This window comes from Amblyomma americanum, chromosome 6 (assembly GCF_052857255.1).
Source record: "Amblyomma americanum isolate KBUSLIRL-KWMA chromosome 6, ASM5285725v1, whole genome shotgun sequence".
NCBI classification, from domain to species: domain Eukaryota; kingdom Metazoa; phylum Arthropoda; class Arachnida; order Ixodida; family Ixodidae; genus Amblyomma; species Amblyomma americanum.
Window position 1 is genome coordinate 109852359 of NC_135502.1, and position 72089 is coordinate 109924447.

General features: G+C 44.8%; 1 long non-coding RNA gene across 1 annotated transcript; it reads right to left on the reverse strand.

Annotated features, from left to right (window-relative positions):
- Nucleotides 1-17418: 17418 nt before the first annotated feature.
- LOC144094904 (uncharacterized) lies at nucleotides 17419-24603 on the reverse strand. Its single transcript, XR_013306616.1, has 3 exons — nucleotides 24529-24603; nucleotides 20573-20659; nucleotides 17419-17781 (listed from the first exon to the last, which is right to left on the reverse strand). It is a non-coding gene; the product is annotated as an uncharacterized LOC144094904 (long non-coding RNA).
- Between the last annotated feature and the right edge of the window lie 47486 nt (nucleotides 24604-72089).

A 72089-nucleotide genomic window follows, 5' to 3' on the forward strand; every position in this document is an offset into this window, starting at 1 on the left:
CGCCCAGATCCAGTCAAAATTCAAGCCGTGAAGGAGTTTCCTCTTCCTAGGTCGTCGAAAGATGTGCGCAGCTTTGTCGGCTTGTGCTCGTATTTTCGACGTTTTATCAAAGATTTCGCCGGCATCGCTCGCCCCCTCACCGACCTTCTTAAGAACGACACCCCCTTTATCTGGGGCCCTGCTCAAGAAAACTCATTTTCCTCCCTCGTTCATTTGCTAACCTCTCCGCCCATCTTAGCCCATTTTGACCCGTCGTCTCCCACAGAGATTCGCACCGACGCCTCCGGATATGGGATCGGTGCCGTGCTAGCCCAACGTCAACAGGGCCAAGATAGCGTCATCGCTTATGACAGCCGCCTACTTTCTGCCGCAGAGCAAAATTACTCCATTACTGAGCGCGAGTGTCTCGCCCTTGTCTGGGCTGTCGCTAAATTCCGCCCGTACCTGTTCGGCCACTCATTCACTGTCGTCACTGATCACCACGCTCTCAGTTGGCTGTCTTCACTAAATGATTCCACCGGTCGCCTTGGTCGCTGGGCTTTGCGCCTTCAAGAGTATTCATACTCTGTCGTGTACAAGTCCGGTCGTCACCACCAGGATGCTGACTGTTTATCCCGATACCCTGTGGAGCCACCTGACCTCGAAGACGCTGAGACCCTACCCTGCCTCTTAGCTATCACTGCTCTCACCGATATCGCCAACGAACAGCGCAACGACTCATCTTTACAACCTATCTTTGATGGCCTCCGCTCTGCAAACCGATCTCCGTCTCTGCAACTTTATGTGCTCCAGAATGGCATTTTGTATCGCCGCAACCTACGCTCCGACGGTCCTCCGCTGCTCCTCGTCATACCCCAACATCTACGTTCTTCTGTCCTTGAGGAATTGCACGATCTGCCGACAGACGGCCACCTTGGCATGTCCCGCACGTACGCTCGAGTGCGGCACCGCTTCTTTTGGCCTGGTCTGTATCGTTCCGCCAAGCGTTACGTTGCCGCTTGCGACCTGTGTCAACGCCGGAAAAGGCCCTCCACTTTGCCTGCCGGTCTTCTACAACCCATCGACGTACCTCCGGAACCTTTTCACCGTGTTGGCCTCGACCTTCTTGGCCCTTTTCCCACGTCCCTCTCCGGTAACAAGTGGATCGCTGTCGCAACTGATTATACGACTCGGTACGCCATCACGCGTGCTTTGCCCACCAGCTGCGCTGCCGATGTTCTTCTCCAAGACGTAATTCTTCACCAAGCGCCCCTCGTCAACTGCTCACCGACCGCGGTCGTTATTTTCTGTCCAGAGTGATTGATGACATTCTTCGTTCATGTGCCACGCAGCACCAGCTCGCGACAGCTTACCATCCACAAACCAACGGGCTTACGGAACGGTTCAACCGCACGCTCACCGATATGTTAGCAATGTACGTCTCACCGGACCACCGCGATTGGGACGCAGCCTTGCCTTATGTGACATTTGCGTACAACTCTTCACGGCATGACACAACAGGCTATTCCCCTTTCTACCTTTTGTTTGGTAGGCACCCCCTATTGCCTTTGGACACACTCATGCCGCCTTCTTCAGTCCCCACCACTGCTTACGCTCAGGACGCCATCGCCCAGGCCGCGCTGGCTCGCCAAATAGCCCGTAGTCGGCTCCGTGCCTCTCAAGCTTCCCAGAAGTCCGCCTACGACCGCCGGCACCGGGCCGTCGAATATCACCCCAGATCACTCGTCCTTCTCTGGACGCCGTCGTGCAGCGTCGGTCTCTCGGAGAAGCTCCTTTCTCACTACCGTGGCCCTTACCGTGTGGTGCGCCGAGTCACCGACGTGAACTATGAAATTGCTCCCCTTGCGTCCTCTCCATCGTCCTCTGGCCCCTCTACAGACGTCGTCCATGTATGCCGCCTCAAACCTTATCACGACGCTCCTACGCCACCACTCTAACGCCGAGACGGCGTTTCATCAGCCGGGGGTCCTGCAGCGGGTAGACGACGACGACATTGAGTGAGTGAACGAGGAAGAAGACGAGAACTCATCTCTGGCTGTGTTCTGAGTGCCGCCCGTAGCTGTTCATTCGTTTTTGTAAATAACTGTAAATATATTCTTTCCCGCAACAATATTTATTTAGCAGGTGCTACCATTGACTATCAAAAATGCGCACTCAGGCTCTCTGAAATGAGCTTTGCAGACCTCGCCAATATGAATGCCAATGAACACTGCTGCAGCCTTGTCGATAGAATCAAAGCTGTGATAAATGATTGTAGTTTTACGCAGAAAAAAACGTACTATACACATCCAGTGTGCCCTTGGATGACAGCAGCTGTGCTAATTATGATAAAAACGCGCGACCACTGGCACACCAAAATGAAACAAAACAGAGGGAACGCATATTATAGTGCTCAGTATAAGATTCATAGAAATAAAGCTGTTGCTACCATGCGTGTACAGAAGAAGCTATATTTTAGTAACCAAATAAACGCATGCGCTGGCAATTAAGAAACTCCGGGCTACAGTGAACTCGATAATTCAGCCTACTCCATCAAACCGAATACTTCCTGACCTGGCCCTTTCCCCAGATAAACACCTGCTATCAGATCAGTTTAACGATCATTTCTGCTCAGTGGGTGCTGATCTATGTTTAAGTATGGGTCTCACAGACGAACCTTCACTGCCTGAGTATCTTGAAAAGACCTTCGGTTTTATAGAAATAAGCAGTGACGAAGTAATGAGTGCACTTAATTCAATGGATGCTACTAAGGCCACGGGTCTCGATGGTATTCCGGTTTCCATAATTAAAAACAACAGTGGCGTCCTAGCTGCCACCTTAGCATCTTTATTTAATAAAGCGTTTCTGTCCGGCATCTATCCTGATATTTTGAAGCTCGCCAAGGTAGTCCCTATCTACAAAAGTGGGAATCCTAATGAACTCGGAAACTATAGGCCGATCTCAATCCTTACCTGTATCAACACTCTGTTTGAAAAACTATTGGCTAAAAGAATTACGCAATTCCTGACTAAAAATGCAATTCTCTCAACGTCCCAACATGGTTTTCAGAAATTTAGATCGACCACCACGGCTGTGCTTTCTATAACTGACTCAATCAATGAAGCACTCAATAATAACAATATTTCTGTTGGTGTATTCCTGGATATTAAGAAGGCATTCGACACTGTGGATCTCGATATTTTATGCAAGAAACTAGAACGATATGGGTTCAGAGGTGTATCACTCGATTTCTTTAGAAGCTATTTAACTGGGCGACGGCAGTGTGGTATTATTGACGAACACGCGTCAAGTTCGCGTTCTATTTCCGTAGGTGTTCCGCAGGGCTCAGTACTGGGGCCTATACTTTTTACAGTTTACATAAACAACTTACCCGATTGCCTAATAAACACCCGTGCCATTATGTACGCCGACGACACCTCATTGTTGGTGACCGCTAATTCCGTTGAAACAGCCAAGCATACTTTAAACTCAGAACTTCGGAGAGTCAATAAATGGTTTTTAACAAATAGACTCACTTTGAACATAGGCAAGACTAAATATATTATATTTGCATCCCCTTATAAAAAATACCAGAATACCTGCTCCGCAATAACGATAGGAGATAAAGAAATTGATGAAGTTAAGACTATTCAGTACTTGGGTGTAACCTTAGACGCTGCATTAAACTGGAAACCGCATATCGAAAAATTGCGTAGCAAACTATCTTATGCATGTTTCGTTCTGGCCAAAGCTCGGCGACATTTCGAAATACACACACTAAAAACAATATACTTTAGCTTCTTTCAGTCCCAATTAACTTACTGTATAGAATCATGGGGGTTCACTTACATCACTTACATTGAACCTGTTCTACGCCTGCAGAAGCGGGCACTGAGAATAATGACTTGCACAACACCATATACGCCTTCTCGCCCTTTGTTTTTTAGACTCCAAATAATGCCGGCATTGCAGCTTCGAGATTTTCGCGTTGCACTACTCGTACTAAGAGTCCTCTCCGGCACCTCTCCCTTTCCTTTGAACACATTCCATAGAGCCCCAACTAACAGCCGTTCAGCAGCACAGGGAAGATTTCTGGTTCCTACATCTCGCAATGACTATGGCCAGCCCTTGATACTCGAAGTATCAAGGGGTAAAAACTTGGAATAAAATCCCCTGTGCAGTCTTTGCAACGTCCAATCCTTATATTTCACTAAAGACCTTTTTTCTGTCACAAATAATTACCTGATTTACAATGCAAATCGCTTAGTGATTGTCTCTTATTATTCTCTGTAGTGTCTATGTTGGGTTTGCCATTCATATGTCATTGAATAATCACTTCTAAGGCAACTGCGTTTATTTTGTATAAAAAATGCTGTTCCTGTCTTCATATGTTTTTTTGTCATGAGCCCTCTTGTATTTCTGTAATTTGAACCATCTTGCTTGTACGCTTTGCATTTTTCCACCATTCTTATGTGTATTATTTTGGCATGCAGTAGAAATCATTTGTCCTCACTAATTCTCTTTGCTTTTATTGCATGGATCCATAACTAGCTTTTGGCTAAGGATCCAGACAGTGATGTTATGTACTGTACTGAAGAAATGATGATAAAAATAATTGAATTGAATCAATTTACTTATAACTTGCTTGGGAGCCTTTGTACTCTATAATACTATTTGTTACTGTTTTCTTGAATTTTGTATGCTTCAAATACATTTCACTCTGGTTGCCACTCTATTTTATGCACTTTACTGTGTGCCCTTTGATTACCTGTGTTGTTGTTTGTATAAAATTTGTTTTGTATAGTAATATCCCTTAGAATTAAGTGTTCACTGTGCCAGGAGGCGAGGCCTTGTCAGGTGTGTCTGAAGTGCCTTTTGCCTCATCTACCTTGGTAGAATATTCTTTTAATCTTTCTTGTTCAGGATATGTACCCACTTTCTACTAAATACAAATACAGAATGCACCTACTGCTACACTGTCAGGCTTCGAAAGGGTTAGGTGATGTACCATATCAAACTGAAACGCGAGACAATGAACCACAGTCGCTCTTTGCTGCCTGCTATTCTGTCCGCTCTGACACAATGTACTCGGTTTGACGAAATATTCATTTATTGAATGGCCGCCGTGGTGGCTGAGTGGTTATGGCGCTCAGCTGCTGGCCCGAAAGACGCGGGTTTGTTCCCGGCCGCGGCGGACGAATTTCGATGAAGGAGAAATTCTAGAGGCCCGTGTACTGTGCGATGTCAGTGCACGTTAAAGAACCCCACGTGGTCGAAATTTCCGGAGCCCTTCACTACGGCGTCTCCCATAGCCTTAGTCGCTTTGGGACGTTAAACCCCCATAAACCATAAACCATCATTTATTGAATGAAACAAGCTATCTAAGTAGGTGTTGCATCATTTTCAGCAGCATGTAGTAGCACGAGGACAGAACCTGAAGACATGAAGACAAAACCAGCGCTGAACTTCAACTTTAATTCAGAGTACTGCCAAAACAATGCATATATACTCCCAGAAAAAACAAAATGCCTTCCAGGGTTACAAAATTTTTCTTGAAACCCTGGTGGGTGTTTTGTATGTTTCAGCGGGTGTATGTGCAGTGGCTTGGCAATTCTCCGAATTAAGTTGAAGTTCAATGCCTGTTTTGTCTTCACGTCTTAGTGCTCTGTGCTCGTGCTACTGTGTGCTACTGAAAATGTGTTTATTCAACTTCACTCCGTTTCATTGAACGTGTATTTGGCGATTAATTGCAGGAGCTCCAGTTCAATTTCTTGTTTGTGTTGTGTCGGGCAATTGCGCAGCTTGTGTGCCACAATTTGGCCATACAAAGAGGCCTGGTCTCTGTCATCCTTGATTAGTTGGTCCACTTTTTCCATGTCGTCTTCTAGTCGTGCCCTCTCATCGTTCCGGCGCTTCCTTTTTGCAGCGCGTTGCACTCGCAGAGGAGTTGCTGGGGCGGTCTGTGGGCAGCCGTAAGATATGCCTGGTTCTGGGCTTTCGACTCTGCCAAGGACGCAGCTCTCTTGTGTCGGTTCTACCAATGCGTATAGAAAAAAAAATAGAAATGTAGAACTGAATCATTGCAAAGCATTTTATATTATGCGACATAGTTAAGGAGAGCAGTAAGGAACTTGAATGCACGTTCTTACCGTCACAGTCGGTGAACATTGCATTTAGCACTGTCTCAGCTGTTGCTCCACACGCTGCTTCATTTGACTGGTGGCTGTTGGAGAAGGTGCTGAAAAAAGAAATGTATGTTACGTAAGGCTAATCAGTGCTTGCTGCTTTTTAACACCTTAGCTTTGCAAACATTCCTTCATGAATGTTTGGAAACAGCAGCTCCAGTACTGTGCGGTGTTTTGTTATTGTTTAGCTTAGTCATCATCCTCACAGTTTCACACAAGCACAAGTTCAATAACACGTTTCGCACCATTTTTCAATGCCATTCAAGCCTAAAAGGAGGGATTGCACTCACTACAGTGTAAAACCTCAAACTGGTGAATATATTTTTGCCTTATTACTGCAACTACTGTAACTTTGTATTTTTGAAACTCCTTTTACATCATCTGGTTGTTGCCATGTGAATCCCCCCCTATGTAACACTCTCCTATGGGCCCCGATGAGAGAATAAATGGTTTTGAAAAGTGAGCTGTAAGCATGAAGCAATGGAGACATACCTGCCGATATCCACCTGATCTTTCAAAAACATGAGCAGGTGGAAATACGGCCATCGCACCTGCTTCGCCGCGTCAGCTCCCGAGCCGCTCGGAGCGCCATCCTTCCACGCGCGGTGTTTTTTTATGAATGTGTCTCTCAGACTCTTCCACCGCGCCTGGACATTGGAGCCTGCAAGTAGGGTATAAGAATACCACACTTATTCACCTGAGAGGGTGAAGAGGGCTGAGGAAAAAAGCCTCAAGGGCTTGACCAGCCGTTGACACAAGTACACATACAACAGGCGAGAATTAGTTACAGATACAATAAGGCGACATCACATTGATAGAAAACAAGTACAGAGTGAGTGATACATTTCAAGAAAATGAAATGCAGCCAAGCTCCTCGTGTAAATGCAGAAAATGATCGAAAAGCTAGTGGGTCGACACAGTCACTACATCAACATTATTTTCATGTAACATGTTTGTGTGGGTAGCCGATAAGCAACCATTTGGTGGCAATAATTGGTCCTAGCAGTTTTCATATGCCATGGTGGATTATGTCTAATATCAGTGTTCCATTCGGTGTTCTATAGGCTAATGTTTCAAAATGTATGCGCTGAAAGAGCTGTTTATGGAAATGGGTCGAAAACTGTGACAAAAGAAATAGTGATTATGCGTGCATTATTAGAATGCTTCTTTTTGTACTTTGGTTGCAGAAAAACAAAACAATACTCAGTATAGCTCTCTTTCAAGCATATCAATTCTTTTTAGGTTGCTTGCAGTCGTGGAGTCCCATACAAGGTGACAATACGTTACATGTGAGAAGAGCAATTTGTATGCAAGTTTCACAGATTAAACCCAGCTGGTCACCACAATGCCATCAAAAGTGCAAATGCTATAGTGAATATTTCTCGCACCACTTTCAACAATAGCTGTCTCACTAACATGCGGCTAGCTGACCTTTGCCTCATCATGTGACAGTCTGAAATATAATGCATTTAGTGCAAAGCTGGTGTACCAAATCGAATGCCTAGACGTTTGCGCGTAAACAACTACGTGCGGCCGACTAGTGCACCTATGAGCTGGTCTGTTCAGACAGCGAGTGATGCGCCATGGAAGAAAAACCTTTTTGTAGCTGCTTTCCTTGCTGCACGATTCTCGGGCTTCATCTCTCGCATGTATTTGCGGCTTCGATCGAGTGCCAGCATTGTGTCTGAGAAGCACGGTACCTCAGATTCCATTCGCTAGCTTAAAGGACCCCCGCTTCAGCATTCTAAACAAACGTGCTCACCAGCGTATGTAAAAAAATGTCATGAAAATAAGCGCCGTAGCGCGCAAGCATGTCGCTGTTGATTCATTGAACCGTCGAAGCGTTCCCTCTACAACGTGCTACTCACGTGCTCGCTCTGCGCTCGGCGGCGAGCTAGGTTTCCGACCACTGCCGGCACGTAATTTGTTTCTAGCGAGCATAACGAGCATTGAAATATGAACATTCATAGCAATGTAAACATACCGTCTGAGTCGCATCCTAGTTCGGTGACGACTTCGGCCCACGCCACGGCCTTTTTTCTGTGATCCTTGTAATCCATCCTCGATGAGTCCCACAATATGGGATGCTTTTGGACGGCGGTGATCAATCTGTCGTTATATTCGAGACGAGCTGCCTTTGAGAACGTGGCCATTTTGATGCAGGATGGTTATGTGTAGAACTCGCGCGCGCGAAGCACAACACAAGCACACCGTGGAACACAAAACAGACCAAGCGGGCGGGAAGACGGAAGTGGCGGAGGCAGTCTGAGCGCCGATTGGCTGCTCCTGCTGGCCGCTTCCGGCGGCCGTCGGACGCCGCGCGTCAAAAATCTGGCTTGTACGGATCGACGGCGGCGGGCGCATTTTTTGACGCCGGGCGTCGAGTGCGCGCCGTCGAGCGAAAATCGCCGACTTGCCGCCGTAAAAACGCTCCATGTATCCCGGCCTTTAGAAACGGCAAAAACTTATAAAATCAGAGTCAGAATTAAGAGCAATGTTACCGTCCTTGATTTGTAAAAAGAGCAGACAATCTACAACGAATCTTAAAATAGCAAGCGCACATTCATTATTGATTATGTGTGTTTGCTCCGGGTAAAATATCGTCAAAGGTTTCAAAAAAAAAACAGGCACTTGACAGGAGCCAATACAAATTCCTCGTTGCTGGACATCGCATTCTTCTGGGTGCTAGAAACAATAGAGTTCAGGGAAAAGGTAAGTAATTCTAAGAAAGTGTTTGGTGTATGACTGCAACCGTTCTTAAAGGCCACACTGCTGACAGGTCAATGCTCTCACGAACTGCAATAAACGTTCACCGTACGGCAGTGAGTAGAACATTTCTTCAATATTTATCGAGACGCCACTATTCTCAACGCGGAAATTTTGAACACACATCAGCCAATTCTTCCCCACTGCTCATTTTAAAGTGATCTTCAGATTTTAGCTTGCTAGTATGGACTTCTAAGAACTTACTAGACTCTACTTGTCACAACTCCTGCTCTTTAACACTCACTATTAAAGGGTCCATCGACTTATGTGTCCTCAAGTTGAACTAAGTGATCAAGTGAGGGTAAGGCTCAAGCACTTGCCAGTGTGTCGACAAGACGACGAAGGCAGGCCCTCTTGTCAAGCGTTAGTAGGCAGCCTCATACCTTCCCGTCTCTCGTTCAGTTTGTGAATGCCAAAAAATTGTCAGCCTACCCTCTGTCTACCATTCACCCTGAAGAATTCCTTAAAAAGGTTTGCTTCGCTCTTTTGGACACGGTTACACAGCCTTTCTAAATTTAGTTCTAACATGAGTGCAACGAAGGAAGAAGTTCTGCCCGCCTCTGATATTTACCTTCAGCGGCTGCATTGACCCTTCATATGGAAATTAGAAAAGGGTTTCAATGATATTCAACGCGGAATGTTTGAGACAGGTGCGAGATTTCAGAAATTGACTGAGAGTACTTTCCTTGTAATAGGGCTGCTCGGGAGCACCTGGTTGGAAGGGACTGGTTAGCTAAGAGAAGAAAGTGAGGACTGGGATGGAATTCCTCTCAGAGAGGGTCACTGCAGTACTACCGAAGAAGGCGGCAATAAAGGCATCTCCTGTTTCTGTAACTTTCATTGTAAAACACTATCACGCGATTAAGCTTGCTCACCAGTTCGCGTGAATCTTGAAATTGAGGTTCACCTTGGCCAAAGCATAAATCAATTAATAAATGAAATAATGACTGCTGCGACTAGGATTCAAGCCCACGGCGGCGCAACCAGATCAGTTTCGCTGGCCACTGCACAAGAGCACTATACACTCTTACTCTCGCTCTCGCACTGAGCATTGCACTCTCGCGCTGTGCACTCTCGTCAGTGCTCAAAATTACTCTGAGCCGGTTATCATTTGCATGGCTCGTGCCTATTTGAGTCCCTGTGTGCCAGGTGTGAAGCATCATTTTTTATGGCCATTATTTTATAGTGCATAAAAAAACAAATCCTGTAATTGTCTCCTGCTCTTGCTCTTGTGTAGGAACTTTGTGTGGGAATTTTATAGAAGTGCCGTTCCAAACAGCCCGTAGTGAACCAATGGTGACAAGTAGCGCGATTTTTCAGTGATCTCTCTTAGTTTAAAATGATTTCCATCGAGAGATCGGTCTTGACAGTTTGTACTGAATGGGGAACAATAGTGCTCTAGAAATAATGATTCGTTATTGCAATGCTTCTTGAACCTCAATAATGAAAAAGGGGGCTAGCAGGTTTTCGTTAATTTCGCACTGCTTGCTATGCACTTCCCAGTAAAAAAAAATAAATATTAGAAAGAATTCAGAATGGTTTAAGTTCGTTTCAATGGGTTCTAAATTGACTCGATTATACATATCAATCCGATTAGTTGATCATTTAGATTATGCAATCGGTTTCAAAGAATCGACTGGAAGAACTTATGCCAAATGAAATCTTGGAGCCAATTAATATTTCCAAAACCAGTTCGATCAATTCAAATGGTTCATAATATTCTATTTCGACATTCCAATGCGTTACTGAGGTTTCGAGCGGCCGGTGTCCCAGTAAAAAAAATTGGGCGCCAATTATGCTTGCCAATTATAAAATTTACCATTGCACACTTTCAAGCAATTGGAAGCTCCAACTGGTGTTTCCACATGAAATCGTCTGAGCATTGCAAACATAATAAATGAACCGTATGGAAGAAAGATTCAATGGGATGTTCGAATTCAGTCGGAATTCACAGCTGCCTATTGCTCATAACTGACATACAACAATGAAATAATTAGGTTTTTGTTAAAAAGCGTTTTTACCAGATTTAACTGCTCAGTTGTTTTCATTTACACCAGCACGGCGTACGTGAGTAACTGAAATAATTTCTCTCAACGAATAAGAGTCACTGGCTCCAACAGGAGCGTCTCATTAATGGAGTATAAAAGTGGAAGCAAAATTGCGTTTTGTGGATATGTATCGAGCCTATGCTACTTCCGTGTGATGATTTTTTGAGTGTTTTTTCAGCTTCACTTCTATAACACTTTGCTATTTTCACTATTTTAATTTCCTTTTAAATTTTGGCACAAGGCATAATGTCTCCCAGTGATGATGGGAAAAACTGCAGCTGCTTCTGGTTGGAACCAATTAATTTTGGCACAATTGAAATGAATTGTAACCAATTGGAAGCATCCAAATCGTGTCTGAATAACTAACTGGTCCCAAGTGGAAACATTCCAATCAGAACCAATGGTCTTTTTCAGCTGCGTCTTTTTAGAAACGAAGACACGGAAACAAAAAAATATATTTAGAATTTTTCATTGGCATATAACGAAACAATTGAGATTACTGTTTCAGAAGCTGCGAAGATATGCCTTGCGTTAAATCACACGCGTACATAACATGAGTAGAATTGTTTTGCAGCGATAGCTACATTACGGTAGCATTTCGTGCCTTCAGCGTGGCTGCGTTGCCACCCTTTGGCTGCGCAGCTCAGCTGTCATGTAGTGCGGAGCAGCTGCCGGCGGCGCGGCGCTTTGGCTGATCACGTGCCTCGTTGTGTTACCAACCACGTGATCAGCCGCCGCGCCGCCGGCAGCTGCTCCGCACCACGTGACAGCATGTGACCAGACACGCGGTGCGCAGCCGCTCCTGCTGCCGGCGGCGCTGCCCACCGGGGAAACCGAGCTGCCACAGCCATGCGTATGCTCAGTGTCAAGTGGGACGAAGATGAAGAAGGAAGGCCCAGCGAACAAGAGCGGCGAAAGACTGACAGAAATTCAACTGAGCAAGCTCCATTCGGCCAGCTGTAGCTATCGCATCACTCCAAGTTTATCCGGAGCTACACCACCGTCAATATTAGACAGTTTTAGCTGGGCGTTTTTAAGGCCAGCGGAGAGGAGCGGACGAGCGTAGACGCCACTGCGTATGCGCACGTCGCTGGGCCGGCCACCGTTTTAACGGAGCGAAGCTTACGCCCGCTGGGAAGCTCTCTCCAGCGGAGCGATAGGCAGCGCGCGAGCGTGCGTAAGAGCGCGCGGGCGTGTATGGGTATTCAAGATGGCAATAATAATAAATAATAATTGGTTTTTGAGGAAAGGAAATGGCGCAGTATCTGTCTCATATATCGTTGGACACCTGAACCGCGCCGTAAGGGAAGGGATAAAGGAGGGAGTGACAGAAGAAAGGAAGAATGAGGTGCCGTAGTGGAGGGCTCCGGAATAATTTCGACCACCTGGGGATCTTTAACGTGCACTGACATCGCACAGCACACGGGCGCCTTACCGTTTTTCCTCCATAAAACGCAGCCGCCGCGGTCGGGTTCGAACCCGGGAACTCCGGATTAGTAGTCGAGCACCCTAACCTCTGAGCCACCACGGCGGGTAAGATGGCAACCGCCAATTCGCGAATGCGCGCGGAAACAGCTGACTTGTTTTGTTTCGGCTTGACTTGGCTAGCACAGACGCACCTATGTTCTGTTTATAGCCTGCTCTTTTGTACATTTAAAACGCAACGCTTACTAAATAATTAACTAAAAACACGGAATCTACCTTTAATAAACAGTTTCAGCCCATTATTAGCAGGCTTAATTGATATCCTTTTCACTCCAATTCGAATGGTTACCGATAGGTGGAGCAGCAGAGCAAGCCACTCTACTCCGCCCGAGAAGACGGGCGATCCGCCCGGCTAAAACGCTTCGCTCGCGCGCCTCTCCGCTGGCGTATCCGTTCGCCCGCTCCGCCCAGCTACCCGTAAAAACGCTCAGCTAAAACTATCTATATTTCGCTGCTCTTGTATCATTTTGTCTTCGCGATTTACTTGTAGTCACCAGCTCTGGACAAGGTGCACAGGGCAACAGGTCGCATGAATGCTTTCCAAAGAAGTAGCCAGACCGTTAGTAGGTTTGCACTTGGATAGTGCGGTGTATTTCTTACGCTGCATATATGGCATATGCCTAGTTTAGAAAGCTTTGAAATCAACTTTCGATGTCATTGGAGCATCATTTCGTTTGTAACAGCTGTGAAGTGACATTTTTCATCTGTAATTGTCAGCATCTAAAAATAGTTTATGGAAAATCGTGTACCGTAGGTGTTGTAGACGAAGGCATATAGACGAAATTCAACTAAAATAACATTGCCATGTTTTAATGGAATGGAAAAAGAGTCTATAAACCTATTCTACTATATCGGTTAACTTTCTGTACTGTTCTCTGCAGGCATGTCTGTAAAATTGTACGGCCATACATCCATACCTTGGCTATGAACACGTGTAGATTTTTGGAAAGCTTTTTTCTATAGACTGTCTAAAAACAGTAGTGTTCTTGAAGCTTTAGTCATAGTGAGACATATTGTCTCTAGACTAGCTATAGGAATAGCCTATGTAAATTAAAAAAGTTATTGACGATATTGTTACGACGAAGTGGCCTCTCGCGTGAGAGGACGAACGAAGAAGAGGAAGTTAATGCAGCTCCCTGTTCGTGTTGGTGCTTCCTGTTAGGAACTCATTATTCCAACCCGCCACACTTGTAAATAAATGTGAATAGTATTTCCCCGTAATATCCTTGATGGGGGTGCTGGGTGTCGACCCCAGTACCTCTTGCCTGTACTCAGTACCCAGTAACAATATTATTACGCAGCGTATAAAATTTGCTAGATCAAATTCGAGACTATTTGCAGAGGGTTGCTAGCAGTATATAGAAGGTGTTAAAAAGTTTTTGAAGGGTCGAACACGATGACCTATGCTCTATGCTCGAAAGCCGCAAAGATTTTTTGCAACGTTTCTTGACCATGTGCACATGGAATATAAAACGAGTTTCCTACACCGGTACGCACCGGATGTTTTTTTTTTTTAATCAGAAAACGTTTTATCAAGACGTTGTGAACGATACGACCGTTCGTACTCTGCAAGTGCAAGGTAGGCATCACGGCCATTACGTCCATGCTTGTAAACAGGTAAAATACGATTAGTTCTGTATTATACTCTTTAGATTTGGGTTTTAAGGCACAAATTATTTTGCAGAATCGAAGGCAATCAACATCGTAGCAGCAAGAAATTTATGAATTTTTATGTAGAGATTCCGGTTTACTGCTAGAGTATGCTGATTTCTCCGCGCAAGGAGACCCGTCGCAAAAAGAAGCGCGTGGCATCCGTCGATTAAGGATTTCCCCCGTTGAAGTCGGCTAACATTGGTTCACAAAGGATGAACGCCAATATTATAGTTATTGAGAGACGCTGAAATTGTTCGTATCGTTCATGAGCGCAGGCGGCCGACTCGGCCACTTGGCATAGCGTATTTATGCACACGCATGCTACATGCGGCTTCCGCTGCGTTGCTGGTTTGATTGCAAGGCAATAGTGTCTGACAGTCTCGCTTCCTCTTTTTTGTAGTTGACCATGCTGATAGTTTTCCTCGCTGCGCTGCCACTCTCAACATCTGATCTTTCTCGTAGTTCATTGCCCAATATTAGCAGCGTTTTTCTATTGCTGTGGCTACGCGCTCAGAGCGTCGGCTCCCTCATTAAGTTGACGATTTCTCTGCGTCGTCGTTGGTCAGCTGGTCCGTTTTATTACGTTAAGCACATGCTCCCAGTGTAAAGTGGGACTCACTAATCTCGGTACATTTTGTGCGTAGGTTTCGGTATCAGCCTGGTTTGAACGCATATTTTATTTTCACTATTACAATGTCTATCTAGAAATTTACAAAGACTGTCTTCTGGTGTGATATTGGTTGCCTAGGGTTTTTGCAAAAACATATTGTAGCCTTCAACGAAAAATTACAGCGGCAATTAGGAAATAATATGCTTTAGTAAAACGAGCTTTTGGGCAAGTTGGTTACTTTGCTTCCACATAACTGCAGCGTAAAAAATTACGAGCACAAAAAAGGGGAGAAACACATACGACACGGACGTATGTGTCGTATGTGTCGTATGTGTTTCTCCCCTTTTTTGTGCTCGTAATTTTTTACGCTGCAGTTATGTGGTAGGAAATAATAGTTATTAGTTTCTTAACTTGCTAGGCAACGGGCATCATGTGCGCCACATCCCAAAACCACCTCACAGACCGGATTTAAAGGATTGGTGTAGAAAAACCTGCACAGGTAAGAAGAATTCTTGTTAATGCATAATTCTCTCCATTATTTAACCTCTTACATTGAAAATCGTTATGGCTTTGTTTATAGGGTGTAACGTCAAAAAGCAACTCAGGATATGAGGGACTCCGTAGCAAAAGGGTCCAGATAATTTCGACCACCTAGGGTTCTTTTCCGCGCACTCGCATCGCACAGTAAACGGGCCTCTGTGCTTCCCCTCTATCGAAATGCTACCAGCGTGGTCGGTATTGAAACCGCGTCTTGCGGGTCAGCAGTCGAGAACTATAACCAATTAGCTACGCAGCGGCTATATCAAAAATCCAGACACGTCAAAAACTGCCCTGAAAATTCGCATTATCCAATGCCGTTCTAGTACGTTAGCCAGTATCAAATCTTTTAGGTACCCTTTTATAGCGGAGCCTCCTATTCTATGCAAGCTGCATCTCTGCAGCGCAGAAAGTTCCAAGGTGCTAGGTTTTGGGTTACTTGTTCGGTAAAAACTTATTTATTCTTCTTTGGCGATTGCTCACTCGTCGCTCGCTGCTCTGCTAGCAACGCGCTCAATTCCTTCGCTGCAGATCTTAACAAGAGTGGGCCTCTACCGCGCCTCTACAATAGTTGTTTTAATTTGCGAAAGCACTACTTCACGCTGCCATAACGGCACACTGAATTCTTGTGAAGCTTGAACTTGAGGTTGATATTTGCCAAAACATAAATAAATATAAAAATAAATATTATCCTGCGGCGGTGCGAACAGATCAGCATCGCTGGTCGATGCATGAGGGCACGATACTACAGCCACAGCCGATAACGCCTCGTGTTAAGCTGCAACACACTCTCGCACTGTGCATTGCACATAGTCGTCTTCGTCAACTAATACTTCTATCCAACCAATATAGTGGCCAGACAGCCCGTGGACCCAGCAAAGAAAAACCTTAAGCCAGCCAGGTTCAACTCATGCTTTCGCACGTCTACTCAGTTTAACTACGTGAGCTCCCTACCACATCTTTTTGCCTCGTAATTTCCGTGATGTGCCTTCAAATATTAGGTATGGAGGAAAGCAACGCGTTCAGTGTTAAACTTGGTTGTCCGTCGTTTGGCGTGGTTGTTTTTTTAGTCCTTGGAGACGCTTACAATTTATACGTGCAAGCTGCTTTATATGGACGCAAACCATACAGAGATCTCAGGTCGGGCAGTTCCTGCCTCCATAGCTTCAAATTCATTCTTGCTATATATAGCTTGCAAAGTGTAAGTAAAATCAGCGATATATCAGCAGGATTTGCAGCGCCTCTGAACAGAATGGACGACAGTGGAACGACCACTGAAGATTGATCTGCTTGGCCACGTCGCCGTGGATTCATTTTTTTGGACTTTACTTCAAGTCGCAGCGATTAGCATGCCCTGCAGAGTACAACCACAGCTTTCGCCCAGTGTACGCAAGAGAGATGTTAACACTTGGATGTATGTTGTAGCTGAAAAGATTGTTTTGTTTTACAGGCACTTCATAAGTATCCACGCCCAGCAATTCTGGACAAAATCATTTTCGAGCGCGATCCTGTTAATGAACGCAATTTTTTCATATAATGTAAGATTTCACTATAACAATCAATATATCCGCAGATCACTCGATCGTCAAAAGCGTTCCCTATTAGTTGTCTATGGCGGTCTTAACTGTTCGATGCGTTCGGTGGAGACGCTTTAAAAGAAAGATTTTGCTACACATCAAAATAATGGACCATTACTTTCAATATTTTCATTACAGTGTCTTACAATTTTCCCATTTTGGAAAACCGAAGAAAGCTGGACTTAGTTTCTCAGAAAATTCAGCAAAGTACACTAAACAATCAGCAATTATCAGTGGCAAGGCAGAATAATAGCAGGGGTGCGTAGCTTTTTCTCAGTGTCTCTTACATTCGATGTTAGAGCCCATGGGCACGTGATGAAATCCCGGACATTGAGACCCGCTTTCAACAGAGGAGGATATGACAACGAGTGTGTGCAGTGGTGCTGGTGTGCATTAGTAAATTCTAAGGGGTCAGGCTATTCTTGGACTCTCTAATAAGGCGTCTCTCTATAACTTCCCATAATGTGGGAAATCAGACATAATTATGTAAACAAGTGTTACATTTTACGGGTGATATGTGTGTGGTTGTGACGGGATTTGTCTCTTTGGAACGAGTGAATGGAGTTTTAAAGAACCAGTAAATGCAAGAAAACCTTTATTTGTCAAACAATATTGAGGTTACATTTGCGGTCCTCTAGATATATTGAGTAGTGCACACAATGGAGCCCTTCAATAAGCTAAATATCTGAGTTTATTAGCCTTTTCACCAATGTGGCATCTATTATCTATGGTCAGAATCCCCCTCTAATTTTATTCCGCAGGTGACCTCGTGCATCCCGCTGAATTGAAATGATGACCTGAAGTGCCGCAAAATTTCTGGAAGCTGTCTTGGCATGCTTCATCTGGTTCGCCTGATTTACCTGCCACCCATAACATGCAGTCACCCCTCTTTTTTTGAGTGTTGCCCGCATTTATGTCTCGTTGCTCGGTGCCAACAGTATCTGTAAAATAATGAAAAAACATCAGTGCACACCTTTCTGTGGAAGACGAAGTCATATTATATTTTGATATCCCGTAACTTCTTTCCCTTTTGCTGAAAGCCTAGTGTTTCTCCAAAACCCAAATATACTCTGCTTGGTCATATGCACTTTTCGTACTGAGGTCTCCGTTGAGGAGGGAAGCTCTCACCAGTGACACCGAAACAGTGTGGCTGCCGACAGCCATTCTTTTGGCGACGTTCAAGCGTGTTGCGCGCGCTGATGAGCGCTGTAATAAAATTTGCCTGCCTGGCGACGCTCAAGGCTTTTCTTCGACAGCCTCCGATGTATGAAGGGACGCAAGCATTACTTCACTACACTTCATTTTATACCATGCGCCAGTGCCAGCTTTAAACAAAATCGGCATTTTTCTTGACAGATACGTACAGGAAAAGGTTGCGTGGATACTGATGCCGGAAAACTACACTAAGACATCACTTTATGAGCATGAGCTCGACAGCCCTGCCAGAGGTTGGTCTTGTCGCTCACTTCCAGGCATCGCGAACTGTGTCGCGGGAATTTAGTGTCCAGGCGCTGAGACTAGTCTATTAGCTTTTCTTTTAATCATAATGTCTCGGTATTTTTCACTGATTCTTTTGTATTATCAGCGCGCCTTGCCATTAGAACGCATTTTTTATCATCGTAAGGTTTTTATCTGCGCATCTCTCGCTTTTGCTTTTCTCCTTGCACGATACTTATACCGTTGTCCTTAAGAGTGCATAGGATCCAGTCAAGGAACACAAACGCTTTGCGAATGTTATCTGTGGTTGCAGGTACGCGTATTGGAAAGCATAAAAAGCACGGAATGGTTGAAATGTGTAATCTTTCGATTAAAAAGTTTGCTCAGGTGTGCTTTGGAACGAACTGGTGCGCCTCCATCGTCATCTTCACAATCATCGTCAGCCTGACCACGCCCACTGCAAGGCAAAGGCTTCTCCCAGGTCTCTGCAAATAATTCTGCCCTTTGCCAGCTGTGGCCGCCGTATCCCTGCAAACACCTTAAGCCCATCCGCCAACATGAATTTCTGCCGCCCCCTGCTACGCATTCTGCTACTGCTGCTGGGCGATAAACTACGCTGCACTTGACAAGCGTCTGGTTTTTTTTATGTTTCTGGTTGCTTTGGTGTTGTTTTGCAACTATTTTTCTAATACGTGCTCGCAATAACAGCTAATTGAAAAATAGTCACAAAGAATCTTAAAAACAAAATGTGCTCCCTATAGCTGCAAAATAAGCTTTTTGTCTAGTTTGCAAAAGTTGGCTTCAGCAAAAATGCTTTCCACGTCACATGTTGCATGACTACTCGTGGCGGGATATAAAACACGATGGCAGTTCTCTTTAATCTTGTCTCTGCAGGATTGCTTCGATTTTTTAACGTGCTGCCGCCTTCTCAGGTCAACGCTTTTTACGTTTATTGCTAAATATTGCTTACTTGCTTCGCCGCCACCTTCAACCGGTTTTCAGTGGCCGTAGGCATGATCTCAATACACCCCACTGCCTTCCTACATTTGTCTCCATCCCTTGGAGAGAAACCACCGGCGAAATCGTCGAGTTTTTCCTGTTCTGGCTTGAAACATTGCAGCACTTCTTTTATGAAGGGCGGTTGCCAGGTCTCGATTTACGCGGGTCTATTGTTCGACTCCAACACTGGAAGCTTTGCACGTGCAGTTACAGAACAAACGTTTCATACATGTTGCCTAATGAATGATGATGATGAAATGGGCAGTGTTTTTCAGATGACTCCCAGTGTAGTCGGCCAAACATAGAGACAGCAAGATAATGCCAAAAAAATATAGCGATTCAAGCCGTTCCCGTTTGTGGAAATGTCCCAGAAGATTTATTCTTGAGTTGTGTTGCCCAAGACTTTTTAAAGGATTTTCGTTTGGACCAACACAAAGTGAGACGTCTACTACGGATAATGAATACGAGTTCCGATTTGGACCTCATATTGTTGATGAGCGTACGATGAATTCGACACTGAAAGAAAGCTCGAGTACTTTTGTGAACTGGATGACATACTCTTCGCGGCAATATTTTTGGGAAAGCGTGAAAGCGTATAAGGGCGCTAGTGAGTTTAGTGGGATGAATAGATTACAGTCTGCGGGGGTAACGTGGCCGCAAGTTGCAGATGAAAGGGTTTATTTAGGGTATATGGGAGAGGTAGTCGTCCTGCAGTTAACGTAGTTAGGCTAATCATGATGATTACACTAGATAAGTCTGAACCACCCGCCTGGCAGGAGATTACTAACTTGACAGTAACGGACTGTTTCAGTGCTTTGTGCTTTTGGGCACATTGTCTTCTTTTCCCCTCTCCTTCACCAATTTTGTACGTCGATCTGCACTGTGTTCACCGCGTGCGGCTTACAACTGATCATGGTGAGATTCCACTCGCCGAGTCCTGCCGCTGCCAAGATACACATGTTGGACAGCAGATACTCTCCGACTGATTTACCATACAGACTATGACATTTCGCCTACATTTACGGCCTGTTCTGGTAGTAGCGTTGATAGCATTAAATTTGAGAGAAAAATCTGCTTTGCAAACCACCGCAATGCAGACCGTGCCTCTCCACCATACCATGACACGGTGCTTTGTTATTCTCACTTAATACAGTAGCCTCCAAAGCATACAACTTTGAACACTTTATTTCGTTTATGGTGACAAAACAAGACCGAAGTTTACTTTCTGTGAGAAAGTAGAGCGAAACTCACCTACATTCTTGAAACAATATGGTTTCACAATGTTTTTGGACTCACCGCTTGTGGACGGCTGTTTGGTTATATCTTCAAGGACAAAGCAGTCGGAATTCCCCCACAGGAATTTATAAGACAAAGTAGGGACACCTAGGATTCGAAAATGACAATTCTTATTCACCTGCGGCAGCGCGTTAAGGCGCCCCTTCAGCTTCGAATGTTCACGGGATGCAGGAATGCGGAAAAATTAATTTCGACAAGGTAACTCTTGCCAATCTTCTTAACCGTTGGTAGGTTTGTGGGAACATGCATTCCTGATTAGCTGTTAACATTACCAGACGTCTATATGCTGCCGTTGTTTTTTTTAAGAGAACATGTATCCCGTAAACAATTTCGAGCGGCAAAAAATTATCCGTACGAGAAAGAAGGCGTATTCTAATGAAAATTTCCCACCTTAATCACACTTGGATGCCTAATTCTCGACACCACACTCGAAGAAAAACATTACATAAACAATAAAAAGATACACCGCATTTGCAAACGATATCAACACAGGAAAAATATTTTGTCTAGAACGCTCTTGGTTTCGCAGAGCGGTGATCCAGACTTTAAACGCATGTCAAGCGTTAACACCTGTTTTAAAACTAGCTGGTGAATCAATTGTGCCACTCCGGTCATAGAATTGCATCGCAATTTTTTTTCTTAGCCGCATCTTGGTACCTAGAGAATGCACCTCAGGTGATTTACACTAATGCTTTTGTCCCTTGTACCAGAAGCAACGGCCGTTTCCTGCCATGGCCTACTAAAAGTAATTAGCGGATTTTAAGATAGCTTTTTCACACTTCTCACCAGGTAGCCATCCTTGAAGTGCTTATTTTAATAGATTATTGCGTTTCTTATTATCTTTCTTATGGCAGGATATATTGAGCACTAAAACTAATCAGCTTAATTGATGTTTCCGTACCACGTGCCACAAACCAATGTCTCGTTATGTGCCGTTATTTTGGAAAATAATTCGGGGGCTAAATTTTTTGTGATCGCAGTTTGCATACAATGACACCTGCATTGGCATTCGATGGGTATCGCGGATCACTATAGGATTAGTAGAAAAACAGAAAAAAATTCATAACGTTGAGTCGAATTCTGGTTCCACTATGCGTACTTGCAATCGCGCGAACGAAAAGGGACGAACAAAGAAAAAGAGAGGACCTAGCGCGGGACTTCATTTCAGTTTTACTTCAGAGACACGTAACATTTACAACGTTTCTACATTCGTCGCATTCAGGCCTGACAAACAACTGTTACACAACCCTGTCATGCTGGCGTTTGTTGCACACATTTCTATGTAGATGTGAAGATTTTTTTTAGTTAGCAAGGCTAATGTTTTAGTGACGCAGAAGCCAAATTCTTTCAGTGTATAGTATGCCTCGATAATTTCTCGGCTAATTTGGGAGGCGAGATTTTTCAAAATTCTCGTTGGGCGCAACCAAGGCGTGCAGACACAACAGTAGTGACAATATTCGGCCAGTTGCCTCCCCCCCCCCCCCCCCCCCCAATACGCCTACTCCCGCGTGGTGCTCTTGTAATCTGACGTATAGACTACAGACATCATATATATCGCAGAGCGAGCCCTTTTCATCCGAAATTTTTATACGTTTGAAGTTTAACTGCTGCTCTAGAAATCGAGATTGGTTGAATGAATAATGTACTCCGCATCAGGATGTGTTTGACGCCTTTGACGAATGCTCTCACTGTTCTACGTTTGATAAACCAGTATTTTGCTCTCCACAGTAAATTCTCTGCCGGGCACATGAAAGAAGACATCAGTTCGAATGAAAGCGTTCGGTATGTACACATTTATGGTGTGCAGTGGGAAATGAGAAAAAGATATGACTTTTATTAGGGGATTATAAATTTGCACATGTAATTCGAAACAATAATGAACTTAAAGGTGGCATCCTTGTTAATGGGTCACTAATGACAGGTGTTATAACTAATTCGCTCAATAGTTCAGTAATACGACCTCTGTATAAAACAGAAACAAGGTACAATGCACGGAATAATAGGCGGATAGCAATATTGCCTCTATCAGCGGATATTATGAAGGAATATTTAGTAAAAATAATGGCTTGCTTTTGTAAGAAATACTTACTATTTTCCTCCACTCAATACGTGTTTAGGACTGGTCGAGGCACTATACCACTGCTTGAAATTTTTCCAAGATTTGTGTGCTCAAAAATTGATGTGAATGCAATTTTACTGCCTTTATTTTTGGCTTCGACAAAAGCATTTCACACAATTGACAGAGATCTGTATGATATAAGCTAGAATATTTTGCACTTAGGGAGTCATTTGCATCTCTTTTGAAAAACTACCGTGAGAATCGTAAGAAAACAGTCAAAATTGGAAGAAACTATAGCGATATTAAGTTAACAAAATACGGATTTCCGCAAGGTTCTTCGCGGGGGCCTCTTTTACTTAATTTATACGTGAATGACCTCGAGATGCCAAATTTTAAATCAGCAATTCACCAATTTGCAGTTGACACAACGTTGTTCTTGCTTAATTCAAATATTCATGTGGCATGTAATGACCTGCAGGCTGACATTCAAAAAAATTATCAGCTGGTGTGAGAAAAACCTAAATTTGTCAGCGGATCAAAAACAAAGCTTTTTTTGTGCTTCCACTATCCCCACAGGAAACCGGATGATCCAGTACCAATAATCTTACACACTCAGACATGTACAAACTGCATGTGCGTCCCTATTCAATACAGCACGTGTGCAAAATATTCTGGAATTGAGTTTTATAACGTCCTATTTTGCAATAAACAGATCGAAACTGTATGTGGGAAGCTAAGGACGCTCTCATCACAGCTGTACCACACCAGAAACTGCGCAACTCTACAGTTAAGGAAATTAGTGTTTAATTAAGTTGGCAAAAATCTATTGCGTTCTTCAATCACCGCTATGGATTTTGTTCGGACACCTTGAATAATCAAATAAATAGAATCGTTTACAAATTTATAAGAGTATATGGCATACGGTGTTATTACGGAGGGCATGAATAAAAATAACATAGCCACGTTTCAAGACGTTTTACCCATAGAGGAGTTACATGATTACGTTATATATACAAAGCAATGTTTCAATCATGCGTTTAAAACTGTAAAGCCCAAAAATAAATTTAATATAAGGAAAATGAAATTTTAGACATTGCCAAAAATATACGCGAAATATGGTATAAGGCAAAGAAATTTTATGTTCAATTTTTATTCAGTAAGGTATTTGAGCTGGAATTAAGCTTGTGTTCGTTTGTTCGGTTACACGTGCGAAGCGAGCACTAAGAAACATCTGTTGTTTAGATTTGTAAACTGTGGGTACAAAGATATTGTCATTGCTTCCTTCTTTATTCTTACGTTTGATGTCAGTAAAAGAAATCTTCTTTTCTATAACTGCGCAATACCTGTGTACATAGCTGTCTGATGCCGAGTTGTTGAATATGCATCACTCTGAGCAAGTTATACATCCGACTTTTGTTCACTTCGTAAAAAAAACAGTTTTTTTTTTACTTCTTTGGCGTGAAAACCACTTGTGTATCTCTCTGGCTGCCTGTGACGCTCACAAACACAATCTGCTCGAGCGGCGCAGGTGTATAAAAATATAAATTAGTGTCAATAAAGAAACTACAATAAAGGAACTACATGTAATCAGCAAGCGCTTTTGTACACCTTGAGTGTTCTCGTACGGTTTGCACTCTTTTTGAAGGCCATGGCGTAGAAGGGCGTTCAAATTGCCTGAATATTGGCAGTAATACCGCAATATATAACATTTAGTGAAAAGTAAAAGAGAGAGAACTGGGAAAAAAATTCTGAACGCACAGTTACCTCGAAAAGTAAACTGCCATATAGTGCCTGGACCACTATGCCTATACAAATATCGTTATGTTATTTTCTCATAATATGCCCTAATTAGAGGAAGGCAGGAGAAGCAATTATTTGAAAAAAAGCGTGTCCTTACCGGTTTCTTCAACGCTGATCATTTTGCTATATTTCCCAGATTCACATATAAATTTGAATGTTCGAGTGTAGTTGTACCTTGAAGGGAGACAGAATGCCGCAATTTAATACCATGTGTCATGTTTTGATACATCTTTTAAACACAACGAGCACCACGTTTACATTCAGAGAGCAAAAAAGATCAAAGGGACATTAGAGAGCTTGTAACGCGAAGCATCCAGCGCTAGGTGACTTGTGATCACGTAGAAATTGAGCCACACTGTGGTTGACAATGAACTATAACTAACTAATGATGTAACCACTAGGTTGCAGCAGCGATCACCTAGGTCCTAGGTCATCCCTCTGGTATTCGAGAAGTGCCACGAACCTGTCGCACAGTTGGAACTTTCCGAAGACGACAATTGAAGGAGCAAGACGGGACCATTGAAACTCCTGAAGAGACTTATCAGCGCTTATTCTGTTTGGAAAAGAAATAGCGTGATGATTGCGCGATAGATCTGTGGAGAATTGTCTTGGTGACACGGCGAGGTTGACGACATTATATGAAGACTGGCTAGCTTTGGCTCCGCGACCATGTTACCCGCATCTGCGTTTGTCTTCTTTGTTCTAGCTCATTTTCGCTTATTTATATTGGGCGCGATGACCAAGTTTTATGAAACAGAACTGAAACCACGCAAAATATCAGTCAAATATTACAGTTTGTGGTGCAAATATTGACTCACGTGCAAATGCCAACGAAGATCAATGCGATTGCTGCGGGAGATTACGGCCTAACATTCGTGTTGCCCCCTAGCGACCGCGCGGTCCTTTCCATCAATTACCGTGTTAAACGCCAAACCCTTTGTCAACTCGCCTCATCGAATCCAATAACCATTGAATGATAGGCCGTGCTCCCTCGTAGCTTTCCACTAAGGTTCGCCTCTCCCCGCCCGACGCCTCCCACCGACTCCCTTTCTTTCCGCACAGGTTTTTCCTTCATCTCGCCCTTTTCCTCATCTCCTGCCTGCATTCACGGGCACTATAACAACGACACTCTTTCGTTAATTGTGGTTCTAATGCTAACGCCTTAAAATCTTTCACAAATATTATATTTCGTTGGCTTGGCAGTGCAGAGAACAACTGGAGGATTTCGACGTTTAGCTGAACTTTTTCTTTGGATAGACGTGACAAGTGGCTTATCACTCGAATTGCATCTCATGTTGTTTTCAAAGCACGTTACTTCAAAACCAGAGCATTTTAAACTACTCCAAAGAGCTGCTTGCCTCCTCAAAACAAGCAGTTTTCTTAGTTGTCCCGCTCTTTTCACTTTCCTAGTTTGGCTCCACCAGTAAGAAACAGAGTAGACAAAAGGAGGAAGAGGAGGAGGAGGAGGAGGAGGAGGAAAAGTAGGAGGTTACCTGGAACAATAACCACTTTCCTACACTGCACAGGTGGAAATGGGTGAGGGGATAAAAAGATGAAGGAGAAAAGAGAGCAGTAGGAAATCGAAGTCACTATGCGAAGTGACAGTGTTCGCTACTCACAGCATATCGTGCAGGCCAGAAGACTTCAAGGAAGTAGAAAAAATAAAGCGGAGAGAGCTCGGGTGCCGAGAATCGAAAGGGGAAGCTCTTCGTTTTCTGCACGCCAAATTATTTTAGAGTTTCAGCACTTGGATACAATTGATAAGCAGAGTAGTTAGTTGAACTAGGTAGTGTCATTAGGCGTCAAACATGAATTTGCGCTAACATCGGCGGGCGCCTATTAAAGACTAAATTTTATCGTCAACCTATAATTATCATCGTCAGCCTTACTACGCCCACTGCATGAAAAATGCCTATCCCATACTGCATCTTAACGATGCCCCGTGCTAGCCACGGCCACTTTATATCGGCGCAAGTTTGTTAATTTCATCCACCACACCAACTTTCCGATACCCCCTGCCTCGTTTACCTTCTCCCGAAATGCAATCACTTACCCTTAACAATCATCGGTTTTCTTGCTTTCCCGAGCCCATTTTTTATTTCAACCATCAAGTAATAAAACCCGCGTTTCTTCTCTTACATGTTCTGACCCTTTCCTATCTCTTAACGTTATACCAGTCAGATTCCTTTCCAAAGCTCACTGCGTTTTACCAATTCAGGCTTGACACTTTTAGCAAAATCTTTACACGTGGGTACGAGTAGGATACAGCTGATATGATTTTCTCTTCAAGAATATTAATAAACTGGCAATCATAACCTGAGAGTACCTGCAAAATGCGCTCCACCACATTCTCATTCTATTAATTTCGCTCTCAGGATCTTGATCTGCAGTCACTACCTGCAACAAGTAGCTGTATTCTCTAAGCACTTCAAGCGCCTCACTACGAATTGTTAGCCACTGTTTCCTTCCGACACTGTTCAACAATATTTCAATTTTCTGCGTACTAATATTAAGACCCATCATTGTGTTTTGCTTTCCTAAGTCATTGACGATGCTTTTTATTTTATCCCCAGAGTTACTTTGTAATGCAATGCCATCACCGAATTCTAGATTACTTAGGCACTCTCTACAAGCTGTTATCCAAAACTCTTCTCAATCCAAGTCCCTGAACGGTTCCTGTATACTCGCCGTGTATAGGATTGCCATTATCCTGTCCCCAGCCTAACACCTTTATTAGAATTTTATTACTAAATTTATCCAGGACTTTGGTGGGTATGCAGCCATTAAACAGGTTTTCTGGCGTTTTTATGCATGGCTTATTTGCGCCCGCATGTCGTAAAGCTTGCATAACTATTGTGGTTCTGACAGAGCGATATCCTTTCTCGTAATCAATGATATCTATATAGGGGTTGTTTATATGCGGCACATTCCCCTATCACCTGATGGACGATGTGAATATGATTCATTGTGGACCAGACTTTAAAAACCATGCTTGGTTATTTGGAAGACTCAAGCCTAACTTTGTCTTGATTATACTGCAGGTTACTTTAGACAATACCTTGTAGTCAACAGACAGTAAGCTGTTCGGCTTGTAAGTTTCAAGTCTTTGAGGTCTCCTTTCTCATGGATTAAATTGTTATTAGCGTTCTTCTAAGTTTATGGTACGCTCCAGCTCATAAGGCATTGCGTAAACAGGGTGGCTTGTTTTTCTAGCACTAGCTTCACTACTTACCACCACACAAATGCTCCTACATGACCCTTACGAGTTGCTTTTCTGCTTTGCAGATACTCTATTTCATTACATTCTCTCTTACCTCTTGCTGCTCGATGATGGGCATCCGCCAAACTAGCTTCTTCCGTTTACATGACTAGCCGAAATCGAGACCTTACCATTACGTGGTCGCGACAGTGCACCTTTCGAAGGACCTCGACATCAAAGTAGATTCCAGGGTGAGCGCACAGTGTTAAGCCCATTTCATTTGTAGTCTTCCCATCAGGGCGCCTTCATGTCTACCCTTTATGATCACGTTTGCGGAAGGTGGTATTTTTTATCTGTATTTTATTTCTTTTCTGTGAGCTCTACGAATACATCCCATCCTGTTTCAAAGCTTAAGCCATAGTCCTCTCTTGCCTCGCATCCAACCTGCTTCTTGTCTTTCATGGCATTGATGCCGTCCATCACTACAGCGGGCTATGTTTAACTTTGCTTAATGACGTTTGCACGTCTTCACAGAAGCTTTAGATGAGCTGGTCGTCATGGATATATGTAGGCGCATTGTTCTGTGCCTTTTATTTTTATCTTTTATTAGGCTTAATTAAGTTATATGCCACCCTAACGATGGGCTATAGAATTCCTCTATGCTGTCAGCTACATCCTGTTTGATAGGAAATCCGACACCACGGATGCACAGTACGTGCCCGCCCTTGAACTGTATACGCTACATCTGCCTTCGTAATCTCAGTAACCACTATGACATCCCACTTAAACACCGCTAGTTCATCGAACAGTACTGCTAGGCTTCCATCAATCGATCATTTTCTAGAATTAAAAGTTGCCAGGTCCAGTTTCCAGTGGGAGCCTGTCGGGAGCCACAAATTTATAGCACCCTTTTCTGCGTCACAGCTCTGAACACCACCTTTGTCACTTGATCCGTAGGCGCTAGGAACTCGGGGCTCAGGGTTAATTGATGTATTCATTTCGTGTTGCGGCCGAGTGGCCAAAACGTGTTCTGGTGAGGAACTGATTTGTCGAGTATTTAACCAAGATCGCCTGCAACCACAGGGCTGGTTATACAAATTCATCCACATTAGGTTTTTCTTCTACTAAGTGAAGAATTGACCAGCACTTCGTTTCGAAGCCATGTCCTCTTGCACACGTGGCGAATGCTCTACCTGTACGCGATCGCCGCTGCGACCTGAAGGAAAGGTTTAAAAGTCCTAGAGCGATACATCGATACATCTACGAGCGATACATCTGGTGCGCTTTTGCACTAAGGTTATTTTAAAACAAAGCGCGTGTGAAGAAATTAAAAACATTGACAACTTACCAATTTTCGAAATTTTCTGCCAAGAATTCTACCACTTCTGTAACGTGATGATTGCTGGGGTTCTTGCTGATGGTAAAAGAACTAATACATCGATATGCATTATCGACATTTGCTACAGTCTTATCCACCAAACGGAATGTAGAGTGCTCTTTTAGGAGCTGAAATGGAATAAAAGTCAATGTGAGGTACTTATTTTCTAAATATGCATGAGCTTGTGCAGGTACTTTGCTCTTTTTGTTTAGGAGGTTAGGCGATATCGCCTGGTTATTCGTTGATGCTCTGCAGAATACGCTCTTTTGCCTTCGGTCCATCCTTTATATCGTTTCCAGATAGCTGTTCTCAATATCGTAGTGCAAGGCGGAAAGCGAGACACTCCTGGTACTGGGGAAATTACTTGGCCTTACACAGCACGAGCTCCAGCAGCAATGAGACATCCGCATTCATTGTACACTATGCCATACCGTGAAAAAGACGGCTTGTCGACTAGAGGGGCAGAGGAGAACGGTGCTGAGACAGCAGGGCAGGGTATTTAGCCGCCCAGTGGTTTAGAGAAGTGGCGCTGCAGGACGCGAAAAATGGTGTTCTCCAAACTAGGAACCAAACTACCCTTCGTGTTCAGCTTTATATGAGATGGTATTTTATTACGTAGCCTGACGGCCACCAAGGCGACGTGACTGATGCTGTGAAGACTGAAGCTCAATTCCTTCATTAAATAAACATTGTGTTGAGAGTCAAATGAAAGAGTTTTAGAGTGACTTTATTATGTCACACTAAACAAAACTTTGTACCGGGAATAGAAAGTGAGCTTTAAGCATCCGACTCAGTAGAGCTTGTCACAACAAACACGCCATATATGCTGCCTTTACTGCTCAGAATGAAAATATTTATATATCCTGAATAACACACCACGTTGCACTGGAATTATTTGCCCCATTTTGAGAAGCAAGTTCAAGGAAACCAATGCCTATGTTGGTGTCTTCGCCTTGGGTGGTAGCCTACATAGGGCGTTACATTACCTAAAGATATCCGGCTGGTGCAGTTCCCGTCATAGGTTGGGTCATCAGTTGCAGCATACAAGCGTAGGGCCGCAACTCAATACAGCTGGCGGGGCGTATACTAGCATAAATATTACACTAACAGGTTTAAAAAAAAACAATGAAAATACAATGAAGCGGGAAAATGAATGCATGTCAATAACACACCAATTACTTCAGAATATGCTTATCACATACAATCAGGCTATTCATATGAAATCACGCCATGGTATAAATGTGTAGAAATTTCTTATATACCCTTTTGCCTTCCTGCAGATATGTTCCTTTCTCTATTCATTGTGTAAAAGCTGTCTGAGAGTGAGAGTGATTACAGAAGCAGTAAACGTTTGTCTACTTAAAGTTAATAGACTGTCTATAGACAATAGTCGATTTGGAGAGTTGTATGCACTTATCCATAGAAAGTCTGAATAAAAAAATCAATTGCGAGTTTTTAGAATTTTTTGAAGGCATAGTATAGACTGCCTACAGACGAGAGTAGATTGGAACTTAATAAAATATTTATATAAGGATAGTCTACAGACATATGTTGACTGGAAGTCTCTTAGACTTTTGTCTAACCATAGCCTAGAGACTTCCCGTAGACGAAGGTTGATCAGGAATTAGGCTTTATAATATTATTAATATTATAATTAATAATTAATAATTTATAATTAATAATATTATAATAATATTATTATTAGACTTTTGTCTTAAGACAAAAGTCTTGTTATGGTCCCTTGGTTGTCCATAGACATGAGGCAAATAGGAGCTTCTAGACTTTTGCCTATAGAGTAAACTGAGGTATTATGCGCTACCTATTGACATTATTTGAATAGCAATACTTTCGGCTTCTTTCGATCCATAATTTATAGACTTTATATTCATTCAAGCAGAGTTTCTAAAATTTATGTCTAATCATATTCTTTAAGCGCAGTTTAGTAGTAAATGCCACTGTACACAATTGAAAGACACCAGATGCAAGTCACCCATAGTGTTTTGGGCATGTGACTTCCAAGAAATTTATTGAGTGAAACCTCTATAGGCGCAAGTCAGTAGCACTCTTGCTTTCTTTCGTATCGAGGTCTACTGACTAGACTTCGTCCATACAGACAAGACGATAGGAATGTCTATTTTGTTCATGCAGAGGCTACTAAAGGTTGCCTGCCGGCGTAAGCACGAAAAAAGATTTATTCATTGCTTTATAGTTCTCATGTTGCAAGTCATCTCAAACGTTGCACTCGGGGCACATAAGGAATCATGTCGCGAATGGAGCAAAGAACGGCGTATGATGTAGATGTCCTGAACCACGCAAAGAAAATTATTGCACTTTTTAAATAGGGATAGTCTTTGTGTTACCTTTTTGCCGCAGGCGACCCCTTTAAGCCCCGCCGCGGTGGCTCAGTGGTTAGGGCGCTCGACTACTGATCCGGAGTTCCCGGGTTCGAACCCGACCGCGGCGGCTGCGATTTTATGGAGGAAAAACGCTAAGGCGCCCGTGTGCTGTGCGATGTCAGTGCACGTTAAAGATCCCCAGGTGGTCGAAATTATTCCGGAGCCCTCCACTACGGACCTATTTGTTCCTCTCTTCTTTCACTCCCTCCTTTAACCCTTCCCTTACGGCGCGGTTCAGGTGTCCAACGATATATGAGACAGATACTGCGCCATTTCCTTTCCGCCAAAAACCAATTAAATTAAATTAAATCCCTTTAACAACCTTCGAAAATATTTTGTGGCGTCTACGTAAACTGCCAGAGCATGAGGAGGATAGTTCTTGTCAAAAGCCTTGGCTGTAGCTTTCCGTCTCTCTCGACCTTGCCCCCGGTGCGCATTCTTGGCAAGAGACGTATTGTATAGATTATTACGGACAGCAGTAGAGGAGTTCGGGTGGTCGAGTAATGGCCGGGAAGATTTTTTCCAAGTCGGCTCAGGAGAATTTGGCCGGTTTCTGCATAATTATTTTACGAAGAGACAGAATGCGCTGGGAAGACAAATTTTTGGTCTTAAATCTTGATTCTTCAGCTTTCTTTCCACCCGTCGCGGTGGCTCAGTGGTTCAGCACATTAGGAGCGATTGGAGGCTGCTCTGCGCAGCTCGCCGCCGGAGATACAGCTTCTGACAGTGGGCTGGGCCTGAGGGGTCGCCGAAGCACAACGGTGCCCAGCCATATAGAGCGCCCCGAAGGCCCATCAGCGTAAAGCTTCGTTTTTTCCTCTCGCACCCTCCGTCCCTTGGTCTTTCATGGATAACTAAAATTGTTAACTGTCTACTTAGCAAACTGTTTGTTCAACTTCGCTATGCATTGGAATACCGAGTCGAACTCCATCCTTAAATAGTCTGACCATCTGCTCAACCAGTGCTTGTAGACACTGAAAAAGGATTAACCACATGGGGTGGCAAAAAAGCTACCATGTTACCTAGCATGTTCGCCATAGTTGTTAAACTGAGTAAAGCTTATTAACGTGAAAGCACTTCTTTTATCATGGATACCGTGTACAGGACCCTTCGTCAGAGCGTATCTGCAGAGCGTGTCATTAGACGATGTGCTCTTACGTGACCTCACTCGAAAAAACAATCTGCCGGCATTGCGCTTCAAACCCAGGCCCTCTGTCTTCCAGCAAGGCACACAACGCATACGCATCGAAGGGTGGTTGGTTCCAGCGTGTTAGAGCGGCACGGAGTGAACGCGTTGTGGTGTCATCGTAATCATCATCAGCCCAACTACGCTCACTACAGGGTAAAGCCATCTCCGATTTCTTTCCAATTAAACCTGTACTATGGCTGCTGGGGTCCCTGTATCGCCGCAAAATTAATCTTATCCGCCCATCTAACCTTCTGCCGCTCCTTGGTAAGCTCGCCTTCCCGTGGAATCCACTCCGTTATCCTTAAGGACCAACTGTTATCTGGCCTGCGCATTTCCTGCCCTGCCCAAGCCCATTTATTTCTCACGATTTTGACACGGCTGTCTTTAACCCGCGTTTGTTAACTCACAATCTATGCCTGCTTTCGTTCGCTTAACGGTAGCTTAACGGTAGATCTATCAGTTTTTTTTTTCCACTTCTTGTTGCGTTGTCTTTAACTTAAGCTGCACACTTTCCGACAGCCTCTACGTTTCTGCCCCATTGCTGAGTACCAGTAGGATACAGCTCTTGAATACTTTTCCTTTCAGGGATAATGATAAACTGCCCTTTATAATCTGACAGAACCTGCTTATGCGCCCCATCTCAATCTTAATCTCCTGGTTATTTGCCTCTCATTATGCGGACCAGCGGCCGCTACCTGCACTAAGTAGATGTATTCATTTACTACCACCAGGACCTTGCTACCAATTGTGAACTGTGGCTTCTCTGCGAGACTGTTGGAGATTACTTTCGTGTTCTCCACGTTAATTTTTAGGCACAGCATTCTGCTGTGCCCGTCTAACTCAATGGTAAAGTCTTGCAGTTCATCTTCACTGTGACTCATCTGCTCTGTGCAAGGCAACTTCATCAGGGAATTGCAGAATACTTACATATGCTCCATTAACTCGTACTCCCAACTGTTATCAAGCCAGGCCTCCAAACATCTCCTGTAAACAGGCGGTGAATAGCAGTGACGAGGTCGCGTCTCTCGGCCTGACACCATTCCTTATTGAAATTTTCTTGCTGACTTTATGGATGACTAAGGCAGCTGCTCAGTCCTTATAGATGTATTATGGTATTTTCAGATCAGGCACTTCTGCACCCGGATTTTGCAATGCCGGCATGACTGCTGAGGTTTCCACTGAGTCAAATGTTTTCTCGCAATCAATGAGCGCTATATGCGTGGGTGGTAATTATCTGTGCATTTCTCTATCACCTGATTTATAATGTGAATGCTCAGGATCACCTTTATCCTCGCCCTTTCACAGAGGCCAAGACGCTCGGTCCGTGGCCACTACAGTCGACTGATATGAGGGCTTACAAGGCACTGTTTTGGTTTTACGAACGAGTGCCTTGATTGAGAGATTATCACTGTGTTTCCCGTTCCTTCTCTTTCTTTTTAGTCCCCTCATTCGTTTTCTCAGTGCGGGGTAGCCAATCGAAAACATTTCTGGTTAACATCTCTGCCTTTCCCCCCTCTCTTTAGCTACTCATCTATTGCTCAGTATCCTTTACGAAAGCGTGCCTGATCATTTGGTTGACTAAAGTCTAAGGTGGTCCTGATTCTATTAGCGAACACCTTAGTAAGTATTTTGTGGGGAACAGACAGTAAGCTGATCGCCCTGTAATTCTTGAAGTCCGGGAAGTTTAACTTCTTATGAATTGAGGTAACTTTGGCGTTCTTCCAAGCTTTTGGCATGCTCGTTGTCAGAAGGCATTACCCTTCGAATTCTTCGTAAGCTTTTCTTTACTTCTTGAATAATGGCAGCGAATGGACGAGTTGGTGCTTCATTCTGACAGTGAAAGCGCTCAAAAAAAACCAGGACGACAGAAAACGAGAGGCATATGCGAATCGCTTACTTGCAACAGATTCTATATTTCAAGCGGAAAGCAATTTTATACTCTTGGTAATCAGTAATTACCTGCTCATGTCTATAAGACCATTACCAACGAATGATGGCTAACACATTTTATCGGGCAACCCCACGTGCCCAATGTAAGATATGACATCTCTTTTCCGCACAGAAATTTATGGATCTGTTATGAAACCATCGCCCTCTCGCGCTATCTCTAAAACCTCTTGATCCTCTAGCGATATTTACATTCGCTTAAAAAAAGGATTTTACATGTGTGAAAAACGGGGCGACAGCCTTCGTTGCTCTTCTTGATTTTTTCCTTTCACTTGCGACAATGTATACTCATTTGATCCCCTGTTTTGTTTTCCACTTTCCTAACCTATCAGTTAGGCATGTTCCTGTCTGTCCTATATAAAGTTTGCTGCATGTCAAGAACACCTTGTACACAACGCCTTCAGAGCATCTTACAAACGGATTTTGGTGACTGATTGTGCAAGTGGCCTGTTCTTGGTTTTGAGGAGTGCTTTTCCGGCACAGGGTGCCGAGCATATTTACGGCAGAAAACGAAGCGTTTCTGTTTGCCATATTGCTCACTTTTCTCAGATTGTGTGATAGCCTAAGCTCATATGAAATAACAGCAATTCTTTTTTCTAAGTTGTCTTATCCAGCTCTTGCTGGGTTGTATTTTTCCTTCTTTTCATTCTGACGACTTTTTCGGCCCCTGATTCCAGCAAGGGAAGCGGATAATCCGCATCTTGCAACCTTTTTTTACTACAAAAACATGCTTAGGGTTTCTTGACTGTCTTAACCGGTCATGCCCTCAAGCGACTGAAGAGAGCTTGTTTCTGTAGTCAAAAAGGCTGCTAGACTCTTGTTATCCGCTTTGCGCGGAAAACAAAAGATGGGGGCACATGAGTATTCATTGTCTCAAGTGCAAGGGCAAAACCAAGAAAATCAAGGTAGGCTGTCGTCCCGTTTTTCATAGATGTAAAACACTTTGAAAAGCAAACGTCAAATAACGCAAGAGATTATGAAGGCTTTAAATATAGCATGAGTGGGCGATAGTTGCGTAAGCGCTACATCAATTTTGTACTGCGGAAAAACATGTCGTATCTTACATAGGGTACGTGGGTGGCCCGATAAAATGTGTTACTCATCATTCGTTGGTAACGGTCTTCTACGCATGTGCAGGTGATTACCAAGAGTATAAAATTGTTTTTCGCGTGAAATGAAATCAGTTGCAAATAAATACTTCGTAAGTATCTTTTTCTGTCGTCCTTGTCTTTTTGAGTGCTCTCACTGTCAGAAAACGCATTGCAAGTACTGGACGACTACATGCAGTTCTTGCAGCTCTACGGTAGGAGACACCATGGCCTCCTCGGAAATATGCTTTCTAAAGAAAGTCAACCAAGTTTGTATTTTCGAATGGAATGCCCGCGGACTCTAGTTCCGGATTTCAGATATTCGGCAAAATGTGTATGAAAACATATTCCCCAATTTGGGCCCCACACTGCGCCTCCATCTTGTAAGTGACATTGCGCGCCGCGAAACAATGCTGTGCTGTCTACGGCTCTACGTTGCCTTCACAAATCGAAATGTTTTGCGGATCGGGATGGCCGACAGCTTCTGGTGAAAGCTGTCTTCGAAGTGACAATCCGTAATCTTCTGTGTGAGTGCCCTGTCTTTGTGAACGAAAGACGTAAGCTTTGTTGAGCGCTGGAACGCCTTGATCCTCGCCCTTTCGCAAAGGACAAGATCCTAGGACTGTGGCCATGATATTGGACTCCCGTAAGGCTTACAAGACACTGTTTTTTTACGAACGACTGCCTTGACTTACAGATTGTGACTGTGTTACCGTTCCTTCTCTCATCCTTCTTTAATCCCCTCATTCCCTTCGCCAGTGCAGGTGCCAACCAGAAGCCTTTCTGGTTAAAATCCCTGCCTTCCCGATCTATCTATCTATCTATCTATCTATCTATCTATCTATCTATCTATCTATCTATCTATCTATCTATCTATCTATCTATCTATCTATCTATCTATCTATCTATCTATCTATCTATCTATCTATCTATCTATCTATCTATCTATCTATCTATCTATCTATCTATCTATCTATCTATCTGTCTCTGTCTGTCTGTCTGTCTGTCTGTCTGTCTGTCTGTCTGTCTGTCTGTCTGTCTGTCTGTCTGTCTGTCTGTCTGTCTGTCTGTCTGTCTGTCTGTCTATCTATCTATCTATCTATCTATCTATCTATCTATCTATCTATCTATCTATCTATCTATCTATCTATCTATCTATCTATCTATCTATCTATCTATCTATCTTTATCTATCTTTATCTATCTATCTATCTATCTATCTATCTATCTATCTATCTATCTATCTATCTATCTTTATCTATCTATCTATCTATCTATCTATCTATCTATCTATCTATCTATCTATCTATCTATCTATCTATCTATCTATCTATCTATCTATCTATATATCTATCTATCTATCTATCTATCTATCTATCTATCTATCTATCTATCTATCTATCTATCTATCTATCTATCTATCTATCTATCTATCTATCTATCTATCTATCTATCTATCTATCTATCTATCTATCTATCTATCTATCTATCTATCTATCTATCTATCTATCTATCTATCTATCTATCTATCTATCTATCTATCTATCTATCTATCTATCTATCTCTGACATAACTTTACTTCCCCTTTTCTTGCTGTCGAGAGGTCCCATTGCTATGCGCTACAGCCTCGATCACGAAGCTACTGATTACTTTGGCTACTCTATAGATTTGTGTAGAAAGCCTCAGCTACTTTCACCATCTTATCCACATTGCTAATTACATTGCCCTCTTTGGCTCTTAGCGGTAAAATATGAATTTTACCTCTGCCTAGTTCCTTTTCACTGCTCTTATACTATCTCATATTTTTACAGTGTGCTCAGTTTTCTCCTTAAAAAAATTCCGTATGTCAACTTTTTTGAGCTTATTTATTGCCTTTGATAGCTGTGCCAGGCCTTTTTTCCTTTTGGTTTGATGCTTTTATGCCTTGGCGTTTCTCAATCAGATCTTCGTCCCCTGAGATAGCTTCCTCGTATCCTGTTGAACCATCCTACACCTATTTCTGCTGCGCACTACGTAAATATAGGCGCGAGGTTATTGTTCATTGTTGGAACATCAAGATTTTTTTCCTCGCTAAGAGCCAAATATCCTTTCTTTAGCGATATCCTGAATTCCTCTACTTTTACTCTCAATTCTAACTGTTTAATGTAATTTCACTTCACTATTTTCTTTCGTCCTCTCTTCAGGTCAAAACTAATTCGAGACCTTCGGTTTGTGGTCCCTACAACGCACTGTTCCGAGGAACACCATATCCTGCACGATGCAAGGTAAGTACGTAGTATGACGTCGATTTCATTTTGTTGCGAGACCTGCACTACGCCAGCCCCTTCGCGAGGTCAGCGAGGCTGCTCGCTGAGACGTGGCACCACCGCTCCGCCTGTTGTGCGCATGCGCGGAGTGACGTCATACCCCGCAGCTGGTTTGCGAGCCGCGCGTTTCGCCGTTGCGCCGAAGGCGGAACAGACGAAGCGCGCCTCGTCAGTTGTGCGCATGCGCGGAGTGACGTCAGAACATGCAGCTTGTGTGCGAGCCGCGCGCCTACATTACACTAGCATCTCGATCCTTCAGCGCGGCGGCGCCAAGGCTGATCACGTGGTTGGTCACGTGGTGCGGAGCAACTACCGGCGGCGCAGCGCTGTGTGCCGGCGAAACCGAGGGGGGAGGAGTAGAAGGAGGCAGAGAGTGAAACCACCTCCAGGGACGAAGATGAAGGAACACCCAGCGAAACGGAGCGCCGAAAGACTTACTTTGCAATTCGACTGAGCGATTTCCACTCGGCCAGCTGTAGCTATCTCGTCACTCTAGGTTTAACCAGAGCTAAACAACACCCAATTATTAGTCCCACCATTGAGGCTGTTCCACGTCCACATCCTGTTCTATCTTTTTTGCGGGAAAAGGTATTCACCATCGTAAATTATTTCTCTCTGCGAACCCTACCATTAATTCTCCCCGATCCCGACTATAAACTTTAAGTTTACGCCCTCTTTCACGTTGTCATAATGGTTGATGGACAGTGAAAAACTCATTCCGTTGCTGCTCTTTCTTTTCTTGTATTCCCTGCGTTCTCTTCCAAAAACTAGTGGTGTAGTGCAGCGTACTGCACATCGCCTGCTTAACCTTCCAGCCTTTCTGTTCTTCCCTTCCTCTCTCGATCTCTGCTTCTTATCTCATAGTCCCATGCCGCCACGTCGCCAGGCTATTTCTTGCCTACTTTTGTATTCAATTCGCCCATTAGTACAGTTTACTCTGTTTTTTGTTCATTGCCACCACACGTCTTCATAGAAGTTTTCAACTCTCTGCTCATAATGTCTGGGTGTAGGCGCGTAGCCCTCCAATACTTCAGATTCTGTCTCTTATTGAGCCTAATTACGATAGCTGCCACCCTGTCGTGGATACCATAGAGCTCCTCTATGTTGCCAGCTATGTCTTGATGACAAATCCCGCACTTCTTTCGCCTGTGTCCGCTAATCCTGGACAGCCCAGTACATGCCCAACCCTTTGTACCGCGTTGAGCCTTATCGATCCTCCTAACCTCACTAAGCCGTATGACATTCGATTTAATGTCCGCCAACTCCTCGAACAGCACTGCTAGGCCAGCTTCACTGGATAAGGATCTGGCGCTAAACGTTGTCAGGTTCACTTTCCAATGCGGCTCGTCCGGAGCCAAAGTTTCTTAGTACCCTCCGCTGCGTCAGAATTCTGGCCGCCGCGTTGGTCAGTTGCTACGCAGCTGTTGGGCCGAGGGCCGAGAGTTAATTGGTTTGTTAATAGACGGTTGTGATTGAGTTCTACTTTAGGGTGGCCAAATTGTGTCCTTGTGAAGAAATGCGTTTTTTGTCCTGGTCACCGAGATCAGGCCGCCCCTTAGGCCTCCTTGTGCAATTCATCAAAACAACGATTTTTTTAATACGGTGAATAATTGCGTGCCACCAGGATTCGAGCCCAGGTCCTTCTGCACGCGAGGCTTGTGCTCTACTTCTACAACATCGCTGTATCCTCCGTTATAGTGCGCACAACGGTAAAGTGTGTTGAACAGCCTCAACTCATAGCGTGTGGCCGGGAGTGTTCTACGTCTCAAATGAGTGCGGCTGTTCGGTGATCCTGGCTCCAGTAAACGGCTGTGCTGTCCTGCTTCCTGCTACGTTTATCGATGGGGTGGCGGTAGAGGATGGTCAGCTGCTTTCTTTCGATAGCTGGTGCCACAGAGTGGAAGTATCTCGCTCGTAAGGGCCGACATAAGCGCGGTTGCCTTGTCATTTACAAGAACTGGGGCGGGGGCTCCATGACGAACATGTACCAACTGACCCAGATTTCAACACTACTGCAACACTACCACGAAGCAGTGTTTTGAATGAAGAAATGTGCAACTTAGGCTGCGGTACCTCGGGAAGGGCCTTTGTCTCACAGTAGCAGCTTATATAGCCTGTGGCAAAAGAAACATACTGGTTACTCATGGAGGACGCGGGAAATGGGCTGAGTAAGTCTATGCCGACCTGTTGAAATTGGAGGTGCGAGAGATTGTTAGGCTGCAGGAGTCCAGCTTGTTTGGTCGGCGGCGTCTTCTGGCGCTGACACTCACGACAGTTTCGTGCGTAATGGTGGACACCCACAGCAAGATCGAGCTTCCTTGGCGAAGGCGGCGACGGTTCTCAGAGGGTCGCGAATGAGTCCAGCAAACAGCTGTTCCATCACCAGATGCATAAGGTGCCGTACCTTTGTAGCCTCAGGCATGGCAGGGTCGGCCCGATTGAAGAGGCGTCTGAACACCTGAATAAATATGGCCACAAGCCCGTTGGACTGCTGTGACCTGGAGCGAAGGGGAATTTAAGCATTTTTCTTTCCCTTACTCGAGCTGAATGTGTCGAGCAGCTCACTGCGAAAAGCTGCCCAGTTGGAGAAGGACACCTCGTGGTCCTCCAACCACGTTTTCGCTGAGTCTTGCAGTGCAAAATACGCATTCATCAGCTTCCGCTCATGGTCTCATTGGTTTATTGCGGCCACGCAGTCAAAACTGGCCAATCGAACTTTTGCATCCTCGAACCTGTCGCCTTGGAAGGATGGAGTCGACCGACGTGCGAAAGGGACGAATGGCAGGGCATTGCCGGAGTACTGACTTATCCGGCTGCCAGTGAGGGACGTCATAGCTCGCAGAGGTTTTCTCAGTGGCTCAAACTCCAGTTGCACACCTCGCATTCGACGACCCGGTTTGGGACGGGTGTGGCATCCGTGCGTCGCGGAGCAGCTTCAAAGATATTGTCGGGTAAGCGTAAATAGGATAGTACACAGCACAGCTCTACCAAATGCCATCGACAAACTTACCAGGAAGTGGGAAGCACAGCCGCTTAATGGGGCGAAGATCGCCGAACAGCCCCGCTTTTTTTAGACAAAGAAGACGCTCTGCCATGCGCTAGGAGATAAGGTTCCGCCAGCGAGTGGCGCCAGCAGATTGTAAGCAGTGCGGCAGTACTGAAGGTTTCGTGAATACGACGTCCACTTAATTCTTTTCAAATTGTGAGATTTGCGGTGGATACAAGGCATCACCTCGTATCTCTTTTTCTGTTTGCCTTCCATGTCATTGCTAAAAACGAATTCCCTATGCTCTTGCTTGCGTAACTGCTTACATAAGCCTTCGCCGATGGCTTTGAGCACCGAATCAGGATAGCCTGCATTGTTGAGGCGTTCAACTTGAATTCCAAGACTGGGTTCTACTTTTTGAAAACAGGGATCTGAAAGAGCGTATTTAATCGACACAGAAGCGATACCACGCTTAACAAGTTTTCAATGTGGGAACAATAGAGTAAAAGAGCTTTCATTCAAAGTTGCATGCAGTCCCTAGATATTTGATTTATTTGTCATATTTAAAAACGCTCTTAAATTTGAATACGGTAACGAGTCATCGCCTGGAAGTTCAGAGGTATAATTTTTGAACTTAGAAACGGCAAAAGCTTATAAAAGCAGAATCAGCATTAAGAGCAATGTTACCGTCCTTTATTTGTAAAAGGACCAAACAATCTACAACGAATCCAAAAACATCAAGCGCAAATTCATTAGTGATAATGCGGTTTTGCTCCGGGTAAAATATCGTCTAAGGTTTCACAAAAAACAGGCACTTGACAAGAGCCAATACAAATTCCTCGTTGCTGGACATAGCATTCTTCTGGGTGCTAGTTACAGTAGAGTTCAGGGAAAAGGTAAGTAATTCTAAGAAAGTGTTTGGTGTAGGACCGCAATCGTCCTTAATGGCCACACTGCCAGAGTTCAGGGAAAAGGTAAGTAATTCTAAGAAAGTGTTTGGTGTAGGACCGCAATCGTCCTTAATGGCCACACTGCCAGACAGGTCAATGCTCTTACGGACTGCAAAAAACGTTCACCATACGGCAGTGAGTATAACAGTTCTTCAATATTTATCGAGACGCCACTATTCTCAACGCGGAAATCTTGAACACACGTCAGCCAATTCTTCCCCACTGCTTCCTTTAAAGTGATCTTCAGATTGTAGCTTGCTAGTATGGACTTCTAAGAACTTACTAGATTCTACTTGTCACAACTCCTGCTCTTTAACACTCACTATTAAAGGCTCCTTCGACTTATGTGCCCTCAAGTTGAACTAAGTGATCAAGTGAGGGGTAAGGCTCAAGCACTTGCCAGTGTGTCGACAAGCGGACGAAGGCAAGCCCTCTTATCAAGCGTTAGTAGGCAGCCTCATGCCTTCCCGTCTCTCGTTCAGTTTGAATGCCAAAAAATTGTCAGCCTACCCTCTGTCTACCATTCACCCTGAAGAATTCCTTAAAAAGGTTTGCTTCGCTCTTTTGGACACGGTTAAACACCTTTCTAAATTTAGTTCTTTCACGTGTGCAACGAAGGAAGAAGTTCTGCCCACCTCTGATATCTACCTTCACCGGCTGCATTGACCCTTCATATGGAAATTAGAAAAGGGTTACAATGATATTCAACACGTAATGTTTGAGACAGGTGCGAGATTTCAGAAATTGACTGAGTACTTTCCTTGTAATAGGGCGGCTCGGGAGCCCCTGGTTGGAAGGGAGTGGCTAGCTAAGAGAAGAAAGTGAGGACTGGGATGGAATTCCTCTCAGAGAGGGTCACTTCAATACTACCGAAGAAGGCGGCAATAAAGGCATCTCCTGTTTCTGTAAGTTTCATTGTAAAACACTATCACGAGATTAAGCTGGCTCACCAGTTCGCGTGAATCCTTAAATTGAGGTTCACCTTGGCCAAAGCATAAATCAATTAATAAATGAAATAATTACTGCTGCGACTAGGATTCAAGCCCACGGCGGCGAAACCAGATCAGTTTCGCTGGCCACTGCACAAGAGCCACTATACACTCTTACTCTCGCTCTCGCACTGAGCATTGCACTCTCGCGCTGTGCACTCTTGTCAGTGCTCAAATTTACTCTGAGCCAGTCATCATTTGCATGGCTCGTGCCTATTTGAGTGCCTGTGTGCCAGGTGTGAAGCAGCATCTTTTTATGGCCATTATTTATTTGTGCGTAAAAGAAACAAATCCCGTAATTGTCTCCTGCCGTTGCCCCTGTGTAGGAACTTTGTGTGGAAATTTTATAGAAGTGCCGTTCTAAACAGCCAGTAGTGAACCAATGTTTACAAGAAGCGTGATTTTTCAGTGATTTTTCTTAGTTTAAAATGATTTTCATCCAGAGATCGGTCTTGACAGTTTGTGCTGAATGGGGAACAATAGTGCTCCAGAAATAATGATTCGTTATTGCAATGCTTCTTGAACCTCAATAATGGAAAAAGGGGCTAGCAGGTTTTCGTTAATTTCGCACTGCTTGCTATGCACTTCCCAGTAAAAAAAATAAATATTAGAAGGATTTGAGGTAGGGTTTTAATTCGTTTCCATTGGTTCTAAATTGACTCGATTATACATATCAATCCAATTAGTTGATCATTTAGATTATCCAATCGGTTTCAAAGAATCGACTGGAAGAACTTATGCCAAATTAAATCTTGGAGCCAATTGATATTTCCAAAACCAGTTCGATCAATTCAACTGGTTCTTAATATTCTATATCCGACATTCCAATGCGTTACTGAGGTTTCAAGTGGCCGGTGTCCCAGTAAAAAAAATTGGGCGCCAATTATGCTTGCCAAATATAAAATTTACAATTGCACACTTTCAAGCAATTGGAACCTGCAACTGGTGTTTCCACATGAAATCTTTTGAGCATTGCAAACAAAATAAATGAACCGTACGGAAGAAAGATTCAATGGGATGTTCGAATTCAGTCCGAATTCACAGCTGCTTATTGCTCATAACTGACATACAAAAGTGAAATAATTAGGTTTTTGTTAAAAAGCGTTTTTACCAGATTTAACAGCTCAGTTTTTTTTTCATTTACACCAGCACGGCGTGCGTGAGTAACTGAAATAATTTCGCTCAATGGATGGTCTCATTAATGGAGTATGTAAGTGGAAGCAAAATTGCGTTTTGTGGATATGTATCGAGCCTATGCTACTTCCGTGTGATGATTTTGTGAAGGTTTTTTCAGCTTCACTTCTATAACACTGTGCCATTTTTCACATTTTTAATTTCCTTTTAAATTTTGGCACAAGGCAGAATATCTCCCAGTGGTGATGGGAAAAATTGTAGCTGGTTCTAGTTAGAAACCAATTGATTTTTGACACCATTGAAATGAATTGTAACCAATTGGAAGCATCCAAATCGTGTCTGAATACCTAACTGGTCCCAAGTGGAAAAATTCCAATCAGAACCAATGCTATTTTTCAGCTGCGTCTGTTTAGAAACGAAGACAAGGAAACAAAAAAAATATTTAGAATTTTTCATTGGCATATAACGAAACAATTGAGATTACTTTTTTAGAAGAAAGCTGCGAAGATATGCCTTGCGTTGTCACACGCGTACATAACATGAGTAGAATTGTTTTGCAGCGATAGCTACAATACGGTAGCATTTCGAGCCTTCAGCGTAGCTGCGCTGCCACTCTTTGGCTGCGCCGCGACCCTGTGGCTGCGCAGCTGCGTTGTAACGTAGTGCGGAGCAGCTGCCTGCGGCGCGGCGCTGTGGCTGACCACGTGATCAGCCGCCGCGCCACCGGCAGCTGCTCGGCACCACGTGACAGCGTGTGGCCAGACACGTGGAGCGCAGCCGCTGCTGCCGGCGGCGCGGCGCACCGGGGAAACCGAGCTGCCACATCCATGCGCATGCGCCGTGTCAAGTGGGACGAAGATGAAGAAGGAACGCCCAGCAAAAAAGAGCGTCGAAAGACTGACTTTGACAGTCAACTGAGCAAGCTCCACTCGGCCAGCTGTAGCTATCGCATCAGTCCAGGATTAACCGGAGCTAAACCACCGTCAATATTTTTTGTTTCCCTTGTATAATTTTGTCTTTGCGATTTACATGTAGTCACAAGCTCTGGACAAGGTGCACAGTGCAACAGGCTGCATGAATGCTTTCCGAAGAACTAGCCAGACCGTTAGTAGGTTTGCACTTGGATAGTGCGGTGCATTTATTACGCTGCATATATTGCATATGCCTAGTTTAGAAAGCTTTGAAATCAACTAAATTTCGAAGCCATTGGAGCATCATTTCGTTTGTAACAGCTGTGAAGTGACATTTTTCATCTGTAATTGTCAGCATCTAAAAATAGTTCATGGAAAATCGCCTACAGAAGGTTTTGTAGACGAAGGCATATCGACGAAAATCAACTAAAATAACATTGCCATGTTTTAATTGAATGGAAGAAGAAAGTCTATAAACATATTCTACTCTACCGGTTAACTTTCTCTACAGTTCTCTGCAAGCATGTCTGTAAAATTGTACGGCCATACATCCATACTTTGGCTATGAACACGTGTAGAATTTTGGTAAGCTTTTTTCTATAGACTGCCTAAAAACAGTAGTGTTCTGAAAGCTTTAGTCATAAGTGAGACATATTGTCTCTAGACTAGCAAAAGGAATAGCCTACGGAAATTAAAGAAATTATTGACGTTATTGTTACGACGAAGTGGCCTCTCGCGTGAAAGGACGAACGAAGAAGAGGAAGTTAATGGAGCTCCCTGTTCGTGTTGGTGCTTCCTGTTAGGAACTATTTATTCTAACCCGCCACACTTGTAAATAAACGTAAAATCGTATTTCCCCGTAATATCCTTGGTGGAGGTGCTGGGTACCAATCCCAGTACCTCTTGCCGTACTCAGTACCCAGTAACAATATTATTACACAGCGCATAAAATTTGCCAGAGCAAAATCGAGACTCTTTGCAGAGGATTGCTAGCAGTATATAGAAGGTGTTAAAGAGTTTTTTAAGTGTCGAACACGATGACCTATGCTCTATGCTCGAAAGCCGGAAAGATTTTTTGCAACGTTTCTTGACCATGTGCACATGGAATATAAAACGAGTTTCCTACACCGGTACGCACCGGATGTTTTTTTTTTAATCAGAAAACGTTTTATCAAGACGTTGTGAACGATACGACCGTTCGTACTCTGCAAGTGCAAGGTAGGCATCACGGCCATTACGTCCATGCTTGTAAACAGGTAAAATACGATTAGTTCTGTATTATACTCTTTAGATTTGGGTTTTAAGGCACAAATTATTTTGCAGAATCGAAGGCAATCAACATCGTAGCAGCAAGAAATTTATGAATTTTTATGTAGAGATTCCGGTTTACTGCTAGAGTATGCTGATTTCTCCGCGCAAGGAGACCCGTCGCAAAAAGAAGCGCGTGGCATCCGTCGATTAAGGATTTCCCCCGTTGAAGTCGGCTAACATTGGTTCACAAAGGATGAACGCCAATATTATAGTTATTGAGAGACGCTGAAATTGTTCGTATCGTTCATGAGCGCAGGCGGCCGACTCGGCCACTTGGCATAGCGTATTTATGCACACGCATGCTACATGCGGCTTCCGCTGCGTTGCTGGTTTGATTGCAAGGCAATAGTGTCTGACAGTCTCGCTTCCTCTTTTTTGTAGTTGACCATGCTGATAGTTTTCCTCGCTGCGCTGCCACTCTCAACATCTGATCTTTCTCGTAGTTCATTGCCCAATATTAGCAGCGTTTTTCTATTGCTGTGGCTACGCGCTCAGAGCGTCGGCTCCCTCATTAAGTTGACGATTTCTCTGCGTCGTCGTTGGTCAGCTGGTCCGTTTTATTACGTTAAGCACATGCTCCCAGTGTAAAGTGGGACTCACAAATCTCGGTACATTTTGTGCGTAGGTTTCGGTATCAGCCTGGTTTGAACGCATATTTTATTTTCACTATTACAATGTCTATCTAGAAATTTACAAAGACTGTCTTCTGGTGTGATATTGGTTGCCTAGGGTTTTTGCAAAAACATATTGTAGCCTTCAACGAAAAATTACAGCGGCAATTAGGAAATAATAGTTATTAGTTTCTTAACTAGCTAGGCAACGGGCATCATGTCCGCTACATCCCAAAACCACCTCACAGACCGGATTTAAAGGCTTGGTGTAGAAAAACCTGCACAGGTAAAAAAAATTCTTGTTAATGCATAATTCTCTCCATTTTTTAACCTCTTACATTGAAAATCGTTATGGCTTTGTTTATAGGGTGTAACGTCAAAAAGCAACTCAGGATATGAGGGACTCCGTAGCAAAAGGGTCCAGATAATTCCGACCACCTAGGGTTCTTTTCCGCGCACTGGCATCGCACAGTAAACGGGCCTCTGTGCTTCCCCTCTATCCAAATGCTACCAGCGCGGTCGGTATTGAAACCGCGTCTTGCTGGTCAGCAGTCGAGAACTATAACCAATTAGGTACCGCAGCGGCTATATCAAAAATCGAGACACGTCAAAAACTGCTCATAAAATTCGCATTATCCGATACCGTTCTAGTACGTTAGGCATTATAAATTCTTTTAGGTACCCTTTTATATGAATTACACGCTTCAAGAACGTTTGAAGTCACGTGGCACAGCATACATAGGCTGCAAATATTTCCTAGTCCAAATTGCTGACCATCCTTCAAAATATCTAAAAGCAGTTGATCCTCTCCGGCAGCGTTTGCCTTTTGTGTCGCTCTTTAGTTCTTCTCTAATTTCGCCTTTTGTTACTTGCATAAACTTTAATTCTTCTTCTCCAAGGCCTCCGGTGTTTGCGTTCTTATCATTACCACTGCTTTACAAATTATTCTAAAATTGCTTGCCTACCTTTATCGCCTGATCTGCATTGATAATGCCACAGCCCTCCTTGTCTTTTACTGCTTTGTCGGGAAGTTGTGCGTACCATGAGCTGTTGAGTGGCTTGCTCATTTTATTACACAATTCGGCGCGTTTTCAAAGCAGAGCCGTTTCAATCCTAAAAGGACCGAGCATCATGAAAAATAGTAATATTCGGCACCATCTGCATGACTACACCCCCTGCAGCACAAAAGCATCTCCCATGTCTCGCCAATTAACCCTGTCTTCTGCCAGCTGGAGCCATCCTATCCGCGTAAACTTACTCTCTTCCGCCCACTAAACTTTCTGCCGCCCTCTGCTGCGCTTCTCTTCCCTTGAAATTCAGTCTGTTAACCTTAAGAACCATCGGTTATCTTTCCTTCGCATTACATGCCCTGTCAAAGCCAATTTATTCTTATTGAATTTGATTCGGATGTCATTCACGCGTGTTTAATCGCTGTCCCCCTGTGCCCCTTTTCTTGCCTCCTAACGTTACGCCTATCATTTTTCCTCACATATCTCGCCGCGGTGCCTTTAAGTTTTCCGCAAAGGTCTCGACGAAGAGCATATGACCGGGCTGTAAAATTTGTAAAGCGCAGTGATAGGGCCTACTTTTACCAAGAAAACGGGCAAAACGGATTTTTGGGGAGAATAAGCGTCCTTTTGTTTCACTTCGCAGTCATAACTCTAACGTAGGAAGTCCGTTTACCGGAAGCATCGGAAAGAACAAACGAAATTGCGCAGCGATCAGGTTAGTTATAAGTGGGCCCTACTACATCAATATACAAACCTGCGTGCCCTACAGCCAATGTGTTTTCGTAGATGGAATAATAACGCAAATCTGTGGGCAAAAGCATTTTAGAGGTTCAATGTGCTCAAAAATACTGAAGTAAATAAATGCAGAATTACAATTCGTTAGAGGATTAAATTGAGAAACGTTTATTACTTTTCTATGTAAGAAAAGATGTTTCAGTTTGTCTTGTACCATCTGCTACTAAATTAGGGCTTATAATATCAGTGCACACAAAAATTTATTCAAAACTGCGTCGATAGTATAACTTCAAAGTTATGTGCCTTAAAGTTTATTAAAACTGCGCCAAATCAGGGATGCTCTGACAATAGCGTAGTATAGTTAATATACAAGCAACGTACAAAGGCATTTTTAATACTGCTGTCAAAGCCCTATAATATAACACGGGATCACAGCGAACCACATCTAAATGTCTAGTACTGTCCAGCTCCGTTTGTGGGTGTTCGCGTTCTCAAGACGCATCAAATGTCGATTCGAAATAACTATTAAACCGCTGAAGGTTTCTCCAACACAATCTCGAACAGTGTTTACTGAAAAAAATTGTCTCTCCTTTTAGCCAGTGCATTTATTTACCCCTGCAATGTAATAGAGGGAACGAGGGGAGGGAAATTCACTGAACGAGAATTAGTAAATGACCGAGACGCTGCTAGCCTGCATAACAAAGCTTTAGAGACAGTATAGTTGAGCCAAGATCCAGACAGCGATCAGAGCACAACAATTATGTACACGTGGTCGCTTTGATGCTTTTTAGACGACAGCGTTGTTTCTCGTCCTCTCGCACTGCAATTTACACCTCTCGAAAAACCATCTACTTTTTGTCAGAAAAATATATTTTATTCAATTACACTTAGAAAAACAGGACACTAGTACCACTTCGCGCATGAGAAAATGAGATGTTCAATAAACTTGTTGGCGTTTTTCTTCAAGTAAACTGTTGTTGAAACTCAAAGGTTTTAATTGCAAATGGCGGTGACAAATGTGGAGTTAATATAGAATGTGTAGCTAAGTGGGTTCGAAAATTTGCTTACCTCGTAGCCATCTATGCTTTGATCAGTTGTGCGGGCTGTTGGACAAATGTCTTCGGTTGCAAACGCTTTGACAATATGCGCGCACAAAATCAACCCCGCAAAAGCAGCCATTCTGTTTCTTTCAGAGACGGATTCTGACGGCGTTTTCAGTTTCCTTTCTCTGCAGACAGTTAAATACCCCACGGGCAGCTGTACAAGATGCTCAGAGAAAGAAGGAATCGGTTATGTGGGGTGGTTCTCCATCAAACAAGTGAAACTTTTCTCATTCAATTGTTTTCAGAGTCAAATGTTCAAAAATAAGCGACAAGTTGTTTTTCTTTTTGATGAATTGTTTCTTTAGTTCACTTAATCACAGTAAGAAGGGATGACTTGCCTGGCTTGTGCACATTCTTGTCATTCGGCCATTCACAGTGCAGATGCATTGTAACAAGCGCAGATAAGACGAAAAACAAGCTCATGATCCAGATGTTTTTGCTGCTTTTGCAAATCGAATTCGGAGCATCGGCCTCCTAGCGATGTGAAAATGTATGTGGGCATCTGAGGTATACTATTTTTGCTCATGGCATGCATGGAGTGTATCTGCCCCCAACCTTCACAAAACGACTCCAGTTGTTCCTAGGCATGGGAGAAAAAACAACTTGGAGAGATTAGAGCTGCAAAAAACTGCTACATATTTTAATGGAAACACCATGATCATAATCTTTTATTAGCACTAATTATTTTCACGATTTATTTTTCCGAGTCTACTTTTTATGTTTATTCTTTATGGACGCTCAATGTTTCATTATACTTCAAAGGTTACTATAACGGCTTCAACCAAGGGAGTGATTTCGATGTTTGCATTTATTAGCGACAATCTCTTGAAGGGAAGGCTAGGGCTAGATTTTAAATTTGAGTATTATTTATAGGCAATTGAAAGGGCAAGTGTTCTTGCTGTTTTATTCCCATTAACCGGTTCGTGAGAAATTGATTAACACTGTGCCCCCCACTTTCCACACTAGTGTTGACGTTGTTGAGATAGCACCAGGAAAAGGTGCCTTATGAGCTATCTTCTGCAAGACAAGTATGCGTCCTGGCTTATTGGGCATTCTTGCAAAGTCATTTGGCTCCCGAAGGCGTGTTTTCACGTCGAAAGAAAAAAATCTGCAAATAACGCCGCATATTCAACGAGTGTTATGTTTTAGGCTCAAAGAAATTTAGGCCTTGGATTCTAATGACAAGTGCATTTTATTTCATGCAAAAGTGCTACCACTGCTTCTAATATGCCATCATAAAACACATGAGATATTCGAAATATAAGCGACTGGTTGAAATAGTAGAGAATTCCTCATGCAGTCTCTCTTCTTATTTTTCACGAAGGGTAACATACAGACGCAGCACAAACCTGAAAGACATCCTAGTACATGCTAGGCTTGATAAGAGACCCCCGCCAACCGCAATTCTATGCCCTCAACCCAGATGCAAGACATGCAAGCATTTACAAACGACACCAGTGTTACAAGCACGGCAGGCTACTTCTGCTTCAATTTAAACACTAGCTTTAACTGCACGTCGTATTTTACCTTCATGTTTCAATGCTCCTTTTGTCTGAAACAATATATAGGAGAAATCGGGCAATCAATGGGCGCCAGTGTAAATTGTCACCTAGTTGACAAAGCAAGGAACCTGGAGAAAGCAGCGGTGGTACATTTTATTCAAAGCAGTAACAACTTCGATGGACTTAAACAATTCATTCTTCAATTAGGCTTAAAACCTGCAAGAGACATAAAATACGGAGAAGCATTCCAAATCCACAAATTTAAAACCTTACATAAAGCAGGCATTAACATATCCACAGGAAACATAGAATCTCTTAAGTGCATTCCGGCACTGGCATAATTGTTTAAGCAGGTCTTGCACATGGTCGGAGAATTATCACCATTTCTTGAAGCCGCTTAGTCGTTTCTTTCACTTTACTTGTCCCTCCGACCTGTCTACCTCCTCAATAACAACTTTTTTCTCTCTTCTTCGTTCCATTTTTTTTAAAATTGTGCCCTGCTTCTCTTGCCATCACTTCAAATGAAGACTTGTCCATTGCATTTCTTTCCACCTTCCCATCTTTCCTTCCATGCTTTCTCAGTTTGCTCTTTTTCCTTTGTTACATTTTTTCCCATTATTTCGTTGCAGTAACTATTACTAAGACTAATACTAACTAATACTAATAATAACAATGCTGACTAACACCTTATTCGAGTTTTTCAAGTCAAAGCAGCCAGTCATAAAAAGCCATCCTGAGAATTTCAAGCCCACGCTCGCAATCTCGCCAGGCACCACATTCCTGGATTCCTTTCTACTGAGCTGTCTTTTTTTCACAGGTTGGCAGGTAACCCGGTTAATCAATTTTAGCAGCCACTGTGCCTGGAGAAGATTCGCCCTCCCTATCTTTATACCATTACCACATCACACCCTACTCCTCCTCATAGGACCTTTCTCCTCGGAAGGATGACCCTATTTAAACCCTGCCAGTGAAGAATGGTTTGTCCAGACGAAGACAGGTCTTCTTGTCCTCTTGGGAAGAGCACTTTCATTCCTGAAGCTAGAAAATAGGATTAGGACACCGCGCTCGGCAGCTCAATACTGAGGCTGAAAGTTGCTGACAGAAAAGGCTTACCATGTGGCTGAGATTTAAGAGATGAAGGCCACCAACTAACAGTACCCTGGATGCGACTGAAGGGAGCCTTCCTCTTCAAAGGCTCAAATCAAGTTTATTCTTTCCTTCTCCCATCTTTTTTCTAAACAAATACGACAGGGCATGACGGACGGAGGGATCTGATAACCTCGTCGAGGCTTTCGGCCAGGTGATGCTGCTCGACTGACTGTTCCGCGAGATATTGGTGTTTAATGGGTCCGTGGTCTCCGGTGTCTATCCGCAGTCGAGTCCAGGCGAGTACACAACTTCACCAGCACTGAGACCAAGGCAACTACGGTGTTCTTGCAGAAAAGTCCTAAATGAGGCGAGCTCTGCTGCGGTCAAAACAGAATGCAAAGTGCCAACGCTGCCTAATATTATCAAAGCAGATTTGCAAACCGTAATGTCGTGATTCTTCGGCTACTGATCTACACAGTCGCTGTAGGAAGTTTATCTCAACTTTTGGTGTGCGTCAAAGGCGTGTCTTCTTCAGGAATTATCTGTCTGTGTACACTCTAAGAGCAGACACGCACACACGGTGCGTTCTTTCGCTGACCCTTTCGCTTGTTTCGATATCACCACGACCATGCCAGCTGAAAACTGATAAAAGTCTGCTTGCGTATGGCGCATGCTCCATAGCACTGCGTCTTCATCGTGGTCATTAGTGGCCGGCGCTTTGAAAGAAGCTGCAGTGACATGGCTGTCACCACATCACACACTTTTGCGTGCGCCCCCAGACACCTTTAGAGCGAGTGGGGGTAGCGGTCTCGGTCACAAAGGAGATGCCCCGACTGAGCCTAGCTCAGCCGGAGACCAGCTACCAAGTGACAAGAGGGTTGGTCGTTTGGTGCCCAGCTTTCGCCGGTCGCAAGACAGAGAATGGGTCGGAGCCAAAGGTTCAAAAAACAAAACACAAAACAACGTTTATACAGCGGAGATACGATACAGAGGCCATCACAATCATTCGTACGAGCAGATACTAAGTGATTTACAAATAAAATGCACTCGTGCAAATAACAATACAGAGAGAGATAATCCAACAGAATCTTTGCACCTAGACTGCACTAACACATAGAGACAAACAACCGAAACACGATTTGTTCACCGGGCACTGCGACAGTCCGACGACCTGAGGAGCTCGACGGTCCCGTCCCGCAGGTTGGCGCACGTTTCCTCGCTGGTCCGGGCTGGGCGAGTGGTGTTCTCCCGAGAGTTGAGCGGGCGCGCTTCTCGGAACCTTAAACGGCGGCTCGGGATAACCGACATCGGTTGAAGCCCCTCATTTATAGGCACAGACCGCGTCTGTTTGTTCTTCGCGCCAAGGCAGGCGCACACATGCACGCAGCTTCAACTACACAAACTTCTCCTTCTCGCGCCGGGCGCGCGACCCCATTGGTCGAGTGCGAAAACCACCATCCAGAAAAATCTAGGTCATTCTCGCCACGCTGAGTCATCGGCGCAGGAGCGAAGGGCGGAGGGTATCACTTTAGCACGTACAAGGTTACCCCCTTGCCGTCGACAACGAGCAGAAACTTCTCCGACATTCAAGAAAAATCGACGCCGCGCGCGGCCATGCCTCCCTCGGCGCCGCGCCTGCGAGTTGACTGGCAGCAGTACGCGCAAAGCTACGCACTCTCCGTGGGTCCTTCTCCGCTGTTTTTTTTATTTTAGAGCGCGCGATCATGATTGATTACGCGCTGTGCCCTTTCTCTCTAATATGCGCCGAATTTTGTGACACTGCCCCTTCCTTTAGGAATATTGTGCAACAATACTAAAAAACTAAAAAACACAAAATTCGTGCGCACATGCTTGCGCTCACTGTCAATGGCAAATATCAAAATACACGCATCAATACAATGATGTCTGCACGCACACAACACTTGACAATTGGCAAAATTCAATACAAGCCGCCACTCGGCAACACATTAATACAACACAAACAGGAAGCATACAAGTTCAAGGCATGCTTGTGCCTATACTTCCAGATTCGGCATACACAGTGGGTTCGGAACAGGACTGCTTCCCTCAAGTTTTCGTTCGCGCTTTTGAGTCTCTTTCGCACGCGACTCTGGCCGTTCTTCTTGTGGCGAGCTCTGCTCTTTTCCCACCTTTTACTGAGGCTTCTCTTCCGAACGCGGTTCTGACTTCGCTTTCTACTCGTACTCCTCTGTGTGTTTCTGCTCAGACTATGAGCCCTTCTTCTTTTCCTGCGGCTAGCGCTTTTGTTGCCAACAGATTTTACACCTGTTCGCGCATGACGGCTCCACTTTTCGTGTGTTTCTTCTCGGAGTGCGCTCTTGTGTTTGCGCTTGTGCCTACAGAGCGAGTCCTTGCTAAACGCCGGGCTCGTTTGTCTGAACTTTTTCTCTGTTGCAATGTTCGTGCAGCTCTCTTGCACCCGACTCAGCTGTCCTCAGCTTAGCTCTCTTTCTTCCTTATTTCTTCCTGAATTTTCTCCAGAGCTTCTGCTGTTCGAGTTCACCCGCTTCGGTGGTGTTCGACTCACTTCTCTCTCCTTTTACTTTCTACCACATTTTTCGGGCAAGCCAAGCTCGTTTCCACGTGCATCATCCGAGCTAAGCTCTCGTGATGAAGCCACTGGTTCAGTCCTCTTTTGTTCTTCGAGGACTGAACTTTCTTCTCGACCAGTTGTTTTCTTTGTGGTCCTTTTTCTGACCTTGCCTCGTGTAGCGTGCTGAGGGCACGGCTCACCAGATATTGCAGACGCATTCTCCTCGCTTGCACTCAATTCTTCTTCCATTCCTTCCTTCAGATGGTCCCTTTCATTGCAGTCACAAAAGGCTTTCCTTCTACAGCACATTCGTCTTCCCCACAGGAAGAATTTACCTCGCTTTCCTCATCGGGAAAGGCCTCCTCGATGATCGAGGTTTCCTGCTGAACAGGGTCCAGTTTTTCACTTGTAGCGCTCTCCGCAGCTACAGTGACGACGGAGCCTTCGCGCTCTTCCTCATTTGACAGCTCTTCCTCACGCTCACCACTGCAACTTTAAGCCGTGCAGCACTCTGACTTCTTGGTGAAGCTCCTGCTTTCTTCCCCATCTTCAGGCCACTGCCCTAAGGTGCCCTCTGACTGAAGCGTCAGGCTGGCCTTCTCTTCAGTGCTACCTCGGTAGTAGCTACACTATCACTTTCCTAAGAAAGCGACACTGGTCTGGTCCCTACCCTCTTCAATCTTAGCTGGAGGAACTGGCTGTTCCTCAACCAAACTCTCACTAGCGAAACTAGTTACAACCTCTTGCGTGGCTGCTGACAAATCAGACTTGTTTGTGTTCCACCCGGCAGCTACGGGGATGAGCTCCACTTGCTCCCTGACGTTGTCCAAACGCCGAACTTCAGCCAGCTTCCTCGCAAGAATTGCATACTCTCTTCGAAATTTTCTTTCTCGCTCCAAGGCGAGATTTGCAGCTTCTTCTCGTCTCTTCTGCCACTCTCCCTCATTCTTCTCGTTCCCTTTGTCTCTCTTTCTCAGCGCCTTCTCTTGCGCGCTCTCTTTCACTCTCCGCGGCTTCTCTAGCGCGCTGCCTTTGTCTCTAAGCGGCTTCTCTAGCGCGCTGCTTGTTTCTCTCTCTTTCCCTTTCAGCCCTCTCTCTCTCCTCGTCTACCCATTTTTGCAATTCGGCTCCGGTGATCCCCATCTGGATGCCAATCTCAACTAGCTCCTTCAAGCTCATGTTTGGAGAACGAACTTCTCAAGACAAAGATTACCTCGACACCGTGAACCTCATTAACCGCTTCAGCGCGGCTCCTCACAATATCGCTCTGCTGAAAGACCCTCCTTTAGGACCTCTTCGTAAACTCCTTCCGACTCTTCCTCTGTTTCTGCGCTTACAAAACACCAAACGTCCTGTCACGGACGACAGAATATGTCACCAATTCGCGCACCTTTGCGTGCGCTCCCAGACACTCTTAAAGCGTGTGGGGGTAGAAGTCTTGGTCACAAAGGAGATGCCCTCGACTCAGCTTGGCAAGCTCAGCCGGAGACCAGCTACCAAGTGAAAATGAGGTTGGTCGTTTGGTGCCCAGCTTTCGCCGGTCTCAAGCCAGAGAATGGGTCGGAGCGAAAAGTTCTCAAAACAAAACAAAGTTTATACAGCTGAGAGACGATACAGAGGCCTTCACAATCACTCGTACGAGCAGATACGAAGTGATTTACAAATGAAATGCATTTGCGCAAAGTAACAATAGAGAGAGATAACAACTCAACATATTCTTTGCACCTAAAGTGCACTAACACAGAGACAAACAAACACAACACAATTTGTTCACCGGGAACTGGGACAGTCCGACGACCTGATGAGCTCGACGGGCCCGTCCCGCAGGTTTGCGCACGTTGCCTCGCTCGTCCGGGCTGGGCGAGTGGTGTCATCGCGGGAGTCGAGCGGGCGCGCTTCTCGGATGCTTAAACGGCGGCTCGGGCTAACTGATAGCGGTTGAAGCCCCTCATTTATAGGCGCAGACCCCGTCTGTTTTTACGCAGCTTCAACTGCACAAACTCCTTCTCCTACTCGCGCCGGGCGCGTGACCCCCTTGATCGAGCGCGGAAATCACCGTCCAGAAAAATCTAGGCCATTGTCGCCACGCTCAGTCATCAGCGCCGGAGCGAAGAGAGGAGGATATCACTTTGCGCTGACAAGGTTACCCCCTTTCCGCTGACAACGAGCATAAACTTCTCCGCTATTCTTGAGAAATCGACGCCGCGCGCGGCGCCGAGGGAGGCATGGCGAGCTGAGTGGAAGCAGTACGCGCAAAGCTACGCACTCTCCGGGGGTCCTTCCCTGCTGTTTTTATAGTCTTATTTTACAGCGCGCGGGCGTGATTGCTTACGCGCTGCGCCCTTTCTTTCTAATATGCGGTGATTATTGTGACACGTGCCGAGAGCTCTTTGCTGCGGTACTTGGCTTAAGTTCAGGTTATAGGCCTACGGTTCATGGCGGTTTAACGTCGCAAAGCGACTCAGGCTATGAGGGCCGCCGTTGTGAAGGGTTCTGGAAATTTCGACCACCTGAGGTTCTTTCACGTGCACTCACATCGCACAGCATACGGGCCTCTAGAATTTCTCCTGCATAGAAATTCAACAGCCGCGGCCGTGATTGAACCCGCGTCTTTCGGGTCAGCAGCCGTGTGCCATAACTACTGATCCACCGCGGCGGCTAAAATGCAGGTTATAATATATTTATGCACAGGCAGTAATAGGTAACAAAGCAATGACGCTCTACGCGCATTTTTTGACACTGATGCTCAGATTCATGAACGATGACATCCGCTGTACCGAACGTTGCTGTACTTCTGATATTTAGGTGGTCACGATTGTTGATTTTTGCCAACAGGCCTTGTCTTTGCCGCAGCCATGGTTCACGTGGCAAAACCTTAGCGTGCATGCATATAAGAATTACACGCCTCGCCTGGGGTGTGAAATATAGGTTTGATTGACAGGCGAGCTCGGGCCCAACTCATGAATAATGAAGGTCCCTGAATTCAACTGCGGACTGTAGTGGAGGCGGCAGCAACAGCTGCATCTTCGACCACCCCCTCGAGGCAAAAAACATCAGTATGTTGGAATGGAGTCTTTTGATGACGTTTTCGCCTGGCGAAATCGTTGCTGCGCTGGCTGCGCAGCGAGATAGGCGATGACGCACGTTTGCAAAAACTGCGTGACGAGCTTCAACCGCTCACACTTTAATAGCAAGTCTTCTGTGTCGTCCAATTTTACATGAACGGGAGTTTACATGAAAGTGTCCTCTGAAACTGGCACATTGGACGACACCAGACCACAGTGAGTCGCTGTATAAGGTCGTCTCCGACGCCCTGTGCAGTAGTGGCGGCTCGCATTTCACAAGACTGTCCGACCGTGTTTACGGTAAAGCACGTTTCCCTCTACGCTGCATCATTACAGACATAGTGGGATTTGTCAGCAGCACATACATTGGTATGAAGTGGCCTTCAAACCACATCCAGGCGTAACCAAGGAATCAAAGAGATTGTCTTGCTTGAGGCAGAAAAACTGCGACTAGCGGAGCACATCGCGAAACCTTTTTCAAATGCTTAAAGCTCAAGAAGCTTGCTTCTAAAGTATGCAGTCGGGCTCCTGTAGCATTCGTGTAAGTCCTGAGTTGCAAAGGGGTTGTTACGAGAGTCCTGCTCACCGTGAAGAGAGTAGGAGCGCTGCCGATGCATAGCACAGCCGATAGTATGGCCCAAAATGAAATGCCTCAGGGTCTTTACTTCGACAAAGAGCGTACGTTGACTTGCTTAAATTTCTGAGAGATGCATGCACACTTAATCAAAACAACACATTTCATAGCAATCTTCCAATACTTGGAAATTGAATAACGTACGCCATTCGCCGCCATTTATGGTATTGGGTATTTTATCGTTAAAAATAGTGATACTCGATCTCTCATCGCGTTTATAAATGTAAATAAACACTGCGTTGTCAGGGCAGCCTTTCTGGCTTTGCTCTGCAAGTCGTTTATTTTGTCATTAAGGTGCGCGCTCGGGAGCAATTATTTAGCCACCCAAGAAAAGACTGCACAGTGGTGGGCATCTCGAAAACAGCCAAGACGAATGGTTAAAGTGATCTTATTTGCGATGAATTGTTCAGATGCCCTGCCACTTTACACTATTCGGCGTAATGTTGAAACATGAGTAAGCTGGAATGCGTTAAAAATGCTCCGGAGCTGACTAGGCCTCAGCCACAACTATAGCCAATCGTGCTCAACAAAATAGACTTTAGTCAGGCTGCAATTAATTCTTCACTTACCGCATTTGTCTATACGTAATCTAGAAAGTATTCATATGCACGAGGTTTAAACTTCCGATTTATCCCAGAGGTCCAAAGAAGCGCAGAAAAATAGTAAGTGAGATGATCACCGGCTAACTCCAATATATTGGCATTTTGATTTGGATTGAATATTGCATCGTCGGTTTTCTGTCGATATAAAAAAAATTTTCTAAAACTTAATGCCTCACCTTTTTCGTTCACGGAAGTGTTTAATAAAAATATTCCAATTCACAAAGAATATTGCGCATATCTGCCTGGTCTGTACTCCATATTTATTGGATTCCTGCATCGCCTAGCAGCATTACAGCAGGAGGGCGAGATGGGGCACAAAGCGAAAGAGCAATTCAAAACAAAAGCAAATAAACAATTGCGCCAAGTTCCACAAAACTTATAAGACGTTTAAAGCGTGGCCAAAGTTTTTGCTTTTATTAATGGAAAGAACATTCGACGGAAAATATTTCCATTTGCTGGCCGTTCTTACCAAAAAGGAATAACGAAACAGGTTACTGTGGAAAAAGTATTCCCGAACTTTTTATCGTGATGCCGTATTTGTGAAACATAGGAAGGTATCATTTATTTTTCACGACATATACCTGTGGGTGAGTAATAAACACAGGGGAAAACTTTAAGCTAAAGGTTTTCCGGCGTTCTTTTAATTGACTTTATCGAAGAATACGTTGCTGCTGATCATGCTCAACTTTTTTCGTAGTTCCCAATGACGTAACGTGCTGCCCCGTTTTCAACTTTTGAAGCTTGTGTTTTGCACAATAATGGTCCCAGCATACACAACCAGATTCGAGCACCGAGTGGATGTCTGTAAAATATAACTACTGCTTGAGTTTAATAGGCAGGTAACTGAAATTGCGGCGCTAGAAGCCAAGAATGAATGTGGCTTTTTTCATACCATAATTAACTTGTGTATCACATTGCAAATCTGAGCTATGAAATATACCTAAATAATTTATTTGTTGGGCGGACTTCAGTGTATTTTTATTTACTATGTGGTTAGGTGGCTGATAATATTTTTAGTAAACCTTACATATATAGACTTCTCTGTGTTGAGTGGTATTTTTTCCTTTGTGCACAAACCTGTCATATTATCCAGGTCAGTCTGCATTGCATCAAGATCGTTTGCATTTGTTATAACTCCGCACAGAATGCAATCATCAGCAAACATGTGAAAGGATGAACATATATGTTGCTGATGTAATGTCATTATTATATAATAAAAACAAAAGCGGACACAACACTGAACCGTGTGCGTACAATTCGCCACAGGTCATTAAGGGCATTCATGCCTGCTTCGTACCAGCTTATTTTCTGCTCCTGCAGCTTTTCTTCACTGCGCAAATAATGGTCTCGTCATCCAGCAATCTGGATCCGCGAAGATAATCTAATAGCTGCCGGAATAGATGAAAATAAGATAGTGCTAAGAAGGACTGTAGGGAGGATGGGGCAGTAAAGTCTACCCAAATTTGAAAATAGCCTTTTTTTTTGTTTCAGGCTCGTGTGAAGCCGGGAGTTTTCGTGATGGAGTAGAATCTCCCACACGCTCTTCCAACTTCGGACACCCCGGTACCGCTTTATTTTTTGCAAGGAGTTTTTATGTAAGTCCCTGAATATACTCAATAACTCTTAGGTAGCGCATCTGCAAGGATAACTTCATCAATGTGTTAAAAAACAGTGATCACGGCCTTTCCGGCCTCCTCATTCGCCTTGAACTTCTTTTCGTTGAAGACCTTAAGTAGCGCCATTCCACCGATGACCTTTTTGTCTGTGGCTCAAGTTGATCAGCCCAGGTATGATCACCCCTAACTATGCGTGACAAGAAATTCTCCTGTTCAGCAACGAAATGGCGCAGCATCTTCGAACAAATGACTGTCTGCGCACAGCTGTGAGGCTTTGTGAAATCCACCTGGAATCTTCATGATTTCCGACGCACTTCCTGTTCTTAGGAAGAGCTCCTCATCCAAATTGCGAGCTGTAATGTCCGGGTTCGTACTGACTGATTGAAAAACTGTATGTCCAAAATATGTACACAGAGCGAGTGGAGCGGTCCTTAAGTGGCCATTCCTTTCAAACGCTAGGTAGGCTGCTCATTACAGGAGCCCATATTGGCTGTAGCTGCTGCTTGGGCGCACCGGACAGAGGCCTTTTGGCTCGCCAGGCCAGAGCAGCCGAGCAGGGCCGCCTCCCAGTCCTCCCAGGTAGGGTTGGGGATGGGGGCAAGGATGGTAGTGTCTGCGCACTGGAGTGTCACCTCGCGTAGGCCGCGCCTGATTATGCATCTTACTTTCGGCACATTGACTCGCTTGACCCTGCGCAAAACGGTACTTCTATTAAGTGCACAGCTCTCACTGACAGCACACAAACATTCAGCACAACGAAAAACACTTTCCTCTTCAGCTACAAAAAATACAATGAGAGCTTACTGTTTGTAACCACTGCAAACGCCAACATCAATTTCCTGGACTAGTGTAATACCGCCATCTGTGGGATGGAGCTGACAGTGGGCACACAAACGCGGGAGGCGTGCTTTTGGTAGCCTGATAAATTTTGCACGCATTTCTCAAAGCGCAGAAAGAGAATGAGGGGTATTCATTTTTTGACAACCTATGTATTTCGCACCGATTCAAGGTGCTAGGGTGGCAGTTGTTGATAAAACCGAACTTGAGTGTAGCTAAAACGAAAGAAGCTGTATTGTTAATCAGCTGTTTAGGGGAATCCCTCAAGGTGTAGTAAAATCTGTAATAAACAAGCAATTACTTATTGTTATCCGCCGAAATGCAGCCATACGGCTACAAAGAAGCTGTACAGATTCCACAGAAACTTCGTTGTTAAAGGAAGATTCCTCCTGGTCCGGGGCTCAAACCCAGGACCATCGCTTCAGCGGTCCAGTCGTTCTACCAACCGAGATAACCGGGACGGCCAGATTATTCCAGAGCGAGAGCGAATTGATGAATAATTCGAAGTGGGAGCAGTGCTGCTCAGTGATGCAACAATGTTCACAGGAGCAGAACCTTTTTTTGGCCGCTCCGCCACCACCACACGCGCTGTGCAAGCTTTATACACACATAACGCCGCAAAGCTACCAAGCAGACCCTCCGCTGCTATAAACTCACGCGCCAAGTAAGCCACGTTGCGTGAGACAAAGAATGTCCCCCCTTCCTCGATGGAATCTTTGCGTGATGTTAAGCCACTACAGCTTAGTTAAGCCACCACAAAGTTTGCTCACGGTACAAGAGAAAATTACTGAATTACAAGTTATTCTAAAGTGCATTTAGTGCGACTGTTTAACTGGATAAAATGCTTATGAATTGCACAATAAAAATTCAATAAAAATATTGTTCCCATAACTTACTTGCAAGGTATTGCGATAAAAAAAAGAAAGGAGGAAGAGACTGTGCGGTCATATGGGTCGTATTTTGTTGACAGCCGCGAAATATATGAAGCGAGCACCATTGGTGATTAACCCGCAGTGACTCAGATGACCTAATGAAACTGAGGGCGCGCGAGGAAAAGACAGTAATATCATGTTGCCATTAGTTCATTTCTCTAAGCATCGCCAGAGCTCGGGGAGTTCCCGAGTGTTTGTAAACTCGAGGAGCCCTGCATAGCGCCCCTGATGAGTGTGCTCTTTGTCGGTAATATGAGACGTGATCGCGCAGAAAGAAGGAGACTGGCGTGGTCCCCGACACTACAGACCGCAACAGGTTGGCGCCGAGCTTTGAAACCGTATCTCAGCTCTGGCCCCACGGGGTTCGGAGAACACATAGTTTCGGCGTCACCAAATTGGCAAACCTTCTTCGCTGGCGCCAGCCTCACCCGAGGAAGCCAGCTAAATTTTACTTTCCATGACCGCAGCGATTGTTTGCGGAGAGCACAGAGATTTATGACGACACGCCCAGTTTACACTTTTAGGGCGCGCTTAAAAGCTACGAGCCAGATTTCGGTTCCTGGCAGCAGCAGATGGGTTGCGTCGGCAACGAATAGTTTATCCATGACATTGACAGCCACTACTGCGTCGAGCAGGTTCATCACATTCTGGTTAGCCAGGTCAACGCCAACGAAAACGTAAGGCGCACCGGGTGCATGTGAGCGAGGCTGTTGAGGTTACCCGAACAAAGCATTACTCTGCTGACTGGCTGTATTCGGCTGAATAGGGCCCGCGGCGCTCTGCTGGATTGCTTACGACATGGAAGGGCTGGCGCAGTGCCTAGAATAATTGCCCTGCTAGCCGCCGGTGAAGCGGGTCACCCTCAGTTAGGTGTGGTCGTGCCTGTATGGTATGCATTCCGCAAACGAGGGCGACGCCTGCGTAGCCCGCACGGTCATGTCCCCCTTTATGGCGAGCGCTGCAGCTGCGCGGGCCGAATCAGGTCGCACAAAGCGCGCCAGGCTTTGGACCTCAAGTGTCCGAGCGGCTTTCAGGAACATGTCAATGCCCATGAGGACCCCAGTGTTCGTGGGTACATCCGGCCGGGACTGGAGAACAAGGAGCTGAATACCTGTGGTAAAGTACGGATAGGATTCCTCGGGCTCCAGGCGGTGAGCTATAAGGCGTTGGTATGCTCCAAGCGCGGTGAGTCGACATACCGTAGCGGCGGGCAACAACACAAGTGCCTATATGATAAGGGGTACGTTTTGAAGAAGCTTTATTGCGCAGCCAAGAAGCCTGACAACAAGAATCCGGTTTTGATTTGTCGGGCCACGTCTGTGCTCCCGGAATGGCGTCAAGTGGGATACGGTAGGCATTCTACTAGATGCCACCGCCGAATGCGGGTAAATCCAGCTGTACTGAAGTACACAGCGGAGGGGACGCGCTAGTGCTCGGCAAGCCATTCGAGGCTGCGGCCACAGTTCCGACAGAAACAGGGTCTCAGTCAGCGTTAGCGCTCGAAGACAGTGGTCGGACGGGGCTCAGGTCTGCCGGCACTCGACGGTGTACCTAGCACCGGAGCGCATCGACCTCCCCAGCGTGTGCAGCCAGTCGGCTATTCCACGCGTCCATCCGCTGGGATACGTGTCCTTTGAGAAGCTTGGAGCAGTCTCCCAGCTGCCATTTGAGCAGACTCACCTCAAGACAACGGCCGGGACTATCCGCTCAATCCACTCAGAAGATTCTCCTTCTTCGGCTGGTGGTGGCGGAATGCGGCTGCTGGCTGCGTATGGCGCTTCGTTCTGGGAGCGCGTCTGTGGTATCGTACCGCTGCCACCATAAATGCTAAGCAGTACGCGGGCACTTGCAGACAAAAGCAACGGCTACCCCTCGACAGTGAGAGTTTTTCAGCCCTCTAAAGACATCGCGTCGGCGCGTATTGTTGCTGGTGCCTATGAAGGAATGACGCATACCCACTATAGGGCATGGTCTTCTCCGCGCAGTACAAATTTGCCGTAGCAATATCGCACAGTGTTGGCTCAATAATCAATGATGTAGTTTAATAGTTGTTTTAGTAAGCATTTGTGACACACACTGTCATATCACTAGAATAGATTTTCGAACGTACTGATAATAAAGTTCTCTCGTTTGCCAAGTTTTCTCTTCAAGTCAATATTTGTACACTGTGGCAAAAACTGTCAGCGGTCGATGCGTATTTAGCGAGTTCCAAAGTGAAAACCGAAAGTCGAAAGTCCTGCTTGCTTTCGGCTGCTGTCACTTTCCCCGTCAACAGCTATCTTAACGAAAGTATAAGGAAAAAGGCGCGATCGATTGTCCTCCAGCAATATTTCTTGAATATTTCATTGTCTTTTTCTCAAACTATGCTAAGCGTGCTATCATCGTTTCTAACGTTATCCTTCGAAATACAAGGCACTTTCATTTCTGCACATGCTGCAAGTTTTGCAGAAAGTTTCTCTTTCCGTTGTTCACAACTTACGTGCCGCTAACATGTGCAGTGTAATTAAGAAGAGAAGCGAGATTCTACCTCAGACATTAGCCTTGCTGCGTCGCTGTTTCCGTCCTTCAAAAAAATTATATTATTGCATATTTTATTTTGTTTTGAGTTTCTATGCTTCAAAACAAGATAAAGTAGCATTTACTAGAAAAGAAAATAAATTGCCGATCTCTCCTCACGGACCCTGCATACGAAGCTGTATGTTCCCTGCTTTCTCAATCTTTTGCATTCCGCTCTGTAAATACTCTAAAAATTAAAAAAACATGGTGGTCGCTAACACTTCCTATGGATTCAATCATGCAATGCCTAAAACGCTTCGTGCTTTTTTTAATGTCGAAGCGTCAGTGCAAATAGCTTTTTAGTCAGACAAAGCACTGTCAGCAGTCTAAAATAATTGGGAAATTTTCGTTTCTTACAATGAATTGCAAGTACAGAATATTTCCTCTTATTTTTAGAATTCCTATGAAGACGATGGAGAGTGCAAGCGCTTTTGTTGCAGCTGAGTGCAGTATGCACAGTGTCATGGAGGTAATAACCGAGGAACGAAAACTGAACCTAGGAATTAAGGACGGTTTCTTGCTTGTTTGCATTGCTGAGAGTGCCAGTGCCTTCAACTACGCTCACCGACCATCTAATTGGTACTTCAGAGGCTAAAGACCCTGAATGTAGAGGCATCGACGTCTTTCTACGGTGCTGAATTCCTACACGGAGTGTAAAAAACACATTAAATACCCACTTCAGGTGTTACTCGGTAGAAAAAAATTGTGATGGCATAACTTATGATTTGAATAGCTCTTGTAATTGAGATGCTCAGAATTACTTCATATATTTTTGCCATTTGAGAATGTTTTTGTTGTGCATCAGACTTGCTGCATGTACAAAACCAATCAACCATTTATATTTTTCATTTAATTCTTAGATATTGTTTAGTTTATAATATTGACCGAATACACTTCAAAACATTGCAATAATGTTTCTAGTAAAGAAGGTGAAAGTAGTTTTTTACGAGGACACACTGAAGAATATTACGCATTTACAGCAACAGAACAGGACTCTTCTCTTTGCAGCCAACATATCAGTCCTACTTTGTGTTTAGCTTTCATATGCTCGTGACATTTAACGCGCCCATGACAGCACACTATGTCGGCAGCCACTCTGCACTTCGATCGTTTGGTCGACCGCGCTCTTTTGGGGCGGCTTTCTTGCAATCTACTAAGCTGTTAAAATATGTTTGAAAGGCGACGAAGTACAATGTGCTTTTGTTTCGGCAACTGCCTTTTACTGCTCCTATGACATATCATAACGAACTTTTGATAAGAGCAAAGGCAACAAAACGTAAGATGCCCATACTAAAGACATTCTTGATTTGGTGCTCAATGAATACACAGACATTAAGTCGATGCCCTTTTTGAACTTCTATTCGACCCTATGCCCTATTGTATTCGAACTTCTATTCGAACTTCTATGCTCCTCCTTGAATTGCCCACTTTCTCACTTTTTGAATGTAACCATCAGAAATACGAGTATCTTCACTGACGATCGCCACAAGCAATGTTTCAATCTGAAGGCATCGATTTTTTTTCAAACAATTAATTTGAATGCTTGCATTAATAACACTTCATATTGTACATGCTCATAAGAACGAAACGTCGTGAATGGATAAAGCTAATTTGATATTTCGAGCAATAAGGCACTGTGTTCCCAAATGTGAGTGCAAAAAATTGAAAGTCCTCCACAGCACCCCATTCTATGGCATAACAATTGACCGTGGTTTGCACATGAACTTATTGACAAGTTTCCTGTGTTAATCTTCATCATTCATGGTCAGTTCTAAAGAAAGCTTGTGAAAATAAGCTTAGTTTTTCCCCAGGCATCAAACTTTCTTTTAAGAGCACATTTCGCTGTAGGAGAAGAGAAAGAGCAGCCGTTTCGACAAGCGGGCTATAAGTGCTTAGTGTGCAGAACTCAAAAGCAGAAGTTCGCTTTCTATCCACTATAATGATCATGTTTATATCGCTTCCTTGTTTGTGGGCGCAGCGCATGAAGGGGATAAAATGGTGATAGTTCGCCTCCGTTTCGACGGCGTTAGCGTGGAAAACGCCAGAGGCGGCTGGTCGTGAGGCCTAAGCTTGGCTGTGGCGTTCTGGCTTGTTCTGGCTGTTCCGGTTGACTACTTTTCGTTCGTCGTTTATTGCGCTGGTGTGATTAGGCAGACTCGTCGCGAAGACTGATAATGGTGAAGGAAGAAAGACCCGGGATTTGAGTGCAATCGCATCAATTGACGGAGCTCGTATCTGTTGCGCCCTGAGAGGCTGACAAAAATAGCATCATCTGTTTTCTTTTGAATTTGGAAATAAAGAATGGAGCTGACATTTGTAAGCGTAGGACGAGCCCGGAGTGCGATGGGTCATACATGGCACTGCAATTTAATTTTTTACCCGCTGACTTTAATGGCTTACTTTACTAGCAACTGAGTTAACTTTACAAGCCACTGCCTACGCCGGAGTTCTGTGTATAAAGAAGGCGCTATGGTTTTATGAGGTTTGACACCCGAAGCGACTCAGGCTCAGCGACTCAGCGGCTCAGTATTAAGGTTTCCGGATACCTTCCACCATGCTCTGTAAAAATTCCGTAACTCTACGAAGAGTTACAAGGTTCAATAACTGAACCATTTTCTGTTTTTTTGAAAAACACACAGGGGAATACCGTGCTTAAGTCCAGTAACAGAGGAAACACCCGTATTCTGTCGTGGACGTTGCAGCAGAGAATACTTCACATTTTGTTAGGTGGCAAAAATTATGACCACAGAATGGTTCACTCCTTCAGAATTGTCTTACCGCCAAAATCTTGCTTAAAAACAGCAAAAAAACAAAAAAAAGTGCTCATGATGTGACGCCGCTGCATAGTAGCATGCATAATGAATAACAATTGGTTATCGAAAAAGAAAGGCGCAAATATATGTCCAACTATTTAGGTGCAAACATGAGCAGCAAGCACCCCCCCCCCCCCCCCCCCCGCCAGGTTTCACCAGAACATTGCAGCATAACGTAACGTTTTTGTTTCGGTAAGCTAATAAAGATTTTGGTGCTGTTTTTATGCGTTGCATATTGCAATCACTCAGTTCAGCCCTTGGGCGCGGCCGGGCAACCACCATTGACCTTTAGCGCAACCACGTGACGTGACGTCACGACAACCGGAGGAAAAGCTGAGCCCCAACTCGCGCGGTCGCGCGCGGCAGCAGCCACTACCTGACTCCCGCTTCTCCCGCTAGGGGCGCTGCGCCGGCGCGTGACGTCACGGAGGAAAAGCTGGGCCCTAACTGGCGCGGTCGCGCGCGGCCGCAGCCACCACCTGACTCCCGCTCCTCCCGCTAGGGGCGCAGCGCTATGATTGACGTCACGGCATATGTATAAAAGAGCTGCGCTCCTTCGCCGGGATATGCAACGCATTCTTGGCTTAACCAAGCTAAGCCTGGCCATTTTTGTTTGTATAGCATTTGTCAAATGTTGAAAATTAGATTTTTTCTGCTATAGTAGCCCTGCAAGACTGGACCCGGCAACTGCGATCCGCCGAAACTCTCTCAGCACTTTGTAAGGCAACAAGGCGCTGCATACTACAATACACCATAACCAACCAAAGCAGCTGTTGCATTCTAATGGATGTTATATCCACAAGCATGTAGGGAACACCGCCATAGTAAACTAGAATATATCAAAAACTCGGAATTAATAAAGTGAAACTGCTGTCTCATTCTTATTTCCATATACTGTGTGCACTGTTTTCTTTTATGGTAAAGGCATGTTTACTAAAGAAACATTTATTGTAAAGAGCATTTTACCATAATGCACGGTTCGCGCGCAGTCTTAAACATCTCAGAGCTACAGAAAAGAGGCCTTAAGGGGCGCTCACATTAGCGGGAAAACGCGCAACGCCGGGCGTTTCCCGCGTGCCGCTTCCCGCCCAAGCCGGTTTTTCTCCCGCGGACAGCCTGCTCTCCCGTCCCGCGGAGCGATGGGTTCGGTACCTATTTTTCCCGTGCCGGTGACAGAACAGCCAATGGGCGCCGACCGTGAACCGTGACGTCGGTCCCAGTTCAGTGACCCCGTCGGCGGAGGCGGAGGCTGCGCGCGTCCGGCCGGCCGGCCCCGGCCGGCCGGGGCACTCGGCGGCTGCTTTGCCAGGGCGACGGGAGGGGAGCTAGCAGGGTGCGCTTTCCAGTCTTCTCTAGTGTCACGTGACTATCCCCTTCTCTTTCTGCTCGTTCGGGTCCTCCCTCAGCGCCTCCTCTCTCCACATTCCAAGACAACCGCAGCGAGAAAACGCGCGTAGTGTGAGCGTCATTCCGAGGAGCTGCGAGGCAGCGTCGACGTTGACGCTGTGCCGGCGCGGGAAGCTTCCCGCTAGTGTGAGCGCGCCTTTACGGGGTAGCCGTAAGACCAGTAGTCGATGGGAATGAAAAAAAAACGGCGCCTTTTTTAGGTGGCTCTGACATCAGGCGAGCAAGATGAAAGCAGAAGCCAACATTTTGAAGCCGTTGGGGCTGTCTCATAAAGCGCGGCGGGCTCGAAAAGAAAAGCTTAAAGTGGCTATCAACGTTGAAGTTTTACTTTAAGAGCGTATTTTGTTCCAAGCCAGTCTTTATTCCTATTTGTGTATTTCTTTTTCTTTTCTTTTCAATTTTCTTTTAACTTTAATTTTCCTTTGCTCAATTAGGCTGTCTGGTGTACTTTATTTCAATTGTACTTGACCGTTTTCCTAGCCCCGCTGCTATCAGTCGAAATATTTTTTTATGTAACGCCTTGTACTTTCAAAAATAAAGTTTTGGCTTTCACTTTGAGAATAAGAACAGAAAGTTGGGCTAGTTGGTGTGGATTCATACTTGACAGCGCAAACAAACGAGGACAAAAGCGAACGAGGAGACGCAACACAAGCGCAGACTATCAACTGAACTTTTATTCACTGAAAGGAAGCTTTATAGGCGTGATAAAACACAAAAACAACAAAAGGAACCGCCACAATCGATGTACAAAGAAATCAATGACATTTCATACCTGCGTGATAAGGAACACCACAGCAACAGGAAAACCAAATTCAATCACATCAGGCCAACTCCCCGTACTGTCTACTTGCCCCCAAGAAACTGCGCAGAAAAGGAACTTCCTGATCCTGCAGGCTGACCGACGGTGATGCGGCACACGCTTCTCTCTCTTTCTTAATCAAGTAAGCTTCTATCAGCTCCCGGCATACCCTATCTTTGTGCCTGAACAAGATACTTGTCCTGTCAAGGTGAGGAAAGCAATCTTTGCAATCCCTGCAGTGCAAAGCGAGGTTGGAGGACACAGCACCTTTTAGAGATCTGCGGTGTTCCGCTAGACGCTCATTAATACATCGACCAGTCTGGCCGATGTAATTCTTACCACATGAAAGTGGAACGCGATACACAACACATGTGTCGCAATCTGTGAGCCTCTTTCTGTGGGCTATTGTGCAATCATTCACTGCGCGGTTACCACCATTCTCAATCTTTTTGCGCACAGCACTGCACACACCACCGAGCTTGTTCTTCGCGGTGAAAACAACTTTCGCCCCGTACCTCTCCCCCACTTTTCTTAGGCGATGTGAAATGCCGTGCACGTAGGGGATTCCTACCAATTGTTTTCCCACAACGTTCTCTTTCGCGATGACCGGGGGCCTGCCTGACCTGGCTAAGATCCTTTCAGTGACCCTACCCAGAGTATGATCAGGAAAACCTGCTTCCTTTAACCTGCGCGTTTGTCCCAGGAAGCTTGTTCCAACCTTGTGGGAGCAGGATTTTGAGAGAGAAGCTTTTAGGCAAGAAGTAGCAATGCCAGCCTTTACCAATTTTGCATGACCAGAACTGTGATTGAGGAGGGGCTTTTCCGTTCGTGGGTGATACTCCCAGCACACACCACTCGCGTGGCAATCAATCCTCAGGTCTAGGAACTGGATGGAGCCTGACTGTGGCAATTCAAATGTGAACTTCAGACCGTCGCCCCTTTTTTCGAATATCTTGACGACGTCCGGGATAACCCTGGGGGAGATATCCTTTAGGAAAATAAAAAAAATCATCCACGTACCGGAAGACTCTCCCTGCAAAATCGGCAAGATCCTCCGCTAGTTTTACGTCCATCCTGCTTAGGAAAATGTCGCTCAAGACAGGTGCGACACGGGATCCAGTGCAGACGCCGGACCTCTGGACGTACACTTTTTCGCCCCACCCAACGAAGGTTGAGTCAAGGTAAAACGATAGGAGCTCTAGGAAGCTTTCCACTGAAACACCACAATCCGCCACAAACACAGCCTCGTCATTATCCACGGTGATGCAGTCCTTCACATACTTCATAAGCTGATCATGGGGTAAAGGCGTGTGCATTGGATCCCGTGTCGCACCTGTCTTGAGCGACATTTTCCTAAGAAGGATGGACGTAAAACTAGCGGAGGATTTTGCCGATTTTGCAGGGAGAGTCTTCCGGTACGTGGATGATTTTTTGATTTTCCTAAAGGATATCTCCCCCAGGGTTATCCCGGACGTCGTCAAGATATTCAAGGAAAGGGGCGACGGTCTGAAGTTCACATTTGAATTGCCATAGTCAGGCTCCATCCAGTTCCTAGACCTGAGGATTGATTGCCACGCGAGTGGTGTGTGCTGGGAGTATCACCCACGAACGGAAAAGCCCCTCCTCAATCACAGTTCTGGTCATTTAAAATTGGTAAAGGCCGGCATTGCTACTTCTTGCCTAAAAGCTTCTCTCACAAAATCCTGCTCCCACAAGGTCGGAACAAGCTTCCTGGGACAAACGCGCAGGTTAAAGGAAGCAGGTTTTCCTGATCATACTCTGGGTAGGGTCACTGAAAGGATCTTAGCCAGGTCAGGCAGGCCCCCGGTCATCGCGAAAGAGAACGTTGTGGAAAAACAATTGGTAGGAATCCCCTACGTGCACGGCATTTCACATCGCCTAAGAAAAGTGGGGGCGAGGTACGGGGCGAAAGTTGTTTTCACCGCGAAGAACAAACTCGGTGGTGTGTGCAGTGCTGTGCGCAAAAAGATTGAGAATGGTGGTAACCGC